The 72,089-nt window shown below is 47.7% G+C and overlaps 2 protein-coding genes across 2 annotated transcripts; one reads left to right on the forward strand and one right to left on the reverse strand.

Moving 5' to 3' along the window:
* Nucleotides 1-24,862: 24,862 nt before the first annotated feature.
* Nucleotides 24,863-30,786, reverse strand: LOC123076017 (G-type lectin S-receptor-like serine/threonine-protein kinase At1g11300). The gene is made up of 8 exons (XM_044498484.1): nucleotides 30,629-30,786; nucleotides 28,150-29,522; nucleotides 27,940-28,056; nucleotides 26,104-26,273; nucleotides 25,794-26,001; nucleotides 25,486-25,723; nucleotides 25,245-25,395; nucleotides 24,863-25,165 (listed from the first exon to the last, which is right to left on the reverse strand). Exons 1-8 carry the CDS (start codon nucleotides 30,784-30,786, stop codon nucleotides 24,863-24,865), a joined length of 2,718 nt encoding a protein of 905 aa, XP_044354419.1.
* A 22,914-nt stretch (nucleotides 30,787-53,700) lies between these two features.
* LOC123076832 (glycine-rich domain-containing protein 1) lies at nucleotides 53,701-59,279 on the forward strand. The gene is made up of 9 exons (XM_044498976.1): nucleotides 53,701-53,974; nucleotides 54,073-54,259; nucleotides 54,743-54,863; nucleotides 55,075-55,326; nucleotides 55,449-55,904; nucleotides 56,157-56,701; nucleotides 57,063-57,258; nucleotides 57,359-57,514; nucleotides 57,611-59,279. Exons 2-9 carry the CDS (start codon nucleotides 54,102-54,104, stop codon nucleotides 59,021-59,023), a joined length of 3,297 nt encoding a protein of 1,098 aa, XP_044354911.1. The 5' UTR covers nucleotides 53,701-53,974; nucleotides 54,073-54,101; the 3' UTR covers nucleotides 59,024-59,279.
* Nucleotides 59,280-72,089: the final 12,810 nt, after the last annotated feature.

Consider the following 72,089-nt stretch of genomic DNA (forward strand, 5'->3'; position numbering starts at 1 on the left):
GATAAAAACAGAATTTTTGATGTGGAATGCTACCTAACATAATTTTCAAAGTAATTCTCTTTATTGTGGCATGAATGTTCAGATCCAAAAGATTCAAGATAAAAGTTTAATATTGACATAAAAATAGTAATACTTTAAGCATGCTAACCAAGCAGTTTATGTCTTATCAAAATAACATAGCCAAAGAAAGCTTATCCCTTCAAAATCATATAGTTTGGCCATGCTTCATTTTCGTCACACAAAATGCTCCCATCATGCACAACCCCGGTTTCAGCCAAGCAATTGGTTCATACTTTTTAACGCTCTTCAGCCTTTTCAACCCTCACGCAATACATGAGCGTAAGCCATGGGAATAGCACAATGGGTGGAGTAGAGTATGATGATAGGGATTATGTGAGAAAACAAAAAGGAGAAAGTCTCACATTGACGCAGCTAATCAACGGGCTATGGAGATGCCCATCAATTGATGTCAATACGAGGGGTAGGGATTGCCATGCAACGGATGCACTAGAGCTATAAATGTATGAAAGCTCATCAAAAAGAAACTAAGTGGGTGGGCATCCAACTTGCCTGCTCACGAAGACCTAGGGCATTTTGAGGAAGCCTATCATTGGAATATACAAGCCAAGTTCTATAATGAAAAATTCCCACTAGAATATGAAAGTGACAAAATAAGAAACTCTCTATCATGAAGATCATGGTGCTATTTTGAAGCACAAGTGTGGAAAAAGGATAGTAACATTGTCCCTTCTCTCTTTTTCTCTCATTTTTTTTATTTGGGCTTCTTTGGCCTCTTTTTTCTCTTTTTTTTTTATTTCGTCCAGAGTCTCATCCCGACTTGTGGGGGAATCATAGTCTCCATCATCCTTTCCTCACATGGGACAATGCCCTAATAATGGAAATCATCACACTTCTATTTATTTACAACTCAAGAATTACAACTCAATACTTAGGACAAAATATGACTCTATGTGAATGCCTCCGGCGATGTACCGGGATATGCAATGAATCAAGAGCGACATGTATGAAAGAAATATAAAGGTGGCTTTGCCACAAATACGATGTCAACTACATGATCATGCAAAGCAATATGACAATGATGGAGCGTTTCATAATAAACGGAACGGTGGAAAGTTGCATGGCAATATATCTCGGAATGGCTATGGAAATGCCATAATAGGTAGGTATAGTGGCTGTTTTGAGGAAGGTATAAGGAGGTTTATGTGTGATAGAGCGTATCGTATCACGGGGTTTGGATGCACCGGCGAAGTTTGCACCAACTCTCAAGGTGAGAAAGGGCAATGCACGGTACCGTAGAGGCTAGCAAATTGCAGAAGGGTAAGAGTGCATATAATCCATGGACTCACATTAGTCATAAAGAACTCATATACTTATTGCAAAAGTTTATTAGCCCTCGAAGCAAAGTACTACTACACATGCTCCTAGGGGAAGGGTTGGTAGGAGTTAACCATCGCGCGATCCCGACCTCCACTCATAAGGAAGGCAATCAAAGAACACCCCATGCTTCAAATTTGTCACACAATACCATATGTGCATGCTACGGGACTTGCCAACTTTAACACAAGTATTTCTAAATTTTATAATTACCCAACTAGCATGACTCTAACATTACCACCTTTATATCTCAAAACAATTATCAAGTATCAAATTTATCATAGTGTTTAATGCACTCCATATGAAAGTTTTTATTTTACCCAACTTGGATGCCCATCATATTAGGACTAATTTTATAAACAAAGCAAATTACCATGCTATTCTAAAAGAATCTCAAAATAATATAAGTGAAGCATGAGAAATCAATAATTTCTACAAAATAAAACCACCACCGTGCTCTAAAAAGGTATAAGTGAAGCACTAGAGCAAAATTATCTAGCTCAAAAGATATAAGTGAAGCACATAGAGTATTCTAATAAATTCCGATTCATGTGTGTATATCCCAAAAGGTGTGTACAGCAAGGATGATTGTGGTAAACTAGAAAGCAAAGACTCAAATCATACAAGACGCTCCAAGAAAAACACATATCATGTGGTGAATAAAAATATAGCCTCAAGTAAAGTTACCGATAGACCAAGACGAAAGAGGGGATGCCTTCCGGGGCATCCCCAAGCTTAGGCTTTTGGTTGTTCTTGGTTTTTACCTTGGGGTGCCTTGGGCATCCCCCAGCTTAGGCTCTTGCCACTCTTTATTCCAAAATCCATCAAATCTTTACCCAAAACTAGAAAACTTCACAACACAAAACTCAACAGAAAATCTCATGAGCTCCGTTAATGCAAGAAAACAAACCACCACTTTAAGGTACTGTAATGAACTCATTATTTATTTATATTGGTGTTAAATCTACTGTATTCCAACTTCTCTATGGTTCATACCCCCCGATACTAGCCATAGATTCATCAAAATAAGCAAACAACACACGAAAAACAGAATCTGTCAAAAACAGAACAGTCTGTAGCAATCTGTAACTCTCGAATACTTCTGGAACCCCAAAAATTCTACCAAATTAGGAAGTCCTAGGTAAATTGTTTATTAATCTTCTGCAAAAGGAATCAACTGAAAAACACGTTTCTGTGATTTATGAAAACTAATCTCGTGTGCGCAAAAGTTTCTGTTTTTCAGCAAGATCAAATTAACTATCACCGTAGGTTATCCTAAAGGTTTTACTTGGACAAACACTAATTAAAACACAAAACCACATCTAACCAGAGTCCAGATGAATTATTTATTACTAAACAGGAACAAAAGTAAAGAACAAAAATAAAATTGGGTTGCCTCCCAACAAGCGCTATTGTTTAACGATCCTAGCTAGGCATATAGATTTCAATGATGCTCACATGAAAGACAAGAATTGAAGTGCAAAGAGAGCATCATGAAACACGTGACAAACACATCTAATTCTAACATACTTCCTATGCATAGGCATATTATAGGCAAACAAATTATCATAGCAAGCAAAAACTAGCATATGCAAGGAAGCGGAAAGAAACAATAGCAATCTCAACATAAGGAGAGGTAATTTAGTAACATGAAAATTTCTACAACCATATTTTCCTCTCTCATAATAATTACATGTGGGATCATAAGCAAATTCAACAAAATAGCTATCACATAAAATATCTTCAACACGATCCACATGCATGCGAAGTTGGCACTCTTTCAAAATAGTGGGATTAACATTAACTAAAGTCATGACCTCTCCGAACCCACTTTTGTCAAAAATTTCATAAGATTGAACATTCTCCAATTATGTGGGATCTAAAGTTGACACTCTTCCAAACCCACTTTCAATAGTATTGCAAACACTATTATCAATCTCATATTCATCATGGGGCTTAAATAAATTTTCAAGATCATAAGAAGAATCACCCCAATCATGATCATTGCAACAAATAGTAGACATAGCAAAACTAGCATCCCCAAGCTTAGGGTTTTGCATATTTTTAGCACAATTGACATCAATAGAATTTATATTAAAATCATTGCAATCATTCTTTTTATTAAAATATCTACCGTGAATCACTTCATAAAGTATTTCATCACAATTTTCAGATTCACGAATTTCAAGCAAAACCTCATAAAGATAATCAAGTGCACTCAACTCACTAGCAATAGGTTCATCATAATTGGATCTCTTAAAAAGATTAGCAAGTGGATGAGGATCCATAAACTTTTAGCAAGCGAACATGCAAGCAAAAAGGAGGCACATGGATACACAAGCAAACATCAGATCGAACGAAAGAAGGGCGAAGAAAAAGGCAAAGGTGAAGTGGGGGACAGGAAAACGAGAGGCAAATGGCAAATAATGTAATGTGAGGGATAAGAGTTTGTGATGGGTACTTGGTATGTCTTGACTTGTGCGTAGATCTTTCCGGCAACGATGCCAGAAATCAGCGAGTGGTCGAGAGATCAAATCTTGACTTGACTTGGCGTAAGCCTCCCCGGCAACGGCGCCAGAAATCCTTCTTGCTACCTCTTGAGCATGCATTGGTTTTCCCTTGAAGAAGAAAGGGTGATGCAGCAAAGTAGCATAAGTATTTCCCTCAGTTTTTGAGAACCAAGGTATCAATCCAGTAGGAGGTTACACGCAAGTCGCCTTGTACCTGCACAAACAAATAAGAACCTTGCAACCAACGCGATAAAGGGGTTGTCAATCCCTTCATGGCCACTTGCAAAAGTGAGATCTGATAGAGATAATAAGATAAATATTTTTGGTATTTTTGTTGTATAGATTGAAAAGTAAAGATTGCAAAAGAGTAAACGAGATGCAATGTAAATAAAAGAGATATAATACGATGGAAAAGAGACCCCGGGGCCATAGGTTTCACTAGTGGCTTCTCTCAAGATAGCATATCTTATGGTGGGTGAACAAATTACTGTCGAGCAATTGATAGAAAAGCGCATAGTTATGAGAATATCTAGGCATGATCATGTATATAGGCATCACGTCTGTGACAAGTAGATTGAAACGATTCTGCATCTACTACTATTAGTCCACACATCGACCGCTATCCAGCATGCATCTAGAGTATTAAGTTCATAAGAACAGAGTAACGCATTAAGCAAGATGACATGATGTAGAGGTATAAACTCAAGCAATATGATATAAACCCCATCTTTTTATTCTCGATGGCAACAATACAATACGTGCCTTGTTGCCCCTGATGTCACTGGGAAAGGACACCGCAAGATTGAACCTAAAGCTAAGCACTTCTCCTATTGCAAGAAAGATCAATCCAGTAGGCCAAACCAAACTGATAATTCGAAGAGACTTGCGAAGATATGAAATCATATATATAAGAATTCAGAGAAGAATCAAATATTGTTCATAGATAACCTTGATCATAAACCCACAATTCATCGGATCTCGATAAACACACCGCAAAAAGTATTACATCGAATAGATCTCCAAGAAGATCGAGGAGAACTTTGTATTGAGAATCAAAGAGAGAGAAGAAGCCATCTAGCTAATAACTATGGACCCGAAGGTCTGTAGTAAACTACTCACACATCATCAGAGAGGCTATGGTGTTGATGTAGAAGCCCTCCGTGATCGATTCCCCCTCCGGCGGAGCGCCGGAAAAGGCCCCAAGATGGGATCTCACGGGTACAGAAAGTTGTGACGGTGGAAATAGGGTTTCGTGGTGCTCCTGGATGTTTTCGGGGTATATGAGTATATATAGGCGAAAGAAGTAGGTCGGTGGAGCCACGAGGGTGGGGGCGCGCCTACCCCCCTGGGCGCGCCCTCCTACCTCGTGGCCGCCTTGTTGCTTCCTTGACGTCCACTGCAAGTCTCCTGGATTGCATTTGTTCCAAAAACGATTCTCCCGAATGTTCCATTCCGTTTGATATTCCTTTTCGGCGAAACACTGAAATAGGCAAAAACAACAATTTGCACTGGGCCTCCGGTTAATAGGTTAGTCCCAAAAATAATATAAAAGTGCATAGTAAAGCCCATTAAACATCCAAAACAGATAATATAATAGCATGGAACAATAAAAAATAATAGATACATTGGAGACGTATCAAACACACACGGCTTATTCCATCACAAACAGCTAGGATGGATCAACTGTATGCCACGTATCGCACACGCAACTCTAATCTGATTCGTGCTTGATGTCTCCGACATTGCTCGCACGGTTCGTCTTATTTGCCACGTATCACTGTGTTGGCCTCTGCTCGCGTCCCTCGGCAAGCTCTGCTCACTGTTAGGCACCGCAGCGCGCTGTGCTCGCTGTTAGGCGCTGCGGCGTGCTCTGCTCGCGTCCGTCGGTGCGCTCGGGTTGTGGACAACTTTTCCTTGTGTGTTCAACTGCTCGGTTGAGGCAACCGCGGAGCGCTCTGCTCGCGTCCCTCCGCGCGTGCTCTGCCAGCGGTTGGTCCTGCGCACGATTACGTCGGGAACCCATATGCATGCGGTTGCGCCGCGTGCGTTGCCACGCGATGTAGTTACGTGCGGCATGATGGAGTTACGCGCTGCGAACTACAACTGCCATCAGGGCGTGCCGATCGATATTCCAGGCCGTCCGGCTTCCCCTTTAATTCCCGCAGCCATTATAACCTTAGTCTCTTCAACCTTTCGATCGCACCCCACAACACAACAAGCACACCCATGACGACACATAGAGAGGGGATGTCTAGCGGCGCTCCAATGGAGTTCGGCGAGCATCAAGTGGAGACCCATGCGAGGGAGACGGATCTCTCGGTGGTGTACACCATCGACCCAGCCGTGGTGGACGACTACATCAACACCGTTGAGCAGTTGCTTGCTGGAGACAAGTACAAGGTGGTCGGCATCGACCTCCACTACACTGCCGGTGTTCCCGACAAAGATCAGAAGGTTGTTGTCGCCGAGTTGGGCGTGCGCCATCATGTTCTCATCTACCAATACTGCATGGCCACAGAGCCTTGCGTCCGTTTGGCCAGGTTTGTCAACAACACCGACTACAAGTTCGCTATGGTGGAAACCATCGACGATGTAAAAGCGCTCAGGGTTACGGGCTTGGCCTGCAAGAACCTTGTCGAAATCTGTGAGCACTACAGGGTCTGGGGCAGCACGAAGAAGGACTCCCTGGTTGAACTCGCCGCGGCCATCATCGACCCCTATTACGATAAGATGAAGCAGGATGCCCAGAGAACAACTCCCGTATCCTGCCACTGGGCCTGGATGCGGCGACTGGATGAACCTCACCTCAGGTTCGCGGCCAAGGGCATGTACACATGCTACGAGATGCACATGCGGATCATTGACATGAGGAAGTGCCTCGTTATCCAAATCGACGAGTTCGGATCGAGCCACAAGCAGAGCATGCGTCACAAGCAGTAGATGATGATCAGATGATCGGTTATGCTAGTTAATCATGCATGTAATATATAGTTTACTTTGGTGTGTGGAAATGGCATGTGTGTAGTAGCCACCTATGTAATTATGCATGTAATAGTTTACTTTGGTGTGTGCAAATGCCATGGTTGTAGTAGCCACCTATGTAAGTGGATGTTCAATTTTGTTTAATTTGGTTATGCAACCATGTCCTTATAAGTGTGTGTGTGTGTGTCTATATATATATATATATAGGATACCTAGGTGCCCAGACTCCTTGCCTTTCGAGCGCTCGATTGCATTTAGATGCGTGTTCATGTATTACATCACATTGACTGATTTGGAAATAATTATGGCAGAATACCTACCATAAATATGGCCATTAGTAGCATGCAAGGCAATAATTATGTTGTAGTAGCAAATAGGAAAGAGAATGTCACGCATGGCAACGTTGCATATTTGAGAGCTATTAATACAAATAGGAGAGACAGAAATCAGAAATTAATGTGTATGAAGACATTTTTCATACGTGTATTAGTAAGAGGTATGTTCTACTCATCCGTGGAACATGATCTTTTTATACATTAGGTATATGATATATTGGGTATATGATATCATGGGTATACCCAATGTATACCTAATAGGACATATGATGTACTCTTATCGTCGTTGGGTACGGCCCGATCTTAATTTTTATCTAAATGCCATATACCTTGAAAATTAATTCATTAGAAACATACATAGGAACATCCATTGGGTATACGATACCATAGGTATATCCAATATATACCTAATAGGTATATATTTACAATTTGGACATTAGGATATACGATAAATTGGGTATACAAAATCGGAGGTATGTTGTACTCTTATCATCGTAGGGTATTTTATAGCATGGGTATCATACATTAGTCATATGATATCCTGAATATATATTAGAAACATACATACGGACAAAATGTAATAGTTCAAAAAATAAATTATTGAATATATATACGTATCTGCGTATAGATATAATTTTTTGGTAGGTATTAGATAGCCGTATTAGGAAACAAAAATATGTGTACTAGATAACCGCAGCAATTCTAAACAAAACAAATCAACATTAATATGATTTATTGTATGGTAAGTCTTGCATGCCTAATATTTAGAAAACAAAAATAAAATGTAAGCATGGAAAGTCTTGCATGAAGAATAATTAGGAAACAAATTAAATATATCACACTTTCCAACATAATCAAGGTGCCCAGGCACCTAGGTGCCCCATCTATATGTTGTTATTCTGTATGCAATCCCATCGCACAACACACACGTCTTATTAGCAGCAATCGTCCGTGTTATTATCGGTCTTCGCACACATTTCTGATTACAGACCTGTCTGCGGCGTATCACACACATCTTGTTATATTGAACCGTTTATGTTCTCTTGTCTCAACACAAACAGTTCATCCGAGTGAACCGCATGCCGTATATCGCACACATCTTGATCTGCCTGATCGTTTCTTTTGTGTTGCCTAATCACAAATAGTTCATCCTAGTGAACCGTATGTTGTTTATCGCACACACCTTCATCTCGCTGCCCGTTTCTTTTGTTGCTCCTCATCGCAAACAGTTAATTGCACTGAACCGTATGCCCTACATCACACACGAAACTAAAATATGAACCGTGTTTGATGCATCCGTCACCGCAAACGTTTTGCACGTTTTTGACAGTTTTTTACACCACCGTTTGCGATTAATGCATCGCACACAGTTTCGTCAAAGGGTCTCTGATTGTAGTGTCGCGTTAGCAACATCCTGCACTAGTGATAGCTGCAAGATGGAGGAGAACATTTATGTCAGTGAACACATACCTAGAATGTTTGGATATCATAATCACTTGACTCAGCTGGGAGTTAATCTTCTAGTTGATAGTGTTATTGACAGAGTTCTCCAATCACTGCCACCAAGCTATAAAGGCTTCGTGATGAACTATAATATGCAAGGGATGGAAAAGACAATTCCCAAGCTCTTCGCAATGCTCAAAGCTGCGAAGGTAGAAATCAAGAAGGAGCATCAAGTGTTGATGGTTAACAAAACCACTAGTTTCAAGAAAAAGGGCAAGGGAAAGAAAGGGAACTTCAAGAAGAATGGCAAGCAAGTTGCCACTCCCGGGAAGAAGCCCAAAGCTGGACCCAAGCCTGAAACTGAGTGCTTCTACTTCAAAGGGACTGGTCATTGGAAGCGGAACTGCCCCAAGTATTTGGCGGATAAGAAGGATGGCAAAGTGAACAAAGGTATATTTGATATACATGTTATTGATGTGTACCTTACCAATGCTCGTAGTAGCGCCTGGGTATTTGATACTGGTTCGGTTGCTCATATTTGTAACTCGAAACATGAGCTACATATTAAACGAAGATTGGCTAAGGACGAGGTGACAATGGACGTCGGAAATGGTTCCAAGGTCGATGTGATCGCCGTCAGCACGCTACCTCTACATCTACCTTCGGGATTAGTTTTAGATCTGAATAATAGTTATTTGGTGCCAGCGTGGAGCATGAACATTATATATGGATCTTGTTTAGTGCGAGACGGTTATTCATTTATATCAGAGAATAATGGTTGTTCTATTTATATGAGTAATATGTTTTATGGTCATGCACCCTTGAAGAATGGTCTATTTCTATTGAATCTCGATTGTGGTGATACACATATTCATAATATTGATGCCAAAATATGCAAAGTTGATAATGATAGTGCAACATATTTGTGGCACTGCCGTTTAGGTCATATTGTTGTAAAGCGCATGAAGAAATTCAATGCAGATGGACTTTTGGAATCACTTGATTATGAATCATTTGATACTTGCGAACCATGCCTCATGGGCAAGATGACTAAAACTCCGTTCTCCGGAACAATGGAGCGAGCCAATGACTTATTGGAAATAAACATACTGATGTATGCGGTCCGATGAGTGTTGAGGCTCGCGGCGGGTATCGTTATTTTCTGACCTTCACAGATGATTTGAGCAGATATTGGTATGTATACTTAATGAAACACAAGTCTGAAACATTTGAAAAGTTCAAAGAATTTCAGAGTGAACTGGAGAATCATCGTAACAAGAAAATAAAGTTTCTACGATCTGATCGTGGAGGCGAATATTTGAGTTACGAGTTTGGCCTTCATTTAAAACAATGTGGAATAGTTTCACAACTCACGCCACCTGGAACACCACAGCGTAATGGTGTGTCCGAACGTCGTAACCGTACTTTATTAGATATGGTGCGATCTATGATATCTCTTACGGATATACCACTATTGTTTTTGGGTTATGCATTACAGACAACTGCATTCATGTTAAATAGGGCACCGTCTAAATCCGTTGCGACGAAACCGTATGAACTATGGTTTGGCAATAAACCTAAGCTGTCGTTTCTTAAAGCTTGGGGTTGCGACACTTATGTCAAAAGGCTTCTGCCTAATAAGCTCAAACCCAAATCGAAGAAGTGTGTCTTCATAGGATACCTTAAGGAAACAATTGGGTACAGCCTCTACCACAGATCCGAAGGCAAGATCTTTGTTGCCAAGAATGGAACCTTTCTAGAGAAGGAGTTTCTCTCGAAAGAAGTGAGTGGGAGGAAGGTAGAACTTGATGAGGCAATTGTACCTTCTCTCAATTTGAAAAGTAGCTCATCAGAGAAATCCATTCCCGTGATGCCTACACCAACTAGAGAGGAAGCTAATGATGATGATCATGAAACTTCAGATCAAGTTACTACTGAACCTCGTAGGTCAACCAGAACACGATCGACACCAGAGTGGTACAGTAATCCTATTCCGGAAGTCATGTTACTAGACCATGGTGAACCTACGAACTATGAAGAAGCTATGATGAGCCCAGATTCCGATAAATGGCTTGAAGCTATGAAATCTGAGATCGGGTCCATGTATGAGAACAAAGTGTGGACTTTGGTGGATTTGCCCGATGATCGGCGACCCATAGAAAATAAATGGATCTTCAAGAAGAAGACCGGCACTGATGGTAATGTTACTGTCTATAAAGCTCGACTTGTTGCAAAAGGTTTTCAACAAGTTCAAGGAGTTGAGTACGATGAGACTTTCTCACCCGTAGCGATGCTTAAGTCTGTCCGAATCATGTTAGCAATTGCTACATTTTATGATTATGAAATCTGGCAAATGGACGTCAAAACTGCATTCCTTAATGGATTTCTTGAAGAAGAGTTGTATATGATGCAACCAGAAGGTTTTGTCGATTCTAAAGGTGCTGACAAAGTGTGCAAGCTCCAGCGATCCATCTATAGACTAGTGCAAGTAGCTCGGAGTTGGAATATACGCTTTGATGAAGTGATCAAAGCATATGGTTGTATACAGACTTTTGGAGCAGCCTGTATTACAAGAAAGTGAGTGGGAGCTCTATAACATTTCTAATATTATATGTGGATGGCATATTATTGATTGGAAATGATGTAGAATTTCTGGATAGCATAAAAGGATACTTGAATAAAAGTTTTTCAATGAAAGACCTCGGTGAAGCTGCTTATATATTGGGCATCAAGATCTATAGAGATAGATCAAGACGCTTAATAGGACTTTCACAAAGCACATACCTTGACAAAGTTTTGAAGAAGTTCAAAATGGATCAGACAAAGAAAGGGTTCTTGCCTGTGTTACAAGGTGTGAAATTGAGTCAGACTCAGTGCCCGACCACTTCAGAAGATAGAGAGAAAATGAAAGTCAGTCCCTATGCCTCAACCATAGGTTCTATCATGTATGCGATGCTGTGTACCAGACTTGATGTGTGCCTTGCCATAAGTCTGGCAGGGAGGTACCAAAGTAATCCAGGAGTGGATCACTGGACAGCGGTCAAGAATATCCTGAAGTACCTGAAGAGGACCAAGGATATGTTTCTCGTTTATGGAGGTGACAAAGAGCTCGTCGTAAATGGTTACGTCGATGCTAGTTTTGACACTGATTCGGATGTCTCTAAGTCACAAACCGAAAGCGTATTTATATTGAATGGTGGAGTTGTCAGTTGGGGCAGTTCCAAGCAAAGCGTCGTGGCGGGATCTACGTGTGAAGCGGAGTACATAGCTACTTCGGAAGCAGCAAATGAAGGAGTCTGGATGAAGGAGTTCAAATCCGATCTAGTTGTAATACCTAGTGCATCGGGTCCAATGAAAATCTTTTGTGACAATACTGGAGCAATTGCCTTAGCGAAGGAATCCAAATTTCACAAAAAGACCAAACACATCAAGAGACGCTTCAACTCCATCCGTGATCTAGTCAAGGAGGGAGACATAGAGATTTGCAAAATACATACGGATCTGAATATGGCAGACCCATTGACTAAGCCTCTTCCACGAGCAAAACATGATCAGCACGAAGACTCCAGGGGTGTTAGAATCATTACAATGTAATCTAGATTATTGACTCTGGTGCAAGTGGGAGACTGAACGAAATATGCCCTAGAGGCAATAATAAAGTTGTTATTTTATATTTCCTTATTTCATGATAAATGTTTATTATTCATGCTAGAATTGTATTAATCGGAAACTTGATACATGTGTGGATACATAGACAAAATACCGTGTCCCTAGTAAGCCTCTAGTAGACTAGCTCATTGATCAAAGATGGTTAAGTTTCCTAACCATAGACATGTGTTGTCATTTGATAAACAGGATCGCATCATTAGGAGAATGATGTGATGGACAAGACCCATTCATTAGCTTAGCATTATGATCGTTCAGTTTTATTGCTATTGCTTTCTTCATGTCAAATACATATTCCTCTGACTATGATATTATGCAACTCCCGGATACCGGAGGAATGCCTTGTGTGCTATCAAACATCAGAACATAACTGGGTGATTAGATGCTCTACAGGTATCTCCGAAGGTGTTTTTTGGGTTGGCATAGATCGAGATTAGGATTTGTCACTCTCGGTAATAGTTCTCGAACCCATAGGGTCCGCACACTTAACGTTCGATGACGATATTGTATTATGTGAGTTATGTGATTTGGTGACCGAATGTTGTTCGGAGTCCCGGATGAGATCAAGGACATTACGAGGAGTCTCTAAATGGTCAAGAGGTAAAGATTGATATATAGGATGATAGTATTCGGACACCGGAAGTGTTCCGGAGTGTACCGGGTACATATCGGAGTACCGGAGGGGTTACCGGAACCCCCGGGGAGAAGATATGGGCCATATGGGTCATAAGAGCGGAGCGCACCAGCCCACAAGGGTGGCGCGCCCCCCTTAGGCAGGCTGCCGAATTGGAGAAGGAATAGGGGGGGTTTGCCCCCCCTTCCTTTCTCTCTTCTCTCTTCCCTTTCTTCTCCGGTAAAATAAGGAGGGGAGGCCGAATTGGGGAAGACCCCAAGTAGGATTCGGCCTACTTGGGGCGCCCCTTGGCTGCCTCTCCTCCCCTCCAACCTATATATGTATGTGGGGAAGGGGGCGCCTGTCGGTGTCAAAACCGGCGGATCTCGGGTAGGGGGTCCCGAACTGTGCGTCTAAGGCTAATGGTAATAGGAGGCGGGGGACACGATGTTTACCCAGGTTCGGGCCCTCTCGATGGAGGTAATACCCTACTTCCTGCTTGATTGATCTTGATGATATGAGTATTACAAGAGTTGATCTACCACGAGATCGTAGAGGCTAAACCCTAGAAGCTAGCCTATGATTATGATTGTTGTTGTCCTACGGACTAAACCCTCCGGTTTATATAGACACCGGAGGGGGCTAGGGTTACACATAGTCGGTTACAAAGAAGGAGATCTACATATCCGAATTGCCAAGCTTGCCTTCCACGCAAAGGAGAGTCCCATCCGGACACGTGACGAAGTCTTGAATCTTGTATCTTCATAGTCCAACAGTCCGGCCAAAGTATATAGTTCGGCTGTCCGAGGACCCCCTAATCCAGGACTCCCTCAGTAGCCCCCGAACCAGGCTTCAATGACGATGAGTCCGGCGCGCAGATTGTCTTCGGCATTGCAAGGCGGGCTCTTCTCCAACTCTAGAGTACCTGTTGTAACGAGTAGTGTCCGGCTTCCCATTAATGTTGCACTCCTCGGCTTCTGTACCTTAATAATGGTCTCCACGTGTCGAGCGAATGCGAGAAGTCGGGGCATTTTTTACACCTGCCACCCTGACCATGTTAGTAAATCGTCTATTAAAGAGACGGGGATCCTCAGATCCAAATCACACCATCTTCCCCAGGCGAGGAATCACCAGAGCGCGCCGGAAAAACCATCCCTCCATGGCCGGCCAATGCAGCTCGTCCTCTCGCTCCCGTAGCGCTAAGCTAGGCGATTGGGTGAAGTGTACCGTACCCAACGGCCGATTAGTGGAGTTGCAGACCCAGGGGTTTCTCCCTCCCGCATACATGGTCCCCGTCCGAGCCGGACTAGCCACTTACAATGGCAGGGAGCAAGCGGAGAGTTTTCCTAACCCATCCAGGGGGGAGCGAGTATGCCTTGTCCCTTACTTGCTGAGGGGCCTCGGATTTCCAATCCATCCATTCCTCCGCAGGCTCCTGGAGTTTTACGGCCTCCAGCTGCATAACTTCACCCATGCCTCCATACTGCATATCGCAGTTTACGTCGCCCTGTGTTAGCTATTACTGGGCTGCGAAGCTCATTTCGAGCTATGGAAGAGGCTATTCTGCCTCGTCCCTTGCAATCAGGAGGGATCAATATATCAAGTGGGCGGAGCCGAAATATGGCGCATCGCCAGGACCGGATACCTGTCCGGTACTCCGAAGAAGACATCTGAAGACTGGCCTTCGGAGTGGTTTTATATGGAGGACGTTCCCCTTCCGGACCCTATTCGGATGGGCCTTCCTGAGTTCGCTAACGCCCCGCTGAAGAAACACCACAGCTGGCGCCCCCGGAGCCCCCAGGAGGAAGATAACAGAGAAGTCCTTTACCTGATGGGCAGGATAAGAACGCTTGCCAAATCAGGACTGACAACAGTCGAGGTTATGTCAATATGTATAATGCGGGGGGTACAGCCACTTCAGTATCGGGGGAAACCCATGTGGCACTTCAATGGAGAAGACGATGCCACCCGCTACGGTCGTAAAGGTCCGGACTCCGCCACCGCTCTGGCGAAAATATTGTCCGATTTGTACAAAGGAGAAGAAGAGGAGTTTATCCGTATTAAGCCGCGGGATGGATTTTCGATGTACAACCCCCCAAGCTGGGTGAGCCGCTATCTTTTACTCAACTCCATTCATTCCGCATTCCTTATCACAAATATTTATCTTGCTACTTCATAGCAGGAACTGAGAAGAGCTGTGAGGGAGGTCCACTGCCCGCCTCCACAGCCAGAGGACCCTGACCGGGCCCTCGACCCCGGACTCGAAGAAGATCCGGACGTATTTGTGGAGCTCGTCGACAGGACGTTTTATCAGTCAAGTCGTGACGATGCTTTGGTGGCCATCATAGCCGATTATCCCGGCCTACTCCCTGCATCGCATGTTAGTAAAACCGGAGTCCTAACTTCCGAGAAGGATCCCCTCTCTGCACCTTATCAACCGCATATGCATTGCGTTTCACAGGGAAGGCCATCGGGGCACCGTGCCGAACCCGCGGTGACTCGCCAACAAGGGGCACCGAAGCCGGGTAGGCTTAAAAGGAAGGCAGTCAGGACCGAGACGCCGTTGCAAAGGTATGATTTAAAACCTGCTCTGTAATTGTCGTCTTTAAAATATAACAATGTCCCTTGTCCCCTGGCAGAAAAAGTGCTCGCCGGACTGTGACCGGAGATCCTGCTAGCCACGCCTCCACTAGCCGGACTCAAGAACCGGACTCGAGGGCGGAGGCTAACGTGGGGACAACGCCGGACGGTCCTCCTATAGAGGATGCGGATAGAATATCCGCTACAGATTCGAAGGTGGAGAGCGCCATGGATCACCGGCGTCGTCGGGCCGTGCTCCGCGACCCTAATTTCTCCGAAGAGGCGTTTAATGCCTTGAACTCGGGGGACGCGTACATCCGGGCTGCTCGAGGTGGGCTTGCTAGAGCCACAGACCAATATTTAAAGGATATACAGGTAAGAAAAATCTGATAATTATATATATCAGTAGCCCCTGAGACTTGAAACAGTTGGCACAACGAATTTAAGGATCATTGTATGCCTAGGTTCTTACAGAGAAGAATACCCATTTGTCTCAAGAGCTGGAGGAGTGCAAAGCCCAGCTAAGGGCCGCAGTTGCCGAAATAGAGGAATCCAAGAAGGCCTCTTCTGGTAATACTTGTCTTGATCAACAAGAATGTAATAACATGTACCAGTTAGTATTCGGCATGTGCGCAAATCTAACAATAGATTCTGCAGGCAATCCCAGAGTGAATCCGGAGATAGTGCCAGGGGATGGGCAACATGCTCAACGACAGTTAGAGGCTGGCGAGCGCGTGCTTGCACGGGTTATTCGAGAGAAAAATGATCTCCAGGATGCCCATACCCGGCTGGGCGTTGAACTAAAAGATGTTCGGGCCCAGCTTGCTGACTCCATGAAGGAGAATAAGAGGCTTCGACGCGGCATTTTTAGTAAGTGCTCGAATGAACCTTTATACAGTTCGGTGAAGAAACGAGCTAACAGAGTTATGTCTGTAGGTATGCTGACAGGTTGCCCTGAAGAGGAGATGCCCGGATCCGCAGGCGATCTGCTACAAGAGATTTCACAATTGCACGAACAAGTTCGGCAAGTGATGCAGGGTATTGCCCAAGCCTTGTGGCCATCCGCCTCCCTGCCAGGAGGCATGGGAGAGCTTGTAGAGATGCTCAAGGGAGCGCGGCGGCGCTTCCGGTTATGGAAGATATCGGCCTGCCGACAAGGTGCGAGGGAAGCCTGGGCTATGGTGAAGACACGGTACACCAAGGTTGATCCGAATCACATGGCACAGGTCGGACCTGTAGGGTCAGATGGGAAAGAGATTCCCGTAAGTCTGGTATATGACCAGGTAGGATTAGCCGCAAAGTATTCCCAACAGGATTGTAGGCTAGACAGCCTGTTGGATGGTATAGAAGAAGAATTTAGCCAGTCTAAATGACTGTGTACTTCAATGGACATATTTTGTCCCTAGCCGGATTGTAAATCATTTGTCATGGCGGACCTTTTCGCTTCAACCTCCGGACCCGACAGTCCGAAGTGTATCCGAATACCCGCTCGGTTATGTAAACCGGGGTACGCGTGGAAACCAGGCGTAGGGGTCATAAGTGCTTGAACAGACAAGTACCCAACTAGTTATGTTATATTACATGGATAGTAAGAAACATCTTCCAGGGAGAATAGTTCCGTTAAGGGTTCCTTTCCCTGGGTACGCATGCGTGAATGTGCATGTCCGAACTGCGAACAGAGACGCAGGACATAAAACATCTGGGGGCTTATGTTGTAATAGGTAAGAAAACATCTTTTGTTCACCGACCGAATATTCCCTTAAGAACGCTAGCTTTCGGCTTCACCCAGTCTGAGGTACACATCCGGCTGACCCAGCAGTAACAATCGCAGAGGTGCTCCCCTTATGCCCTAGCCGAATTAACGGGAACGTAGGGCATAAACACAAGAGCCAGGCAACCCAGCTTGGCCAAAACTTAAGTCATATCGATGCATATAATGGCGAAGAAAAGGTACATATGGAAAAAGTGACACATATGTAGTGGGCATGAAGCCCGAAAGATAATTATATTAAGCTTCTATATAAGAAGCCCCCAGGTATATTGAGCGCGCATAGCGCGGCAAGGGTGTGCGGTCGAGGCACACTTGAAGCCTGTAAGGCCATAAAAAAAGGAAGAAGAAAGAAATAAAGAGGGTATAACTTAAAAAAGAAATGTGAAGGGAAGGGGACGAGCACGGAGTTCAGCACTAGGCATAGAATCTTCGGAGTCTGGCCGCGTTCCATGGGTTCGGCTCAAGTCGATTATCTGATGCATCTCGTAGATGGTACGCTCCTCCGGTGAGAACTTTATCAATGATGAAGGGACCCTCCCACTTGGGCTTGAGCTTGTCCTTTTTCTTCTCCGGTAGGCGTAGAACGAGTTCGCCAACGTTATAAGTTTTGGCCCGTACTTCCCTGCTTTGATACCTTCGAGCCTGTTGCTGATAGAATGCGGAACGGGCTTTTGCGACATCGCGCTCCTCCTCCAGGGCATCTAAAATGTCCTGCCGATCCAGCTCGGCTTCTCTTTCTTCGTACATGCGCACTCGAGGTGAGTCATGAATGATATCGCAGGGCAATACCGCCTCTGCGCCGTACACCATAAAAATGGTGTGTATCCGGTAGTGCGGTTCGGCGTGGTCTGCAGCCCCCATAGTACGGAGTCGAGTATCTGATTCCTTCGAGGATCGCACTACTCTGGGTTTGATGCCGCTCATAATAAGACCATTTGCTCATTCAACTTGACCGTTTGTTTGGGGGTGATAGACGGAGGCATAATCGAGCTTAATGCCCATGTTGCCGCACCAAGTTTTCACCTCGTCAGCTGTGAAGTTGGAGCCGTTATCGGTGATGATGATGTGGGGGACACCGTAATGGTGTACGACCCCGGATATGAAGTCTATCACTGGTCCGGATTCGGCCGTTTTAACTGGTTTGGCTTCTATCCATTTGGTGAATTTATCCACCATGACCAACAAGTATTTTTTTTCTTATGGATTCCTCCTTTAAGGGGTCCGACCATATCAAGCCCCCAGACCACAAAGGGCCAAGTTATGGGGATTGTTTGGAGAGCGGTAGGTGGCATATGGCTTTGATTTGCAAAAAGCTGGCAACCGACGCAATGTTGGACGAGGTCCTGTGCGTCTGCTCGGGCTGTCGGCCAGTAGAAACCTGTACGGAAGGCCTTGCTTACAAGGGCCTGAGCTGCGGCATGGTGGCCGCCGAGTCCAGCGTGAATTTCGGCCAAGAGCTGTCGCCCTTCCTCTTCGGAGATGCATCTTTGGAGCACTCCGGTCGCGCTTTTCTTATAAAGCTCTCCCTCATGAACCTTGTAGGCTTTAGAGCGCCGCACAATGCAGCGTGCCTCATTTTGGTCCTCGGGGAGTTCTTGCCTATTTAGGTAGGCTAAGAAGGGTTCTGTCCACGGGGCGATGACAGCCATGATCACGTGGGCCAAAGGTGTTATTTCGGTGGCGGAGCCTCCGATTACGTCAGAGTGTTCGGGGTCAGGGGTTGTGTTCGGATCCGGACTGGTATTGCCGGTCTCTCCTTCCCACACCACGGATGGCTTGAACAGCCTTTCCAAAAAGATATTAGGTGGGACGGGGCCGCGCTTAGCACCGGTGCGGGCGAGGATATCCGCCGCTTGATTATTTTCTCGGACCACATGGTGGAATTTGAGCCCCTCGAAGCGAGCTGACATTTTGAGGATGGCATTGCGGTAAGCCGCCATTTTTGGGTCCTTGGCGTCAAAGTCTCCATTTATTTGAGATATTGCGAGGTTCGAATCCCCACGCACTTCTAGGCGTTGAATGCCCATGGAGACTGCCATCCGAAGACCATGCAATAGAGCCTCGTATTCGGCTGCATTGTTGGAGTCTGTGTATAATATTTGTAGTACGTATTGGACTGTATCTCCGGTGGGGGATGTCAGGACAACGCCTGCTCCCAGACCCGCCAGCATCTTAGAGCCGTCAAAGTGCATGATCCAATTGGAGTACGCGCCGTACTCTTTAGGGAGTTCGGCTTCTGTCCATTCGGCGACGAAGTCAGCCAGTACTTGCGACTTAATGGCTCGCCGTGGTTTGTATATGATGTCGAACGGGAGGAGCTCGATAGCCCACTTAGCAATCCGGCCCGTGGCATCTCGGTTATTTATTATATCGTTGAGTGGTACTTCAGAGGCCACCGTGATCGAACACTCTTGAAAGTAGTGTCGTAGTTTTCGGGATGCCATGAAGACCGCGTATGCTATTTTTGATAATGCGGGTACCGTGATTTCCATGGTGTGAGGACGGTGGATACGTAGTATACCGGCTTTTGAAGCGGGAACTTATGTCCATCCTCCTCTCGTTCGACGACGAGCACTGCGCTAACAACTTGGTGCATTGCAGCTATATATAACAGCATGGGTTCGCCGATGTTTGGCGCGGCCAGGATTGGGTTGCTGGCCAAGAGGGCCTTTATTTCTTCTAGTCCGGCCGTGGCCGCATCCGTCCACTCGAAGTGTTCGGTGCGTCGAAGAAGGCGATAGAGAGGTAGTGCCTTTTCTCCCAATCGGGAGATAAAGCGGCTTAAGGCAGCCACGCATCCAGTTAATTTCTGAATTTGCTTGAGGTCTGTTGGGGTAGCCAACTGTGACAATGCTCGAATTTTAGCCGGATTTGCTTCAATTCCTCTATTGGAAATGATGAAACCCAGGAGCTTTCTGGCAGGAACGCCGAAAACGCATTTTTTAGGATTGAGCTTGATGTCATATGTTTGGAGATTGTCGAACGTAAGCCTCGGGTTGTCTATTAAAGACTCGACGTGTCTGGTTTTGATGACTACGTCGTCTACGTATGCCTCCACTGTTTTGCCGATTTGTGTTTCCAGGCATGTCTGAATCATGCGTTGATAGGTTGCACCGGCATTTTTGATCTCGAAAGGCATGGTGTTAAAACAGAAGGGACCGTATGGAGTTATGAATGCCGTTGCGGCTTGATCGGACTCCGCCATCTTGATTTGATGGTATCCGGAGTATGCGTCGAGGAAGCACAATGAGTCGTGTCCTGCGGTGGCATCGATTATTTGGTCGATGCGAGGGAGTTGGAAGGGATCCTTTGGGCAAGCCTTATTGAGGTCCTTGAAGTCGACGCATAGGCGCCAGGATTTATCCTTCTTTGGTACCATCACCAGGTTTGCTAGCCAGTCCGGGTGTTTTATTTCTCTGATGAATCCGGCTTCGAGTAACTTGGCTAGCTCCTCTCCCATGGCTTGTCGTTTAGGTTCTGAAAAGCGCCGTAGTGTCTGCTTGACAGGCTTGTACCCCATTTGTATATTAAGGCTATGCTCGGCCAGCCTGCGTGGGATCCCTGGCATGTCTGAAGGGTGCCAGGCAAAGATATCCCAATTCTCGCGTAAGAACGCCCGAAGTGCGGCGTCGATTGTGGGGTCCAGTTGTGCCCCAATGGTTGCTGTTTTTGTAGAGTCCGTTGGGTGGACTTGGAATTTGATGATTTCGTCCGCTGGCTTGAAAGAGGTGGATTTGGATCGTTTGTCGAGTATCACATCGTCCCTATCCACTGTGGAGCGTAGTGCAGCTAATTCTTCGGCCGCTAGGGCTTCGGATAATGCCTCAAGGGCGAGGGCGGCGGTTTTGTTTTCGGCGCGGAGTGCTATGTCCGGGTCGCTGGCTAGAGTGATGATTCCATTGGGCCCGGGCATCTTGAGCTTCATGTACCCATAATGGGGTATGGCTTGGAAGCTCGCGAATGCGTCCCGCCCTAAAAGGGCGTGGTATCCACTATTGAACGGGACCACTTGGAATGTTATCTCCTCGGACCTGTAATTTTCCGGCGTGCCGAATACCACATCAAGGGTGATTTTTCCCGCACATCGCGCCTCCTGACTAGGGATAATCCCTCGGAAGGTAGTGCTGCTTTGCTCAATGCGGCCTTTGTCTATTTCCATCTTGTTGAGAGTTTCCTCGTAAATGAGGTTTAATCCGCTGCTGCCGTCCATGAGCACTTTAGTAAGCCGAAAGCCGTCCACAATTGGACTAAGGACCAAAGCGGCTGGAGCTCGGACTGTTCGGAATGGCGGTTCGTCACTGGCATTAAAGGTTATAGCCGTGTCGTTCCAGGGATTTGTTGCTGCAACGTGGCAGACTTCGGCGAGGCTGCGGAGTGCTCGCTTGCGCCTGTTGTTTGAGGCGAAAGTCTCGAAGACTGTCAATACTGTATTGTTGCTTTCTACGGGATGATGCTCCGCGGTATTGTTGATGAGGAGATCCTCGCCGCTCTTGGCCACTTGCCGAAGTATCCAACATGCTCTAAGGCTGTGTGTTGGTATGGTATCCGGTGTGGTGTGAATTTTGCATGGCCCATTGAGCCATCCCTCCAATACGGTTCCGCGCCCTTGGATCGGGTGACTTGTGAGAGTGCACCCTTTTAGTTCGGACGAGGGGTTTATTGAGGGCCGGTGGATCCCAGAATTTTGCTTGGGTTTTCCAGGTGCTTTCCATCGCACAGTACTTCTGTACTATGGCCGCCAAGTCAGCAAAGTGTACTATGTCACGGCGACGTATGGCGTTGAGGATTCCCTTGTCCGTGCAATTGTTGCAAAATAACGAAATTGCGTCTTCCTCGCGACAGTCCTTGACCTTGTTCATTACAAGGAGGAATCTGGCCCAAAAGTGATGTACTGTCTCTTGGGACTCTTGTCTAATGTGGGAAAGATCGCTTGTATCTGGGCGGGTGGGTAGATTTAAGTCCAAACCCTGACCCGATCTAAGACTCAGAGGCAGAGGAGCTTCCGAACTAGGCAGTTCGGGCTCTGGGATGTTGCCCAATTTCTCTGGCCTGCTGTCCGGTTCTAAGTCCGGAGCTTGGGTCATGTCCTCCCGTAGACAGGTATCCGACTCGGAGAGCTCGGGAATCCGGACATAGTTCGTCCTCAAAATAGAGGAAGAATCGCTGCATTGCTCCTCCACCACCGCTACTGATGGGTGACCGGCGGAGAGTTAATCTCTCTTTGGTCGGGTTTAAGCCCGATCCGATCATAGTCTGTAGCGACTCTCAGGGCGGCGATGCGATCCAAGAGCTCGTTCAAGGACGAAAGCTCCATTGGATCCATCCGCTCGGCGTATTCCGAGCTGACGTGGAGGTTGTTTTCGATGACCTGAGAAGTCATCATCGGCGCGGTGGCCGAACGGGCGGTTATGATGAAGCCGCCTAGTCGGAGAGTTTGGCCTACAGCCAGAGCTCCCCCAGAGGTGATGTTGTCCTTGATAACAAGGCGAGCCATCAAACCTTACCGTGACGACACAGTGGAACTCTCAATGAAAGCACCAATGCCGGTGTCAAAACCGGCGGATCTCGGGTAGGGGGTCCCGAACTGTGCGTATAAGGCTAATGGTAACAGGAGGCGGGGGACACGATGTTTACCCAGGTTCGGGCCCTCTCGATGGAGGTAATACCCTACTTCCTGCTTGATTGATCTTGATGATATGAGTATTACAAGAGTTGATCTACCACAAGATCGTAGAGGCTAAACCCTAGAAGCTAGCCTATGATTATGATTGTTGTTGTCCTACAGACTAAACCCTCCGGTTTATATAGACACCGGAGGGGGCTAGGGTTACACATAGTCGGTTACAAAGAAGGAGATCTACATATCCGAATTGCCAAGCTTGCCTTCCACGCAAAGGAGAGTCCCATCCGGACACGTGACGAAGTCTTCAATCTTGCATCTTCATAGTCCAACAGTCCGGCCAAAGTATATAGTCCGGCTGTCCGAGGACCCCCTAATCCAGGACTCCCTCAGCGCCTAGAACACAGAACATCAATTGTTAGCCGTGTGCGCCCCCCCCCCCCCCCTCCACAGTTCACACCCCCGGTCATATTCTTGCGGTGCTTAGGCGAAACCCTGCGTGGATCACTTCACCATCACCGTCACCACGCCGTCGTGCTAACGAAACTCATCTACTTCCTCGACATCTTGCTGGATCAAGAGGACGAGCGACGTCATCGAGCTGAACGTGTGCAGAACTCGGAGGTGTCGTACGTTCAATACTTGATCGATCGGAGCTAGAAGAAGTTCGACTACATCAACCGCGTTGTCAAATGCTTCTGCTTACGGTCTACGAGGGTATGTAGACACACCCTCTCCCCCTCATTGCTATGCATCTCCTAGATAGATCTTGCGTGAGCGTAAGAAATTTTTGAAATTTTATACTGCGTTCCCCAACAGTCATTTTTCTTGCGAGAGCCAAATTCCTATGCACATTCAGTTTTCTTATAACAATCAAGTTTCTCTAAAAAACATGCTAAGCACACTCCATAAACAAAATAAAATATGTATTGCACATTTGCATGCATTACTAGCAACCAAGGCATGAATCTATACATGTTCCTCTTTTTATTTTGTACCACAATCTATTACTGCTGGCTTGCTGTGCGTTTCACCTGGCCTGTTGGGTTGTCATTCAATTATGGTTGACTTGTTGATTATGATTGTGTTGTTTCTTTTTGTCGACATGGTGTTTGTGGACAATATATGGTGTTTTTGGTGGAGTGACCTATTCATTTGTTGTTGTGATGTCATTACATGTCGCAGTGTTGGTGCCCACCGGTGCTGTTCACACGAACCCCATACAGACGCCACAATTATCTGCTAATAGACCCATATCCACTCAGGCAGTGAACTCACTCTTACAAACGGCGCCACCAACAACCCTTCAAAGCCTAGATCCTCTAGAGCCCACCATTCCTAGGAAGCTTAGTAATTAGTAGATATACAGTTATATATTGTTTTGTATAAACAAGTATCATTTTGTCATTTTTAAATTTGCATCAACTTTGGTATATACCGAAATCATATGGAAATAATTTGGTACATACCAACACCAAACCATATTTTAATTACTGTATTTACCAGTATCAATAATGTACAAACCGAACGATATAAACCGAATAAATAGAACACGCATATTTATGAGGGCACCCACTCACACCGGGCAGAGAAAGAAAGCAGTAAACGTGTCATGCACGGTGCTAATGATTAGCAGCTCTCAAGAACAACTGTGTCTACTGTAATGATTACGGACAGACAAATTCGTCAGGATCTGATCAAGGTTTGTGAACAAGGTTATGAGCAGTAAACGAGTCATGCACACAAATCCCTTATATTTTCCATTATTTTGCTAGTTATGTTCTCAGTAAAAAAAGATATTTATGTTAGTATTTGGTTTTATCCCAAGTCAATAAGGCAAACAAAAAGAGATTAGATAATACAAAGCAAGATATAGTGACTTCCATACAATGGATGACGACTATCGTTATGTGGAAATTTGGGTTGACGTGTCTTAATATAGTAATTTCACCTCCCATGAATCTCGCTGAGAGTAAAGCTGTTCCCAGAGTTCTGTATATCATCTATGATTTGCTCCATTGGTATGCGCTGTCGTGTAAAGTAGGCAGGGCGATTGGGGGTTGGAAGTGTGGAGCTTCCGTTTTCTAGGACAAACACAACTGATGATATGCATGGCCTGTCATCTGGGTTCTCCTGAACACACAAGAGTGCTACATGGACGCAAAGAAAAACTTCATCCAAAGAATGAGTATTCATGATAGCAGAGTCCACCAATTCCTCTGTCTTCCCTTCCTTCCACGTATTCCATGACTGAAAAATTGAAAGTATATAAAAAACCCTTCAAAATCTGGATCTATTGCTAAATTTTAAAAGTCTAGTGTGTACTCACGTAGACTGTGAGACTAGGGAAGCCCATGATATTACTATTGGAGCTTCTCTTTATACCGGTTACAACCTCAAGTACTAACACGCCAAAGCTGTAGACGTCAGACTTAGTAGAGAAAATGCCTTCCATTGCATACTCAGGAGCCATGTAGCCACTTCTTGACCATTGCAGTCACAAGAATTAGTGAATGGGGTATAAACTTATATGCAAGTTTACAAGATATATAAGCTGAAAGGTTGCTTACTATGTTCCCACGACACGTTGAGTGTTTGCATTTTGTTGGTTATCACAGAAAATCCTCGCCATGCCGAAATCTGCTATCTTGGGTTTCATTTCTCCATCTAACAAAACATTTCCGGCTTTCAGATCCCGATGAATTATAGTCAGTCTTGAGTCTTGGTGGAGATACAGAAGTCCTCTCGCAACTCCTTTTATTATATTAAATCTTGTTGTCCAATCCAACAATAGTCTTCTTGAATCATCTGTACATTAAGAAAATGTAAGCATATTTATTTTAGGTGTTCTAGGAAATCATGAGGCCTTACTATGTACCAAAAAGGGTAGCATCTAAGCTTTTGTTGGGTAGATACTCATAAATCAGTAACTTCTCATCTCCTTCTCCACAACATCCAAGAAGTCGAACCAAGTTTCTATGTTGTAGTTTGGCAATTAGAATTACTTCATTTCTGAATTCCTTTGTTCCTTGTTGAGAATCACTACTTAGCCTCTTGACAGCAACTTCTTGGCCACCTAACATACCCTGAAGAGTTTTTATTAAGGGGAAACTTAGATTCAATGTCATACGAACAATTCAACTCTACTTATTTACAAACAATAGGGATTTAATAACTGATCAAGTTACCTTATAGACCTTTCCAAATCCTCCCTGTCCAATCATACATGTCTCAGAGAAATTGTTCGTTGCTAGAGCAATTTCCTCAAATCTAACAAATGGAAATTCGTGATCATGGGCAGGGTGTCCTTTCCCATGTTCATAAAAGGTCTTGTGTTTTCTCCATTTCCTATTTTTGCCTGCATGCACAATATTATAATTATTTCTTGTCTACTGAGTATATCACAGACATTAAAAAATAACAGCTATATTTCACTACTAGAACTATTTACGCAAGACCATCACACTTGAGCTAGGGTAACAACTTGGTACCACATTTGGCCTAGGGCACAAAAAACCACCAATTATGCGCCTAACCTATAATGTCGAGCACTCGTCGAATTTACTCACGAAAACAGTGAAACTGACAGGTAGGGCCCACCTATCAAGACAATGTGGCATGCCTATCTGCAATTAGCTGAGGTGGACATAGGTCCCATCTGTCATCCTCACGCACCTCCTTCTTCCTCAGCTCTATCTTTCTCTCTTTCTCTGTCTCCAACCAGCCACAGAAGAGGACACCGCCAGTGGCCACGCTCAGGCTAGACCCATGCCTCCGCCACCATGGTCGGCCACCACGGTCATCCCCACTGGCAGCCCGACACCTGAAGAGCTACCTCTTCCTCCACCATCAACCAACTCCTCTCGCCAACGCCGCTCCGGCAATGCGCGCCTTGCCCCGAGCAGCACCACTCGGGCCACTTGCCTTGCCGACCACCGTCCGTTCCAGATGTGGACGCCCGTGACCCCGCCACCCTTGATCTGGTGCCTAGGACCCCACCGGCATCCACACCCCACGACACCCATGGAAGCTCCTTCCTGATCCGTAGTCGTCGCCGGTCTTTATTCTCATGGCCAGAGACCACCCCAAGCCCCACGACCTTATCTGGGAGCTCAGGAATGCCTGAGCAACCCTACCAGAGCACTTGGATCCGGACGTCCAGAATCGGTTGCATTGCGGTCATCTTCTCCACCTCCGACCACACACCACCATGCCTCGATCTCCTGCTCCGGCTAATCTCTACACCTCGTATCTAGTCCCTGGGCTTCGACATGTCCTCTTGATGCCTCCGCCGCCAACACCAACAAGCTGCGGGTCCCCAAGCCGCCTTTCTCGGCTCACCATGCTCTGTCGGCAGCTGCCGCCAACGAGGACGTTGCTCCAGTGCTACCTCGCCGCGTCCGAGCACACATACATGCTCAAGGTTAGGCCCTCGCCTCTTCCCCGCACAGCGGCATGCCACGGCGTGCCGTGCCTTCTTCAGTGACCAGAGGATGAACGCACGGAAGGTGCTCGATGGAATGCCCGATAGATGGAATGTTGTGAAGAAGATGACTCTCTAGTCATGGACAGGTGGGGCCCACGTCTCATTTGCCACATCAGTCGGTCAAAGTTTATGGTCTTCGCCACGTCAGCCCGACAAGTGGGGCCAACTTGTCAGGTTCATTGTTTCCGTGAGCTTATCAGAGAATGAGTGCTCGGCGTCATACGTTAGGCGCAAAGTTGATGATTTTTTGTGCCCTGTCACAAATGTGGTACCAAGTTGTTACCTTAGCCCCAACTGTGATGGTTTTGGGTAAATAACTCATTATATGTCTATGTGGAAGACGGTAGACCTGAAAAAATGGTGACGGCCTAACATATATATAGATGGTGTTACATTTTCTCCCTATTGTCCGCCTCTCATATTCGGCGAGTTTACTAAGATTTTATAGTCCAACGTTACGGTAAATGAAGTAGTAGATGTACTTACATGGTTCAAGGTGGTCAAATGGACTTTCTCATTAGGAAAACATGATATGTACCTTTAAATTTTAGCCATGCCAGTAAAATGCAGAGTGCCACAACGCCAGTTCCTAAAATTGGTGATACAATCATCACTACAATGCCCCTTGGTTTTTCACCTATGGAATACATGCATACTGCTATAAGAATAGAGAAATGGCCAGTGAAATCATGAAGGTATGTTAGTGAAGACAAAATCTGTAGAAAAAAATGGAGATATTTGGTAGTACCATTCAAGCCTGCAAGGCGGAGATATAGTGTGTCGGAGTCGAGCCCTTCGCCTATCTTGGCGGTGTCAACCAAATCCGCCGACCACACCAAGCACCGTGACACGTTTCCACCGGACCGTCGACCGCTGCTCAGGTTGGCGTACGCGTATGCCACGCATGAACAATTGCGTCTGCACTCTGCCGCGCACTCCTCCGACGTGCTCATGTCCCTGCCCACGCGAGTGAACCCATCGGGTGACTTCATTCCCGGCAAGGCCAAAAAGCCGTCGTCCTTGCAGTCCAGCAGATCCTTCCGTCGGCACCCTGCTGAGAACCGACCTTTGTCCCACTCCTTCGTGTTCTCCGGCTCGAAGCCGTGAAGGCATTTGCACGTCCGCACTAAGTCGTCACAGTAGCCATACGGGCCGCAGTAGCCGTACCGCTTGCATTCCTGGGATGGCCACCTTGAGAGGACTAACCACACCGACGACTTGTTGCTCCAGCTACGGAGTTGGTATTCGCCGGAATGTGTCACCACGTACCTGATGCGGGGCGCGTCAGCGGCAACGGTGTAGGTCATGTAGATCTCTTCGCCGTCGTCGACGACGGACATGTAGACGACCACGGCTGCTCCATTGTTATCCTGTTGGTACTGCCGCTCGCTCACCACCAGGTACCCCGTCCACGGGCTGCTGCGGACTACTGGGCGATCCCCGTCCCAGACGAATATCTGAAGGTGTGTGGCTGGGTCAGCACCGTAAGAGAAGCGCCCCGGGGAGGGGTCGCCGGGGCCCTTCCAGGACACCAGATGCTGGCCGCCACCCTGCGCGCCGTACTTGAACCGGAGCTTCATGCCGGGAAGGACCGTGTCGGTGTAGTGGTCGAAGCTCTGCCACAGCATGCTGCCGTTTGGCGACCGGACGACGAGGTTGCCGGTGTTCTCGAGCACCGCCATCGAGGGAGATGATGAGCTCGATGTTGAAGCCACGGCGTCCGTCGTCCAAATGACACGGCCACCGCCATCGGAGAGGACGAGATTCGACGAGTTGGAGAGGGAGAGCGTCGGTGGAGAGAAGGTGTTAGTCGGTGATGGGTTTCTTCGATTGGCAACCCACACAACGGTGAGCTCGGGGATGTCGTTGTACCATATGCCAAGGTACAGCTTGGCCGGAGTGGAGTTGGAAGGGGCGAAGAAGCCCAAGGCGAAGGCACCACCATCGGATATGACGGTAGCGCCGGGGTAGAGCGGCTTGCCGGAGACAAGCCGGTCCTCCGACGCTAGAGACGGCAAGAAGAGAAGAATCAGGGCCCCGGCGCAGCAGGTAAAAGCCAGCCAACCCGCCATGAGCTGCGAGTTCCGGTAAGGATCCAATGTACTACGTAATCGACGACCTCTACAGTCGTACTTACTTTGTCATTGATGGTAACGTGCTCTTAAATGCAAGTACATGGTCTTACAAGCGTTAGTGTCCGACTGATTTTTAATTTATTGGACAAATCAGTGACACGTTCCAACCTTCACGTAGATCAGTGACCCGTTCAAACCTTCAGTGATTGGAGTTGGCATTTTATATTTCAACGACTTGGTACCATTCCCAAGTCAACACATTAATGCATAAAAACCCTCCACCCAAACCTTTTATAAAATGATCTTTCACATCCTCAGAAAAATAAAATCATAAATCTTGATTTTTTTTTCAGGGATTGATAATTTGCAAGCTTTCGGACATGGTGCAAATCAAACTAGGAAATAACTAAATGCACACATATTTTTTGCGGATGTTTGTGGTAAGAAACAATATTTTGATAATAAAGCTCAAGTTTTTCTAGACTCTTTTTCTTTCAAAAGAAGGATAATCCCTAGCCTCTGCATAAGGACGATGCATGTAGCCATATATTAAGAATGTAAAATCAAGCAATGAATAACATCGACCCGGAAATAAAGCGCAAAGAAAAATCTGAGGCCATATGCCTCGCGACAATAAGAGTATCTCTAGCAGACCCCGTATAACGGTGACCCACAAAACGCGTTTCCAGTTCACGGACAAACGGTTTTGCGGGCCGGCGCGGGCGGCCGCAGAGTCAGACCCCGCAAACGGACCCGTATAAAAGGATATTGGAAGAAGATGCCTTTTTACGGGTCGGCTTTGCGGGGTCTGCTCGGGCAGCATCGACCCGCAAACCAAAAATCCCAATTAGCGAATTTGACAGCGATTCTAACAAATGAGTTCAAATTCGAACGATAAAACATAGTTCGCGCGCAAATAAAAGCATGGTTTTGAGGACAAACGCAGAAGGACTTGCAAAAGCGAGGACCATGTCCTTGATCATCTTGGTCGCTCTTGACTCCGCACCACCTCCATCGAGGTCATCGCCACCCTCGAATCCACCGCCGGCACTTGTTCCAACACCGGCACCGAACTCACCGGCGGGCGCACTGAATGCATCAGCGATATTGGTTCCAAATCTTCTTCCGCTTCATGCCCGAAACCTAGCTCACCTTCTCCGTGGGCGGCCGGGCAGATCGCGCAGCGACGGCGGCGCCCGGCGCGCGTGCCTTTTCGGCGGGGCCAACTGGATTGCCACCCTGCACGACAATGTTGCCCTGCCACTTGCGGGCAGGCGCGTTGGGGCCTTGGGCGACGGCGGGGGCGACATGGCTGGCAACAAGATCCGCGGGGGAGGGGGGAGGATTGCACGCGCGCGACCTCCACAGTGACGGGGGACGGCTGGGAGGCTTCCATGGCGGCCAAGAATGGCGGGGAAGATGGACCGGATCACGCGGTGGCGGGGTAATGGTGGCCGAGGAGGGGGGGAACGGGAACAGCCGCGCGAAAATTACCCTCGCGCCAAATCTCGCTGCGGATAGGGGGAGAGCTCGGGTCAGTCTCTCACCCCGTGAATCTAAAGGTTGAGGGTGAACTTTTGTCGCGCCCGGCAAAAACTTTTACGAGTCGGACGTGTTTGTGGAGTCTGGTCGGGCAGGATTTTCCGCGCCGACCCGTATTTTGGCGTTATTTTGTGGGTCACGGATTTTTACTGGGTCTGCTAGAGATGCTCTGGCGACGAGGAGGAGGAGGAGGGCGAGGAAGGGGAGGCGCCGTGACGGCGGCTAGGTTTTCCCTCCTGTCGCTCGCGGGAGCAACGGGAGGGACCTTTGACTTTGAGACTCTTAATAAAGTATGAGTAACGCTATACGTTGGGCATTTTTTATGGATATTACTGCATGAATTAGTTGGAGGCATGTGGTTAGGTAGGGGGATGGGCCCCACAGTAAAATTAGTTTGGTGGATAACGTGTGTGTGTGTGTGTCTTACCAACTGATTACTGAACCAACGAAAGAAAAACGGCACAAAGGAACAAATAAACTACCATAACAGCGTATCCACGAATCAACAACTTGTCCACTGCCGACCTAGAGGATCCAACTATATGATGAGCTGCTGCTGAGGTGTTGACTAGGGACGGAGCTTAGGCACCAGTAGGCACTCATGTCTGCAAGTACAAACTGTCTGAGCTGAGATCTGTTAGTTGTTCAGCTGCAATACTTGTACACACTTCTTGTTTCATCAGCGTTGGCAAAAAACTGACATGAGGAAATCTCTCTCTCTCTCTCTCTCTCTCTCTCTCTCTCTCTCTCTCTCTCTCTCTCTCTCTCTCTCTCTCTCTCTCTCTCTCTCTCTCTCTCTCTCTTTCTCGTTTATTATATGATGATGATTCAGAGGATGTTTCTGTCACATTTTACTAGGTGGTAAATGTTTCGCTTGTGGCGCTTATGCTACACAAAAGAATGTTTTAGCAAAAATTTAGATGTTCAATTATCTTCCTTCTCCTTGCAAATGATTGTGATTTACACATGAGGTGATTGAAATGTCAGGCACCAAATGATTGTCCAATTTTTTTTCGAAACGGAGGCATAAGCTTTGCCTCATCTATTAATTAAGAAGGAAAATAGAGTTTGTTACACACCACCCCAAATACAAAAAAAAGGTCATTACTCTCCCGGTATTATGTTTCCCAATTTTTTCGCACCCGCGATAACCCAAAGTCTAGCCTCCCTTTTGATGATACTGAAGATGACCGGTGCCGGAGTTGATTTGTGTTGGAATACACGAGCATTTCTCTCTTTCCAGATGGTCCAGCCGACTAGCATGGTGAGGGATGCCATGGCCTTTCTATTGGGGATGTTGCTTCTGAACGTGTTTCTCCACCAATGCGAGAGTGAGTGCAAGGTTCCCCAAGTTGCCGTGTCAATCACATGAAGACCGAGCCAATTTTTGATAAGGTTCCAAATCCTGACGGTGAACCGACACTTGAAAAAAAGATGTGCTCCACTTTCTTGCACACATTGGCAAAGTGGACAGATTCCACAATTTTGCCAACCCCTCCTGACGAGCCTGTCGGACGTCCAAATCCTATTACGGGTTGCAAACCACACAAAGAATTTCACCTTTGGCAGAGCCCAAACGCCCCAAATGTAGTAGTGGAAGGTGGTAACCGTAGATCCAATGAATTGTGCGCGGTAAGCCGATGCCGGAGAATAATGCCCACTCATCGAGTGCTTCCAAATCATCTCGTCAATTACTTCTTCGCGGAGGTGGGTGTGGTGAATTTGCTCCCAAAGCTCAATAAATTGCCTAAGGTGCTCCATGGTGAGAATCATATTGAGTCTTAACTTGCGAATCCAAGCATCGTCCGCCAAGGCCTCCTTGACTTTCCAAATTTTTCACGATGAGGCCAAGTAAATAAGGGGAGCAATGTCCTTCGGTTTCTTCCCATTGAGCCAAGGGGAATCCCAAAAAGGGGCAATGGCACCATTGCCAATTGATATGATGGTAGAGGCATAGAAGAGGTTGATGTCCACTTTGTCGCATGGGTTCCCCATACCCACCCAAAGCTTGTCCGTTTCTTTCCACTCGTACCAAAGCCAACGTAAGCGCAATGCCCGAGCGAACTTGTCGAGGTCAAGCACACCGAATCCCCCAAGGTGTTTTGGACGGTACACGGTAGCCCAATTAACTTTGCACTTGGCACCTGTGATTTTTTCTGTTCCCGCCCAAAGGAAGGCCCTCTGGATTTTGTTGATGCTCTTTATGACCGGTGGCGGGATGATAAGCGGAGTGGCATGGTAGATGACCTGCGAGGTGAGAACCGATTTGACAAGGGTACCACGACCCGTAGTGGTGATGTTTTGCCCATCCCAAGGGACAAGCCTTGTGGCAACCTTGTCTTCAAGGAATTGGAAATCTGCTCTCTTGAGTTGCCATATGGAAAGGGGTAGGCCCAAATACTGGATGGGAAAATAAGCTCGGGTCGCCGGCAAGTTATGGAGGATCTCCCCCAGATTGCGGTTACCGCACCGAATGGGGACAAAGGAGCTCTTTTGGAAGTTTGTCTCTAATCCGGTGACCTCACCAAAACAACCCAAGATGGATGAGAGGTTGTCAATATCTTGCTTGATGGGAGCCATGAACACCATTGCATCGTCGGCATATAGTGAGGTCCTACACACAACCCCACGGCCTCTAATCTTGTGAAGCAACCCATGACTAGTGGCCAAGTGGAGAACTTGTTGGAGAGGGTCAATGGCGATGACGAACAATAGGGGCGAGAGCGGGTCTCCTTGGCGAAAGCCCTGGCCGTGCTTAATTGGGGGGCCAGGAACACCATTGAGTAGGATCCGAGAGGTAGATGTGCAAAGTAGGGCCGCAACCCACTCACGAAACTTTCTAGGGAAACCTCTCCGTTGTAGAAGATCAAGAATGTAGTCCCACCGCACGGAGTCAAAAGCCTTCCGAATGTCAAGCTTGAGAAGGATGGATGGCGTTTTGCTTTTGTGGAGCCGACGAGCAAGGTTGCGCACGTACATGAAGTTGTCATGAATACTTCTCTTTTTGATGAAAGCACTTTGGGCCTTGGAGATAAGGTTGTCCATATGAGGCCCAAGACGGATCGCAGGCAACTTAGCAATGATCTTGGCTATGGCATGGATTAGACTAATAGGTCTATAGTCACCGATCCCCTCTGCCCCATCCTTTTTGGGCAAGAGCACAACGTTCGCCGAGTTAAGCCAATGGAGGTTGGTAACATGGAGGTTACCAAATTGGTGGATGACCCGCATGGCATCATCTTTAATAATATCCCAACAAGACTTGAAGAACATTCCAGTGAACCCATCCGGTCCGGGAGCTTTGTCATTGGGCATTTGCTTGATGGCATTGTGCACTTCCTCCATCGTGAAGGGTTCATCAAGCGTACCAAGGTCGCACTCTTCGAAATGAAATTGATCCCAATTGAAATCCTTTTTCCTAGCATTACTCTTTCCAATGATGTTGGAGAAGTGATCAAGAATGATTTCCTCCTTTCTCTCATGCTCCGTGACCCAACCATTATTGTGCTTCAATCGGTGAATATGATTTTTCCGCCTCCTGGCGTTTATGCGCCTATGGAAGTATTTGGTATTGGCATCGCCCTCCCGCAAATTGGAAATGCGGGCACATTGTTTCTTCCTTGAACGCTCAAGGACCGCCAAACTGACCACTCTTTTCTTGAGACGAGCCCGAAGATCATGTTCGGCAAGGCTTAAGGCGCGAGATTCTTGTGCCACATCAAGCTCAAGAATGATTCTAAGGGTGGCATGCAGATGGAGTTTGGACTTGGAGAAGAGGCTTCTACTCCATTCGGTAAGCCGGACACCGGTCTTTTTGAGCTTATGGAACAACACTTGATTCCAAGCTTGTTCCGTGACCCAACCATTATTGTCCAAATTTTGTGTACTACTCCCTCCGTCCGAAAAAACTTGTCCCAAGCTTGTTACTCAAATGAATGTATCTAGCACTAACTTGGTGCTAGGTACATTCATTTGAGGGACAAGATTTTTCGAACGGAGGGAGTAGCTGTTATACCTTGCACAGTGCATCCGTTCTGGTATATCTTCCCATGTTGCTTTGTTCTGGTAGCTTTGCTGTCCATGGTCGCAGCTCCTGTGGACATCGGTTGCAGCTCCTGCCATCCATGGTTACAGCTCGCTGGAAAAAGAGGTTGTAGTTTCGCCGTTCATTGTCTTAGCTTCCGCTGACAACGGTTGCAGCTCCCAGCCATCAACGGCTGTAGCTCGCCTGTAAAAAAAAAGATTGTGGCAGGGGGCCACTGCTCAAACTACAAGAAACCAGGCATGCAACGTAGAGTAGTCTTGATTCCCATCTTAAACAAAAGATTGATTCTACGCGAAAATATCAGTTGAAACGCTAACACAACAGAGTTCGAACTCTGACCTTTGCATCCAAGATGCACACATTCAACAAAAATGCAAGCAACATATATAACTCGGGAACTGAACCCAGAACCCACTGATACATCGGAAACTAATGTCATGAAACAAAACTCAAAGCAAGAACTCTGCTTGTAGTGACTTGTGGGCCTACGGATGCCGAAGAGTAGACCAATTATGGAACTAGAGTGTAGTGTCGCTAACCTAAACTTCTGGGACCCACTCGTCACCTAAGTCAACTTCTCCCACCATACAATTTTCCTCCCCCGGGATCCCCAATTCCCCTACTCCTTATCACCACCTCAATCTCCTGAGGAATAGTAGTTCGACTGCCAAATCTCTCGACACCAAGACCACATTATTAGTTCTAATCTTGTTACAGGTCAAGAGCTCATGTCATGCATGCATATTTAATTAGAGGTTAATTAGTCTGCATGGATCATACACGTAATTAGCCAGAAGCGTGCTTGTTCACGTTGCGGCGTGTGAGTTTGTTTAGACCACGATCAAGTCGTGGGATGGCACGACATAGGCGGATCGTGGAGTTAGTTTAGGCCGAGTCGTCCGGCTGTTATCCTTGTAATCTCCCAGGCTGTTACGGGAGAAAGAATAAGAAGAGAAAAAAGCAAGAAAAGAGGCAAGTTGTTGCGCCTCGGAAAACTCTGGTGCTCCGGTGTTCGTCTTCGCCTCTCTCTCTCGTTCCTCTCCACCGTGTTCACGTGTGTAGCCTCGCATTTCTTCCAACACACATGAGCCCTCAATCACTTGCTCCTCTTGCGCCTCCTCCAAATCGGAGCTCTATAGCTACGAATCGGCGGAGAAGGGACAGGGAGGTGCTCACAATGTGATTACACTCTATTAGGTTCCTACCCAGCTTGGAGACACTAGTAGAAAACAGGGCTTTGGTCCTGGCCAGATCCGAGCATTAGTCTCGGTTCTGTTACGAATAGAGCCTAAGCTATGGGCGGACATGAGTGAAATGCTCCAAAAGTAAGTTCAATTATTATCGCACCATATTGGCAAATTTTGTTCATTTCCTGATATCAAGTAATCATTTTCTTTGCCGGGCAATGTTTGAAAAAGATTCACCGGAATGGTTCCGGGTCTAGAGAAGAAGGAGCTGCGAGTTACACACACCCCAAAGTAAGTAGTACTAGCTAGTTCCGCGCATCTCTCATTGATTCTAGTTTCATCAATACCATTATCATGCTTGCTTATCAGTTTGATTGAACTATGTTCTTGTAAAGTGCTTGTGGCAGGCATCCGGGAATAATTTATGTGGATACTACGTTTGTGAGTTCATTCGCCACTCGACCTCTCAGCGGGGCTTATCTGACAAACAATTTGAAGTACGTAAACAATATTCACAAATTTATTTTATTACCATTAATTGTGTTGAGTTTCATTCGTATATATATGTATTGACCCCCTTCTTTAAATTAGATCTGGGAAAAGCGGGATGAACTCCTACCACATGATCCCATACGAGCAATTCAAGAGGAATTGGCGGGATTCTTTGTTGACCACGTCCTACCTAAAGACGGAGAATACCATGTAGAATTGCATGATTTGGATAGATGATGTCAGTTGTCAGGGATCGTAAGAGATGTTATGTTATTTATATGTAGTACCGTCGGATAGATATACGAAGGCTTGTTGTTCGACCAAGCACGGAGAAAGAGAGGTCACTTCTCTCTATATATATGTTCATGCATGACAATCTTGTGTAATGGTTCCTTCATTGCTATATGTAGTAGCTAGTGTCGAGTTGAATAGAAAACACTAAATAAACATGAAACCCTAAATTTAAAAGAAGTGAAGGATAAACACAAAAATAAAAGATAAAAGGGGGAAACACAATATGAAAACCCCTAAACCCTCCAAAACCCCAAAACCCCTCCCTAAAAAAACACAGCGCCTGGCGGCTGCTGACGCGTGGCTGCCTTCTAGTCCCGGTCGGTGTTACCAACCGGGACTAAAGGTCCTCCTTCCTGGGCGCCCCACAGCGGCCACATGGAGCTCCTTTAGTCCCGGTTCGTAAGCCAACCGGGACTAAAAGTGATGGGCACTAGTCCCGATCGTTTTGTCCCGGTTGCAGAACCGGGACTAAAGGCCATCTGGAACCGGGATTGTTGCCCTGTTTTCTACTAGTGCATGTTTATCCTCTTGTTGTAGCCGACCATATGTAACCCTAGTACCCCTGGTGTCGATATAAACCAGAGGGTTTAGTCCGTAGAGGCTAGAAGAACAACCACCATCCTACTAGCCTAGGGTTTTAGTTCATTTGATCTCGTGGTAAATCGACTCTGTAATCATCCTATACACCTCAATATAATCAAGCAGGACGTAGGGTTTTGCCTCCTAGAGAGGGCCCGAACCTGGGTAAACATCGTGTCCTTCGTCCCTTGTTCCCCATTGATCCAAGATCCACAGCTCGGGACCCTCTACCCGAGATCCGACGGTTTTGACACTGACAGTGACTACAACTCTATACTCGTATGCAACCAAACAACGTGCACTAGTATGGGCACAACCAATGCGAGCAACCAAACACATTGCGTAGAGCCGTTCTTATGATAAAGGGAGAGGAGATGCAGACAACCAATCAACATGCAGATGATTGATTTTGCCTGCATATGCTCAGCAGACCCAACTGGGACAAGATGCAACGGGGCAAAATACAATGCGAGCAACCAAACGCGCCCTTGAGTTATATGTAAGTTGTTGTGAATCAATATGTGATTGGATGGTTAGGAGGACAGTGGTATCCCCAGCACACCAGAGATCAAGTCCTAGACTTACATTGGTGCTCGCATTTTCCTGAATTTATTCCAATCCTTCCGGCAATGTGCGTTCAGTGGGAGAAGACGTTCCCGTCGAGTACGAAGGCGTCTGTGGCGACTGCATCAATCTCAAGATGATGTGTCGGCTCAGTCACTCAGAGGTGCTTATAGGGGTAGGTGTGCGTGTGTGTGTTCATAGTGATGAGCGTATATGCGTATGTATGGACGTCTGCATCTGTATTGTCTTAAAAAAGATATATGTAAGTCGTCTAATTTTTTAAAATTGAGTGAGTCAATTGTTTTATCGTTATTTTTTCAGGAGAGTGATAACAATCTATAAAAATTATAATTGCAACGTGTAAAAATGTTACATTTTATTTATTTATTTTCCTGGTTATTAAGAAAAATCATACATTTTTTCATATTTAACTTATTCTCACATTAACTAAATCTCGATTGCCTATCGCATTTATGTCTCAAACTGAGTTTCGGATTTCGTCTTACAAAATATACCGCTCCTGAACAAAATTGGCGAAATACGAATTTTTAACTTTTTTTGGAAAATACCGGGTGAAAAGCACCGTTCAAAATTTGAATTCTTGAACGAAAATTGAGCGAGTTTTGAACGGAATTGTGCCAAAAATGGAAATCTTGCAGCAACGAGAATAAAACACATCCAAGTTCAACTAGCAACTATCCATTCTTTTTTTGGGCCGGCACACAAATATACCGGGCCTAAACGAGATGCATGCATTTCATCCAAAATTCTTTCTTTGGGCTGAAATCTAAACCCCTCGTCTCAAACTGGTTACGTACTGCAAATCATTTTTTACATTTGTGCGTGTCAGTTTATGGCCAATCCGGCTGCATTTTAAACAATACTATATTACATAGCGTAAATGATTTTCATTTATTTATACTATTTTTTTTACTTATTCATAACTCATTATCTCGAAATACGATCTTTACCAATTTAGTTTTCTAACAATGCCACTAAATATTATGATAGAATACTCCTGTTATATAATTTTAACCATACAAATTATGCGTGCACTAAATTTATAGAATATATTATACGTCCAAAAGGTGGCATATATTGTTTCATTGTTTAGACAGTTCCCCTTAAAAGCTCCTGGCAAAACAGAATACCTCCATAGTAGCAAAGAAAAAGCCAAAAAGAGCAAAGTCGCATACTTTCACCTTTTCCAGTGTGCCACTTAGTTAAATTGTAAGTATATCTATTTCATTGAGTGGGAGAAATATCTAAAGTTGATGTAGGTTTCTAGAGTGCATGATTTTTGTTTTTATGTGTAAGTAAATAGATGGAATAATTAAAAATCTACTGATTTAGAAAATTCTAGAGTAAATAAATGTCTATGGGTGATTTATCCTCGAATTGTTGACGGTCCTCATTTTTCTGATTTTTTTATGGGCATGTATGTTTTTATATTATCTAGGTTAAGTGATCCAATGGCATTGCATGCCTACACTGCACTTGGCTTTGAACCATTTACATCTCGTGCCACAAAAAAGCGGTGCAAGACAAGAGCAATCCATCCTAGCAAGAACATGCAACTAATATTTGGCACAACATATAATCCTAAATAATTCAAATCTGCCACCAATAGCACAACATATATAATATGATGGAACGCCTAGAAACAATCAGAAAACTAGCGACGGTACTCCCGGGGAGTGAAATAACAATATATATGCCATATGCTTGTTAAACCAATGCACACTTTGAAACTTGTGGTTTGAGCAGTATATCCAGTTGTCACTTTTGTTTCTTTGCTAGTTAATTTGGAATGGTGGTTTGAGCATCATTGGTAGCTGCAGTTATGATGTACGTAGAACCTGAAACTATATAATGATATGCTATGTATCACTTACTTTGTTAGTTGGCCGCTAGTTCTGGTGATTTAATTCGAATTGCGCGAGGACGTTTATTTCAACTTAAAGGTGTCACGGTGAAAGAAATCAACTTATTCATAGGTGTTAATTTTGTTCTTTAATTGTTTTGAAAGTTCAATTCCATGAGGGTGGGTGGGAGGGGGACAGTTTTGTGGCTCGGAGGAAGCCAAGGATTCCCATAAAAAGGAGTCCATAAGAATCTCCCCGTATGTGTACCATTTTTGGGTGAGCATGCACGCTTATGTGATGGTTCTCCTACATAATTCGGTAAGTTGTTGATTCAGCCCTATCTCCACTTACTGTACCTTGGCATTAGATACAATACAGGCATCATGAATTATGTTACCAATTTTAGCATATCCCTCTAGATTATAAATATTTTGCTTGATCTTGGTCACCGTTACTCTGCCTCAAAACCTACATCAAAATAGGCAAAAGTGAAATGATATTATTTTGCTTTTGCCACGGAATTAAAATTTTGCTGTAATGTCAAAAGCTAAGAGTGGGAAAAGTGAAATGTCAAAAGCTAGATTGATATGAGGAAAATGGGCAAAACCAGACTGGCAAAAACACAATTTTCACTTTTAAAAGAGGGCCAAATAAGATTTCTCTCAAATACTAGTTTGATAGGAGGGGACACGATGCCGATGGAGCTCGCGGGTTGCTCTAGCGATCACAGGGCGACGCGCCCGGCGCGGCGACTCCCCCTCCCCCGCCGCCCCCGTCCTCTCCGTTGGCGGCTGCTCCCGCCCCCACCCTCCTTCCCGCGACACCGCCTCTCCCCACCCCCCCCCCCAATGCCCGCAGTCCCCTGCTGCCCCGGCGCGGGTGGTCTGGGCGGATCTGGCTGAGGCCGACGACATCGAGGCTGGCCGGCCGGTCGTCTGCCGGGACCGTGTTCCCCCCTCCCCCCCCCCCCCCCCCGCTCCCGCTCACGCCCGGCTGATGGACGCAGCCGGTGGCCATCCTCCCAGGGGTGGGAGTTTGGCCGCCCGCTCATCCTCCCGGCCTCGACAGCGGCCGCCGAGTGCTGCTCGGTCGCCGGGGAGCCAAGGGGCGTCCTGGGGGTCGCCGCCGCCGACCGCAAGGTTGGGGGCTGGCTAGCCGGGCTGACCGCGGCTCTGCGCGTTTCTCCTGGCGCGCCAGTGATGCGCCCGCCTCGAGTCTGATCGCTGGGCCCGCTCTCGCTTAGCCAGCGGTGTCCTCAGTCATGGTGCGCCGGTCGCTGTTCCGGCCTTTCATCTCTGCGTTCGGCGTCCCCTTCCCTTGCCCGTCCGGCTCCTCGCGGACTCTGTCCTGGCCTCGCCCTCCTAGCCCCGCTCCGGCCGTCGCGCCGCTGGCGGCGCTCGGCGAAACCCTCCCCTCCCCCCCGCCCCGCGCTCGTCCGGGACGATGGAAACGGGCCTCCCCATGGGCCAGGCCGCGCTAGTCCTGGGCCCCCTTAGGCCGGCCCACTAGGCCCTCGGTGGGCTCCTATGGATCTGGGCCAAGGCCTGTCGTGGCCGCCAGGCCATCTATTTGGCCCCCGCTAGGGTTCCTGGTTCCCCCGGTCCATGTTTCGCCCCCTCCCTTTCACCGCATCGAGCCTGCCATCCCCCCTTGCCCTCGTCGCCGCCCCTCCTGCCTCGGCTCCGGCGCCGCCGCCCCCGCAGCCCCCTGCGGCCATGACCCGCGAATGGGGGACGACACCGGCCGCCCCAAGCGCCGCAAGGACGATCGTCGAGACGCGCCCCGCTCCTCCCCTGATGGCCAGCGTCGCGAGGCGGACCTCCGCCCGCAATTGGTGTCCCGGCCTCCCGCTCGCCGGTCCCCTGCCCGGGATGCTCGCCGCTCGCCGGTGTGCTCAGAGCGCCGCTCCCCGGAGTGGGATCGCCGCTCTCTGGGCCGATGGGCGTCTCCCCGCGCCGACCCTTGGGATCGTCCTTGTTCGCCCGCAGAGGAGCAATGGCGTTCCTCCCGGCGCCGTTCGCCGACCCCTCCACGGCGCAGGGACCGCTCGCCCTCCCCTCCCCGTCTCCAGCAGCAGCAGTCCAACAACCATCAAGCCCCCCGCCGGTATCAACCTCCACAAAACCAGCCATCCTTCCTGCTGGCAAATGGGGGAAACGGCAACCGCGGGCGCCAAGGCGCCAAAATGAAGAAGAAGAAGAAGAAGAAGGTGCCAGCCCCCCCCCCCCCCCCGCCGCTGCCCCTGCCGCCGCGGCGGCTGCTCCCGCGGGCGCCAGCTCCTCGCACGACTCCCCACCGTGCTTCAACTGTGGGCTCTCCGGGCACTTCCAGGTCGCATGCCCCAACCCGTTGATATGTTATCTCTGCAAGGACTCCGGCCACCCCGCGGTGCTTTGCCCAGACCGGCCGATGACCGAGGAGCTTATGATGTACGGCCACGGCATCGTGGGCATGGGCTTCTTCCATGTCGAGGTTCCAGACGCCCCGCCGCCCTCCCCCTCGCTCCTGGCGATCGTCTCTGTTGTGGGCGAGGGCGTCGCCTCCCCTGAGATGATCGAGGCCGAGCTCAACCACCTGTGTCGGTGCAAGTGGGACTGGCAGGTGGCCCCCACTTCCGCCAACACTTTCACATTGGTCTTCCCGGACGCCATCAGCATGGGGTACTGCACCTGCAGCGACAACATCACCTTGGTTCTCAACCAGTTGGTGGTGGACATCTCTGAGCCGAAGTGGGACCCCAAGGTGGTGGCGGTTCTGGACACGGCATGGATCCTCATTGCCGGTCTGCCCGATGTTGCCCAGTCTGAGCGTGTTATCCGCAGTATGTCCAAGATCCTTGGCAAGGTGGTGGTGGTCGATGAGCTCTCGCTTCGCAAGGAGGAGGAGGTCCGGGTGAAGGTGAAATCCCTGGACTCCTCCAAGCTCCGCGCCACAATCTGAGTCTTCTTCAACGACGAGGGCTTCGACGTCAAGATTTGCCCCGAGCCGCCGAACCACGTCAGCCTCCCCCGCGTCTCCGATGATGGCCACCAGGGGGTGGCCCACCTGGTGCCGAAGACTCTCACCACAGGCGCCCTTGCCCCTCCCGCCACGACGACCTTGAGGACGACAACGACCTGTCGGAGCACTCCCGCTCCCCTTCCCGCGAGCCCTCTGTGATGCCCGGATAATTGAGCTACAATAATCCTTTGCTAATGATGCCACGTCATCACTCTTACTGTTGCTAATCCTCAATTGCAGTCAAACACAATTCAAATTCAAATCCAAATTTAAAGTCAAAATTCAATCTTCTCATACATGACAACAAAAATGTTCACCATGTGGCAAATGATCACTTGTTAATATTGGTAGTGAACCAACATTTTTGCAAAGTGTTTAAGTGCACTAAGCTATTTAAAACAGTGGCTAAAACAATAGATTAAATGCCTTTTTAATTTATAAAAATTGCAAACTATTTCAAAAGCCTCACAATCTTTTTGTGGCAGTGCCAACTATTATACTGTAATTATGTGGCCAAGTCCCACATTTTACATAATCCTTTTGGCAGCTCAAATATTGCAAAACATTTTTCTGTAAAAAGAAAAGAGCAAAAGAAAGGAAAAAGGAGAAGAGAGAATCACCCGTTGCCCCATTGGGCTTTAGCCCACCCCAGCACACCGGCCCACTTTCCCCTGCGCGGTCGGTCCCCTTCCTCACTACTCCTCCGACCGGGGCGCGTCCCCGCCGAACCGAGCGCGCCGCCCCGTACTGCCACATTGTCGGCGAGGGGATAAGGGCAGCCCCGACGCCTCAGGCTCCCTCCCCACTCGCCCACTCCACCAAGCTCTCCCTCGCTCACTCTCTCCCTTCCCTTCCTCCCCTAGATCCGCCGCCGAGCGCCACCATCGCCATGGCTCCGGCGTAGCCGCGCCTACCGTCGTCCCCGCGTCGTGCCTCCCTGTCCATTCGCCTCGCGGGCGTCTTCTTCACCGTCTACGCCAAGCGCCTGGAGCCGGGGAGCACGGCAGCGCTCGCTCCACCATCGTCTTCCACCGTCGGACGCACCGGAGCTCGCCGTCGATCCGCGCCGCCCCGAGCACCTCGAGTCGTCCCCAGGCCTTCTCTGCAACGACCGTGAGCTCACCTCCGATTCCCCCCTCTCTCTGCACTCGTGTACGCCTGCTAGCTAGACCCCCCCCCCCCCCGCGCGCCATAGCCGAGCTCGCCGCCGTTGAGCTCGTCGCAAACGCGCGCTCAGGCCACCGCGATCCTCCCTTGGCAGCGCATCGAGCTCCTGGTGCTCCCAGGGGCCCGACAAGCTCACCCCTGCATCCTCCCGAGCCCCCTAGCCACCTACTCGACCTCACCCGAGCTCCGCCGCCTCCTGCGTCGTAGCTCCGACCACTTTCGGCACGCACGACCGGTACCAGACGACGTGCAACGTCGCACCAGTGCCGTAGATACTCTCCGCCGCTTAATTGGCCGCCGGAGGGCGGATTCCGATGAGGCCCGAGGCGCGCCGCCACTGTTTTGGCTCACCGGAGAAACTCCGGCGCGGCCTGTCGTCGTGGCCAGGGCGGGGCCACCCTGTGTCAATGACCTGTGGCCCCAGGGGCCAGGGCTGGCCCCGTTGACCGAAGTCAACGCTGACTGGGCAGCCCCAGTCGCTGACATATGGGGCCCACCCCCTGTTAATCAATTAATTACATTAACCTAATTACACACTGACGTGTGGGCCCAATAGTTTAATTAAGTAGATTTAGATTAGTATTAACTCAGTTTAAGCCCACTGTCTGTGACAGGTGGGTCCCCCATGTCAGTTTTGACCAGTCAACGTCCTGTTGATTGCTGACATCACCCCTGACATCATGCTGCCGCCATAATTCTATTTTCAAATTATGTTAAAATTATAATAATTTCAGAATATTGCTAAAACTTTGGAAAATTAATAGAAAATTAACCGTACCTCGGATGAAAATACTTTGTACATGAAAGTTGCTCAGATCGACGAGACGAATCCGAATACGGAGTCCGTTCGTCCGCCACATGTCCCTAGCATAGCAAACGTCAAACCTTTCCCCCTCCGGTTCATCTGTCTGACAGACGTCTGGAACCGGGAAAACTTTCCCGGATGTTTTCCCCCTTCACCAGTATCGCCTAGCACTGCGTTAGATCACCCTAGCGCTGCTTATTGTCATGTTATGCATATGTTTGCATGTATTTACTGTTTCTTCCCCCTCTTCTCTCTGGTAGACCCCGAGACCACTGCTGATGTCCCTGTGATCGACTACGTCGATGATGACCCTTCTTCCCTTTCAGCGGAGCTTCCAGGCAAGCCCCCCCTTTTGGCCATCCCGATATCGCGCATTCCATTCTCTCATGCTTGCTTTAGATTTTGCTACTATAATTGATTGCTCCTATTCTGATGCATAGCCTGCTTTTGTAACTGCTATTGTTACCTACCTACTTATCCTGAACTACTTAGTATAGGTTGGTTAGTGATCCATCAGTGACCCCCACCTTGTCCTTGTTGCCCCCTGCTTCATCATCGATGACTCGATCAACGTGATCGACGACCAGAGCCCGACACCTCACATCACATCACGCCCCTTTTGTTGCTCGACTCTGCAGAGCTACTATCGAGTGCCGGGGGTGATACCTCGCAACGCACTCCTGATGCCTCTGTAGTGTAGCTATTCGGTCATGGTCATCGAGGGTGATTCGTTCTTGACCACTCCCGATATGACTCTGTCGTGCAACACCTCAAGTGTGAACATCGAGGGTGGTTCCTCATATTTTCACCTTGATGGTTACCTCGAGTGGGAATCCACCGAGGGTGATTCCTCGGGCTTTCCCCCTTGATGTTTTGGACACACGGTTAGCCGGACTTTACTTGAGATCATTGTTGAAGTCGGGTCGGCCCTGAGGGGTACCCGCGAGTTGATGTGAAAGTCAGGCGGGCCCGTAGAGCACCCGCGAGTTTTCCATGTGGCACGGGCGGGCAGTATGGGCCCTTGCCGCAAGTCCACGAGACGGGGTGACGGGGTCACATTATCGTGAGTCTCTGCTTGTTTCCGCGAGCCCCAATGCACTAATAGGTTTGGGTATTTGTTCTGAGTTGGCCTCTGGCCTTTACGCACTAACCACCACGTGAGAATAGTTATGGGCCTCGACGTCGCAGTATCAGCCGAAGCTTTGTCAGACGTCTAGTTCACCATTGTGGCACGGTCGGTTCGCGTGCTGGCCATCCGAGGTGGTGCTGTTATCCACCCTGCACACAACGACCCGGAGTGCAACGGGCGATGGGCCCAAGACCCCGGAGTGCTTAGCATGTAGACCGGCAGGGACCTCTCTGCTGAGCCTAGGTAGGGTTGCGACGTGTTGATCTTCCGAGGCCGGGCATGACCCAGGAAAGTGTGTCCGGCCAGAGTAATCAAGCGTGTTGGGTAACGTGGTGCACCACTGTAGGGAAGATTATCTATTTATAGCCGTGTCCACGGTAACGGACGTTCAGACTTGTATCCTGATCTTATATAACTAGAAATGGATACTTGAGATATGTGATGGATATGTGGCTCCGAGATTGCTTTTCCGCAGGGAGTCGGGGAAGGATCTCTGGGCGTTGTTTCTACAACATGTTTGTTAAATATTAAAATGCTATTCCTTACTCTTCTACTTGCTGCAAGATGCTTGGAGCTGCTTGAAGATGCTAGTCTTCGTTAGGCTAGGCCTTCCCCTCTATTCTGGCATTCTGCAGTTCAGTCCACAGATACAAACCTTCCATTTGATACCAATGCATACTTATTATAGATCTGATGCTTGCGAGTACTTTGGATGAGTACTCACGGTTGCTTTGCTACCCCCTTTTCCCCCCTTCTTTCTTCTTTCTGGTTGAGCAACCAGATGGTGGATCCTTGGAGCCAGATGCCCCCGTCGACTACTACTACATGGAGGCCGCCGAAGACCAGGAGTAGTTAGGAGGTCCCAGGAAGGAGGCCTTGCCTCTTCGATCGTGTTGCTTTTGTGCTAGCCTTCTTAAGGAACCCTTGTTTAACTTATGTCTGTACTCAGATATTGTTGCTTCCGCTGACTCTCGTCTATCGAGCTTTTGTATTCGAGCCCTCGAGGCCCCTGGCTTGTAATATAAAGCTTGTCTTATTTTTATTTGTGTCTAGAGTTGTGTTGTGATATCTTCCCGTGAGTCCCTGATCTTGATCGTACACATTTGCGTGTATGATTAGTGTACGATTGAATCAGGGGCGTCACACCCTCCAACCCACCTCCGGGTCGTGGAGGCTTCGGGTCCGGGCGCACCCGTGTGACGGCAGACGGTCTCGAGGCCGCTCTCCGGCTGGCCTCCCCTCCTCCAGCTTCCCCACCCTCGTCGGAGACAGCCAGTGACTTCTCCAGTGTGGGCCTGCTTGTCCTTCCGCCCTCGTCACCCCGCTCTCCGTGCGCCGACTCCGTCCTGCGCCTGACTCCGCTGAGCCCGCTGCCCTCGTCCCCCCTAGACCGATCTCCCCGTCCTCCACGGGCGGCGATGGTGGCGGCCCGCCTGCTCCTCCACCCAAGGAGGGTTCAGTCGGGGGCACCCTGGAGCCCCCCGCCCTGCCTCCTCCTATGGTGGCCCCCGACGCCCTCACGCCTCGCCCAGACCACTGACCGTGGCAGTGCCCGACGACGTGACCACTCCTGTCACTACGCACCCCCCACGGACAATGGCGTACGCCCGGCGGCCCCGCACCTCCTTGACGCCAGTGACTGCCTCTCGCCGCAGTGCCCGCCTCGACGCGGCCCGTCCGGTGGATGTCCCGGCCCCGTCGGTCCCCGAGCGCGCTGAGCTTCGGGCGGCGGCCAGGAACCTCGAGCCAGGTGCGGATTCCATTCCCCCCAGTTGTTCCTTTTCCGCGCTCGAAGTCGTTCCCCTTGGCCACCTCGTCAAGGTGGCCACTGACTCGTCCATAATCTTCAGGGGGGAAGTTGCCCTCCCCCCTTAGAGCAGATCGAGGCCATTAGGGCCCGCGAGATCTTAGATGGCAAGCTGGCTGAAACTCGGGCGCGCCTTCGCCGCCAACCCGCGAAACCGACCGCCACCCCTTCCACGGCGGTGGTTCCAACGGTGGCCGGCGAGATGATCCGTGGGCGCACCCGCTCTCGCACTGCGGCCCTCCGAGCGTAGAGAGCCTCTCGTGTCCTGGGGTCAAGCAGCCCCCCGATGGAGGTCTAAATGTGAGCTTTATTCTGGAACATCGGCAGTTTCGGCCATGACGGCCGGCGCCGCCAACTCATCGAGTACATGCGAGACGAACACATCGACATCATTCCCATCCAGGAAACCATGCGCTCTGAGTTCTCCCTCCCCTAGCTTGATTGCCTTAGCCCTCACCTATTCGCCTGGCATTGGCTCCCTTCTAGTGGGACACTGGGCACTCGGGCGGCATCCTTTTAGGAGTAAAGGATGCCACCTTCGAGGTGGGCGGCATGGACCGGGGCGAATTCTTCGCTAGTATGGAGATCTTTGAGCGGGCTCTCAACTTCAAATGGGAAGTCATGATCGTCTATGGACCGGTGGACCATCGTCGCTCCCCGACCTTCCTTGTTGAGCTGCAGCAGAAGATTTCCGCTTCCCCCCTTCCTTTAGTCATGGGGGGAGACTTCAACCTCATCTACTCCCCGGATGAGAAGAACAACGACCGGATCAATTGCCCCCGGATGCAGTTATTCAACGACTGTATCACGGAGCTCGGCCTCCGCGACTAGAGCGGACGGATGCGACGTTCACCTAGACTAACCGTCAAGTTGACCCGACGTGATCCGTGTTCGATCGCATCCTAGTCTCTCCAGAGTGGGAACTTAGGTGCCCCTTGGCCTCACTGCGGGCGATCACCAGGATCGGGTCCGACCACGTTCCCCTCCTCCTCTCCACCGCCGACGAACGCCCCCCATCCCGCCGCATTTTTGGTTTGAGCTCTTCTGGCTCAACCAGGCTGGATTCCATGAGGTGGTCATGGCTAAGTGGATCTTCGCGCGGTCCTCTCCCCACCGCTCCATGTCCGCCATTGACTCGTGGCAGTTTTGTGCCAAGCTCGCTCGCCAATTTATGAAGGGGTGGGAAGTGAACCTTGGCCGGGACCTCCGCGAACGCAAGCGGGCTCTCCTGTCGGATATCCAAGCCCTGGACGTCCGCGCCGACTCTTCCGGGATCTCCCCGGATGAGTGGATGCCGAGATATGATCTCGAGGATTAGCTCTCGACCATCTACATGGATGAAGAGACATACTGGAGGCTACGCGGCACCCAACGGTGGGTGCTACGTGGTGATGCTAATACGGCTTACTTCCAGGCGATTGCCAATGGGCGGCGGCGACGGAACTCCATCCAATGCTTGTGGGATGGAGATACCCCTCTCGTCCGCCCCTCGGACATCTGAGTCCATGTAGATGGCTTTTACAAAGCCCTATTCTCCCCCACCCCTCGGGGTGGGGCTGCACTGGCCCCCGACACTTGGTCGGCTAACCAGTTAGTATCTGACGTGGCAAATGCCGCCTTGGTGGCACCTTTCTCGGAGGACGAGATCCTCGTGGCCATTAAGGGTATGAACCCCTCCTCGGCCCCAGGTCCCGATGGACTGCCCGTGACGTTTTTCAAAATGTTCTGGCAGACCATCAAACGAGAGGTCATGGCCCTCTTCGATGAATTCTACTCGGGGACCATGGACCTTGGGAGTCTGAACTATGGGGTCATCACTCTTATCCCTAAAGTCCCCGGCGCTTCTATCATCCGCCAGTTTCAGCCTATCACTGTGATCATTGTGATATTCCGGATCCTGGCCAAAGGGTACGCCAATAGGGTGACCCTCCTTGCTGACTCCGTCACCCACCCCAACCAGTCCGCCTTCATTTAGGGGTGGTTTATCCTGGATGGGGTGCTAGTTTTCCACGAAGTTCTTCACGAAGTCCGGGCCAAGCGCCAACGGGCAGTCTTCCTGAAGCTCGACTTCCATAAAGCCTATGATACAGTTCACTGGCCCTTCCTTCAGGAAGTTTTGCTCCGCAAGGGCTTTGATGACCGGTGGGTGACCAGAGTTATGCAACTCGTCTCCTGCGGTCGGACCGCGGTGAACATTAACGGGAAGATCGGACCTTACTTCCCCACTCTTTGTGGGGTTCGTCAGGGCGACCCGTTCTCACCGCTTCTCTTCAACATGGTGGTTGATGCCCTTGCAGTCATCCTGGATAAGACCAAAGCCGCTGCCCGTATTCACGGCGTAGTCCCTCACCTGGTAGGAGGGGAAGGGTCTCCCTCCTACAATATGCTGACGATACCATAATAATGGTAGAGGGCTCTGAGCTAGACATTGCCAACCTGAAGTTCCTCCTCCTTTGCTTCCAACAAATATCGGGGCTCACAATCAACTTCGATAAGTCTGAAGTGATGATTCTTGGGTACCCCCTGAGGAGGCACAGGCTTTGGCCGACCGGCTGAATTGTCGGTTGGGTTCTTTCCCCACGACCTACTTGGGGATACCCATTAGTGACTCGCGTCTCACCGTGGCTGACGTTCGCCCGACTGTGACCCGGATGCAGCACCGGGTCGAACCTTGAAAGGGGCGGTGGCTCTCGAAGGCAGCCCGGGTGATCCTCATCAACTCCTCGCTTGCGAGCCTTCTCTAGTTTCTCATGAGCTTCTATAGCCTCCGTGAGACGCTCCATCAGGAGGTCGCCAAATACCAGTCCAGGTTTTTTTTGGGCAGGCGAGGGGGATAAGCAGAAGTACCATATGGTGAGCTGGCCCGCTATTTGCAAACCCAAGGACCAAGGTGGTCTTGGGATCTTGTCCTCCCGGCGCATGAACATTGCTCTCCTTACCCGATGGCTCTGGCGGATCGCCAATGGGGAGGGCGGCCTTTGGCTTACCATAATCTAGAATAAGTACCTTCGGGGCCAACCTCTCGCTTTCTGTCAGCGCTCCGGTGGCTCCCAGTTCTGGCAGGCCGTGATTCAGCTCCTTCCCGTGCTTCGCATTGGCACGTCCATCTTGGTGGGCTCCGAAGCCTCGACCCTGTTCTAGTTCAATCGTTGGGTCGGCGACTCTCCCCTGGCCTCCCGATTTCCAGAGCTATTCACCATCGCGGTGGACCCCCGGGTCTCTGTCGAAACGGCCCTTATTGACTTAGGGCGGCTCGCTTTTTGGCGTCCCTTCCCCCTCTTGAGGTGGCCGCTTGAGACTCCCTCCTCCAGGACATCGCCCTTCTTCCGATGGATGTTGAGGGCGCCGCTGACTCCATTTCTTGGCGCCTGGAGTCCTCTGGCCGATTCTCCACCAAGTTCTTATACTCGGCCATCGCCCCCTCGACGGCCCCTGAGCCCTTTAGCCTGATCTGGGACATACGCCTGCCTCTGAAGATCAGGATCTTCCTTTGGCAGTGGATCCAAGGACGCCTTCCATCTGTGATAGAGGTCCTCAAGCGCAATGGACCTGGCGACGGGATGTGTCCCATGTGCGGCACAGTGGAGGATGCTAATCACATCTTCTTCTCTTGCCCCACAGCACAGTTCATGTGGTCCTGCTTCCGCGAGGCGGTCGGCGTGACAATGGTCCAACACCAACTTCCCTAACCTTTTTGCGGAGATCCACGCCTCTGCCCCTCGCCACCGCCATATTAGATGGTTGTGCGTTGGGTTCTCGCCTGGACGCTCTGGGTCATTCGCAACAAGTTTGTTATTCAGAAAGTGCCTCTCCGACGTGTGACTAACGCGATTTTCAAACTGTGTGGTTACTTGCATCTCTGGCGGCCGCTTAGCCGCCCCCAGGACCGGGACGTCATCAACACCCTCCTCGCCGACCTTCGCTCGATGGCATTCCGCGTAGCACCCCCTCTACCGCCCCTCCTCCGAAGCCCGACTAGACTTGTTGCTCGGGTTGCTGTGTGTGAGTGTGTTGTTTTTGCTTTCAGGGCTTGTTGAGCTGTGCCCTCAGCATTAACCCTATTTGCTACTATGTATATTTGTGAGACTTGGGTGTGTGTGTGTGTGTGAACCTTGTTGGATGTTTGGCTTGGGCGGTTTGCTTTATATATAAAGCGGGGCGAAAGCCTTTTTGGGTATAGGAGGGGACACTCCATTCTTATAAGTTGTCTTCTGCCTCGTCCGATAGCCAACGTGAGAGTTGATCTTGTTTCTAGCATTTGCACTGGATTATAAGCCAAAAAATGACCTATTTATATAGGCTTTTGACTTATGACTCAGTATTGTTACATGATGATATAAGCCAAAGCCAAAGCCGAAGCTCATAAATAAATGTTTTATTAGTATATAAGCCAAAGTGAAAAAGCAAAGAATAAGTCCAATAGAACACCGTGTTAACCCAACAGACGTGCATCTCCAACAGTTCCTGTAAAAAACTCTCCGTAGAAGTGGTTTTACGATATACTACACCTATAACATAGAGGAAGTTCTCAGGTGAGGTCTTCTCTCAGTTCCAGTAAAAACTTTCCATCAAAGTGGTTTTTGGCGGTGGCGCAATACCAAGTAACAGCAAACGACGGTGGTCGGTGGCGGCGGGCGGGCAGCACGGCAGTTGGTTAACATCATATGTCGGCGTTCAGCGACGGCGAGCGAGCTGCACAGCGGTCAGTGGTGGTGGTGGTGGTGTGTGTGTGGGTGGGTGGGTGGGTGGGGGGGGGGAGGGCGGACTCCAGTGGCGTTTAGTTTGCGTGACACTTTTACGGAAAGGACCATCTTCCATAGATGAAGGAATTTTTTTGAAGATTATATATACGGGATTCATAAATTTTTGTGAGCTTACAGAAATGGTTGGAGAGTTTTTTTTTTTGGGCAAAACTTCCCCTAAACTGTAATTATTTCACGGAACTGTTGGAAAGCGCTAGCATAATTCCGCTCCAGAAATGTTTATCCGGTGGACATGACCTGGAAGAAAGCCAGAAACCATGGCCATGTGACGTACCGTACGATCAAACGCCTTGAGCCCTGTACTGCTGCAGTACGAGTGTACTACTATGGTGCCGCGTATGCTCCGGAAGTGGCATGATCCGCACAGCCAGAGCATCTCCATTATTGAATAATCCAAGCGTGATGTGCAGCACATAGTTTTCTAAGTTTGCAAGCAACATTTTTTTCCAAGGATTAGCTAGGGTCCTCCTGAATTATTGCTACAGTTTGGTGATGGGTCTATTCAATTCAGACTAAAGTTGTACTCCCTTGGTTCATAAATATAAAATGTTCTATACTTTCTCCGTCCGCAAAAGCTTGTTCCAAACTTGTCCCTCGAATGGATGTATCTAGCACTAACTTGATGCTAGATACATCCATTTAAAGGACGAGTTTTTTCGGATGGAGGAGTATCATTTTTCTAAATCGGATGCATATAAACGCGTTTTAATGTATTTGCTCACTCATTTCAGTCTGTATGTAGTCTGTATTGAAACACTCAAGACATCTTATATTCGTGAACAGAGGGTGTACTTGTTACGGTGTGCACAAATTTCATTTGTAGCAGGTGTATCTTTTTTCTGCATTTCAAAGGGTATTATCTAAAGGAGTAGTGTACATTACTGTGTAGTACTTGTTACACTGTGTTGTACACCCATGCTCGTACAGTACTCCTCTGGCTCCGTAGTACAGTAGTACATTCATTTGCTTTGTAGTACCAACAGCAACAAGTGTGCAGAGTTGGCAAGAAAGATCCTTCATGGATATGGGCTCAGAAAGTGTGCAGAGACTGCGCAACACACGCTACGGGTGCCGGCCGGCCCGCCCTTAACTGAAAGCAGCTCATACATTATCGGATCGCGTCGCTGTGGATAGCGATCGATGCCAGTATTTCAGTTCGTCAACAATTTATCTCCATCCACTGTATAAATAGGGAGCGCGCGGAGGACAGGAGCCGTGGTGACAGATTCCGTAGCGCGAGCTGTAGCAATCTCCCTCAGGTTCTTGTTCTAGTTTGATAATCTTTTGCCGCGCCAAGAACGCGCCCACCATCGCCTTCCCGTGGTTTATTTAACCCAATCTGTCATCCCAACTGCAGGTGGGTGGGAGCAAGGGGGGAGAAAGAAGATGGACGCGGAGCAGGAGTCGCGGTGGGCGGCGGCGCAGGGGATCCGCATCGGCGAGGACCTCGTCCCGGCCGCGCTGCGCCACCTGGAGTTCCTCGCCGCGGTCGACCGCCGCCGGTGGCTCTACGACGGCCCACTGCTCCACAGGGCCATACGCAGGTATCTGTCGCCATCCATCTTGCTGCCTCTTCAGCAACACAAGAGACCATTGCGTCTAGGAATTAGTTTATTTTCTGATGAGGTCTTTCATTCTTTTTCTGTCCCTTACTCCATTGCTTGAGCAAAATTAGACAAAACCACTGGTTTAGTTAACCTTGATACAACAAGCTGGTGGAAGCATTGAGCTGAGCATGTTTGGGTTCTCAGTTTTGTATAAGGAACGGCATCGGTCGCCACTAATTTTTCCGAGAACATCCTCTGATCTGTGCTTTCAGCCACAGTTTGGCGCTACAGTTCTGCTCTAATCTAGAAATTTTGGCATGAAAATCTGGCTGCTTAGTTAGGTTCAAAGTCCCTATATATATCATGCTGAAATCACTAATAATGCTATGTAATAAAAAATCAACTGATACTAAATCAATTTATGGTCTGTATCATATAGACGACTTTGGAATGTTGACTTTGCATATTGTTGTGCTATAGGTACAAAGCTTGCTGGCTTCCCCTTCTTGCCAAGCACACAGAGGCCGCTGTTGCAGATGTTGAGCCTTTGGTTGTTCCGCTTGACTGCGAGTGGATATGGCACTGCCATCGGCTTAACCCGGTATGCATATTGACTCACAGATGCTCGTGTGTCGTTCAAAATCTGTCAACACCACATTAGAGAACTACTAGTATTTGCCTATTAATTTGTACCTCTTAGCATAAAAGAAAGAGAAATACTAGTGAGTGAACATGGTTGGAAATGTCTAAATCAAAGTCATCTTGTATTGTTTCTGGTTGGTTTTGCTCTGCTGACAACAGATATCTTTCAGACTCGATATATAAAGGACTGCAAGAGATTATATGGCAGGATACTGGACTCTAAGAATGTCAGGTCCTCCATTCAAGCAAAGTCCAAGGATCGGTCCGAGAAAGTTTGGACCGAGTTATATCCTGGGGAGCCTTTTGAGCTGGAGTACACAAGCCCTTCCGACGATTCTGTTTACGTGGGTGATGAAACCGCAGGAGGCATCTCCTATGATTTGATCTCAGCTGTTAAGAGACAGTCTACTTTCGTCTACCAGGTAGTTACACTACTAACCTTTGCTCTGATGTACTACTAACCTTTTCATAAACAAAATGCAAGAAAAATAAATAAATCAATCAATATGTACAGAAAGTCAGTGAGTTCCTTTGTTTCTGGCAGGTTGGAACACCAAACATGCATGATCAGCGTTTTCTTGAAGACGCATTAGCTCGATACAAGGGTTTTTTGTATCTGATCAAGATGAATCAGGAGAAAGGAATGAACCTCTTTCGTGTGCCAACCTATGATGTGGATCTAATGTGGCACACCCACCAACTCAATTCTGTTGCCTACTGCAATGACTTGCTGGGTCTCCTTGGGAGAGTTCTGGAGCATGATGACACGGATGATGATCGAGCCGAAGGGAAGAAGCTCGACACCGGATTTTCAGGGACCACCGAGCAGTTCGAGAATAGCTTTGGTGTGAGATACTGGAAGGCTGGCGCTATGTACCGTGGAAGCTTGCCATCTCCTGTGACATCCGTTCCTCAGATTTTCAGTGGTGAGGACGATAGTGTTTTTGGTGTCGGTGAAGCAGAGAAGCATCTTACTATTCTTGAAACAAACGTTGTGGAGGTATGCTTGATACCCTTTTTGCATCTTATTGTTGTCCATGAAGCAACAGTTACACGAGTACAATAGTTTCGGTTGCAAAGATTTTTCTGATCTAACAAAATAACCCAGAGAATGTGGTATGTTGTACTATTAATATTATTGTTGATTTGGAAGCACGTCTGATATTGGTTATCTAAAAACATGATTGACCGCTTCTTTTGTCAAGAGACAATTACTGAATTTACTAACTCAAAATATTTTCATCCTTTGCAGTTGTATTTACAGATTGTGGACATCAAGAATTTACCATCTGCAATTCCTGATAAAAGCGTTTATGTATGGTACACCAAGACTAAACCAGATGCATTCATCCGTGACGGCGGCAGGTTGGATATTTCATCGAAAACAGGGAAGAGTATCGGAGCAGGTTTCCAATGCGAACCGACTGGCGAAATCATTCTTACAGTAATGGTTGATCAGGCATATTTTGGGGCACCATCATCGAAGAAATCAGAACCGTTGGGGAAGGTTTCGATCTCTCTTCAAGAGCTTACATGGCATGATTCCAAGCTTTCCTTTGAGAGGTGGTTTGAACTGAAAAGTGGTGGTGCATATGCTGGTTCCCCTCCTGTCAGTCTTCGTGTTGCCGCATCTTGTACTGTCCCAAGGAAAGCTCCACAGGTTCTTAGCATGGTCAATGTGAAGCCTTGCTCTCTGAAGGCCTATCTATTGCCACATTCCATCAGGGATCAAAATATGAGCTCCTGGACTCGCTTCGTGTATGATTGTGGTACTGAACTCATTCGTCTTCAGATAAGGTACCTTTTTTGTCCATGGTATCGATCGGTACATATATGTGAAGAACTGAACATTGAGTCTAGAACACATTATTTTGCTAATTAGTAAGTCTTGCATGATACTTACTGGTAATTTATTTTACTATAGGATACATGATTGCTAATAGCATATGGTTATATTACATCTTCATTTCAAACTGCAAATTGGTACTGTATTAGCTGCAGGAATTAACATTCAACTTAGATAGCAGTATTTGTATTTTGCCTTCAAAACAGATCCAAATTTATTCCAGTGAACACTGGAAAGTTCTATTTTCCTATGTTTAAGAAAGAAATATCAGTTTCTTCTGGTCTAATGAGAAATTCCCCCCCTTTACTTCAGGGAGCACAAGGCCAAGAGTGGCATGGCTCTCATTCGAGAATTGGTTGGAGTAACAAAGTCATCAAAGCAGCCATTGCAGCTTGCAGAATTCACGGAAAACAAATGGTCTTTTAACAACTCCAACTCATCAATCACTCTTGACCTGAAACCAAGCAAGGATGGTTGCATAAACGAGCTCAAATATGACAACAAACTGGTAAAAGTCTACAGCTCAATTCATACATGCAGTATGTTCTCAGAAAAACGTTTATGCATTTGGCATACTCACAGCTCTGGTACTTCGTTGAACAAAGCAGATCAGACTATACAGGGGAAGGAGACTAGCATATGAACTCAAATGCTGCAGTCAGCATGCTGAAGATACTGCAGCAGTTACTGCTGTGAAGTTCTCAGCTGAACACCCCTATGGCAAAGCAGTCGCGCTAGTTGACACTGAATCGGAGTTTATCACGGTACAATGCTCAGCTCTAATGCCATATCCTTCTAAGTAGTTAAAATTAATTTTCTTGCATCTCAGATATACTCATGGTGTTCTTACTTAAATTTAGGTGGATGAGGAGTGGTTTCTGCTTCCCTGGATCGCGATATCATTCTTGTTCCTGAATTCCATTGGCAAAGATGGTGCGAAGCTCATCGAAGGTGCCATGGTACCGAAGGCTGAAACCGTTGAGCCTGATACTACAGTGGTTTCTCAGACGGTGAAAGGTGGAGCAGCAGGCGTCACTGCTGGTTCGGCGCAATGTGGCGCTTGTGGCACGGCTGGTGGCGGTGACATGGTCATGGCAAGTGACAAGGCTGGTCATGCTACCTATGGCAGCTCAGTCACTGCAAGCGGCAAGGTGGCTGATTCTAAGTGCGGTGGTTGTGGATCAGGCTGTGGTGGTGGATGCGGTGTCCCTGTGGTCACCATGAGCTACAAGAATGGTCATGCGAATTGTGGCATCATTGCAGGCGGCGAGAATGGCCATATTGAGTATGCTGGGTGTGGATCGGGATGCGGTGGAAACATGGTTATTGAAAGTTCCCACGAGAGGAACACCAAGTCAGGTGGTTGTGGTTCAGGTTGTGGTGGTGGAGGTTGTGGCGGCATGGCCATTGAAGGCTCCAAGGCTGGCATTGCCAAGTCTAGCGGCTGCGGTTCAGGTTGTGGTGGCAGTTGCAGCGGTATGGTGGCTGAAGGCTCCAAAACTGGCCATGCCAAGTCAGGCGGCTGTGGCTCGGGCTGTGGTGGTGGTTGCGGCGCCATGTTGATCGAACACTCCAAGACTAGTTGCACCAAGTCTAGCGGTTGTGGCTCGGGCTGCGGCTCTGGCTGCGGCGGTGGTTGCAGCAGCATGGTCATGGAAGGCTCCAAGATTGGCTTCGCCAAGTCAGGTGGTTGCGGTTCGAGCTGTGGCGGCGGTTGCGGTTCAGGCTGTGGGGCTGGCTGCGGCGGCATGGTCATTGAAGGCCCCAAGACTGGCTTCGTCAAGTCGGGCGGTTGCGGTTCGGGTTGTGGCGGCGGTTGTGGTTCGGGTTATGACGGTGGCTGCGGCGGAATGGTCATTGAAGGCTCCAAGACTGGCTTCGCCAAGTCAGCTGGTTGCGGTTCGGGCTGTGGCAGCGGTTGCGGTGGTATGGTCACGGAAGGCTCCAAGACCAGCCATGCCAAGTCTGGGGGCTGTGGTTCAGGATGTGGGGCCGGCTGCGGTGGCGGCATGAGCCGTGCCAAGTCTGGGGGCTGCGGTTCAGGCTGTGGCGCCGGCTGCGGTGGCGGCGGTTGTGGCGGCCTGGTCATGGAAGGATCCAAGATGAGCCATGCCAAGTCTGGGGGCTACGGTTCAGGCTGTGGCGCCGGTTGCGGTGGCGCCGGTTGTGGGGGCATGGTCATGGAAGGCTCCAAGATGAGTCATGCCATGTCTGGGGGTTGCGGTTCAGGCTGTGGCGCCGGCTGCGGCGGCATGCTCAACACAGCCTCGTAAGCATGCCTATGCTTGAGGTGGCCGGTGCGCGGTGACTGCCGGCGATGGCATGCCGCACGTTCTAGTCGGAGATGAAGTCGAATAAAAATTACACTCTGTCATGTGCAGTTTGCCATGCCTCTACTCGTGGTTCGCAATGCGTTGTGGTGAATATATTATGTTGTACTTGTGGTGCGTACAATGTGAAACTATATGATTTGTGATTATTGGGTACTTTTCACGCAGAAGCATAATTATCGTGGTGCCACATGGTTCAGGAACCCTATGTTTCATGAGTATATTCTTCGTATTGGTGCTCCTGCAATTTTATATGATTGTGATCGAGGTAATAGATCCTGACTCCAACAATGAATGAACTAACTCAGGCTATGAAGTCATCATTAAAATCTAACAAGATAATTTGTAGGATGTGGTTCGGAGCAGGATGCAGCCAGTTCTTCTATTGTTAGCAAGCTGGAGACCGGTTTTGAAAAAAGAAAAAAGAAAAAAGCAAGCTGGAGACCCATTGCCTGTCCGATGTTTTTTTTTTTTAACCGGGCTAACCCCATTCTCATTACCGAGAACGGAAATACGACAGCCTCAGAAGTCTTACAGGAGGCGGGAAAGAAAGGGAAAGCGAGTTCAAACTACGCCCCCTGTCAGGTGAATGTAATGTTAGAACTTTTACATGTATTCAACGTGTGTATAAACCGGCACATAGATGTATCAGGCACCAGTAGGTGATGTATGATATTCGGTGTGTATGATGTGACGATGCAGAGGATGTTTCCGTCACATTTTACTAGGTGGTAAATGTTTCGTTTGATTTTAATAGAACAGTTGCGCGTGGTGCTTATGCTACAGAACGAGAATTTTGAGCAAAAATTTGTACGTTCAATTGTTGATGATTGCGATTTAGTACCACCCACTGATTTAGCAGCAGCTGGCGATTGAAATGTGAGGCTCCAAAATTCGTACTAGCTGTTATAGCTTGCACAATGCATCTGTTGTGCTACATCTTTGCACGATGCTTGTCTAGATATTTTTATTTTTTTGCAAGAATAGACGCAGGACGATTTGAAGCAGGAGTGTCGTCGACCAAGAAAAAGAAATCCAGAGTCAGATTTGGCACAAGGTCCTTCATGGTGCCGTTCGACTGCCGCTATCCAGAGTCCAGATACACCATTCGCAGAATGATGGATCATAACATGCTCCTCGTCCCCCGCCACACCTACAAAAAGGGCTCAACTCCATCATAGCCCTCACCGCGTGGGCGATTTGGAAGCACCGGAATGGGTGTACCTTCCATCACCTTCAACCCTCCACCGTGAGACTCCTCCAGTGCATCCAAGGAGACGCGTGTATTTGGGCTAGATCATGATTACCGAGAGATAGTCCTATTGATGTATTGGGGACGAGCAAGCCCACCCTTTCACTGCTCTGGTTCTTTGAGCCCGCGCCGGCTTATGTACGCGTGGCTATTGTAACCTACAATCGTATTTTTTTTTAATCTCTCCTACCAATGCAATGATACACAATCTTTGCCTATTCGCGAAAAAATGACGCGGCCGTGGAGTACGTACTGTACATACACACCATGCATTATCTCGTTGCCGTTGAAAGCGACAGACTGTTCAGAAGCAGGGCCAAGACTGATATCGTAAGTTAGCTGAAAAAGCAACGTAAGGCTCAGAAGAAAAAAAATTGGCAGTTTGAGAATATACTAGTGCGAAAATGTTAGTTCATCAGAGAACAAAAGGATCCAAAGCTTACGGGCGCGGGCACCCGCAAAACAGAGCCCAAATTGTCAAACTTGGACCCGGTCGGCGTGTTTCGGCGACCAATCTGGGGAGTCCGGGCACCCGCTGGCACCGGCCGCTCGTCTTGGGTAGCAAAAAGCCAAAAAATAGTAGGTGTGCGGGAGCAGGTACCCGGTGTACTGTGAGTGCGACAACCAAATTCCATCGAAAGATTTCCTTCCAGAGTACAGAGAGCTCAGTTAAAATAAATAAATTCAGCTGGTCGCGCGCGACCCCCGGGATGCAACTCGCCTAGCCATTGAATCTAACCAAAAACGGTTCGCCCCAAAAGTTTCTTCTTCCTCGCGCATCTCGTGAAACTTCCCGTGTCACCATGCGTGCCGCCTCGTGCTCACTGGCAACCCGCCTTGTCATGTCGCCGGTTGGCTCGCAGCTCGTTAGCAGCGGCCGGTTGCAGCAAAGGAAAAAAAAATAGAGAAGCAGCTCGCCGTAGTCACCGTCGAGGAAAAACGGCGGTTCCAGCAAAATCGCGACCGCCGGTCGGCATCGGTTGCAGCATCCATCATTAGCCAGTTTCCCGCATCGCCATTTGAGGCTCCCATCACCTACTCGTCATATACGTGACCACAATCTCCTCATCATATATTCTGAAAGTCATCTTTCCTTCAGCACAGTCCAAAGCGGCACCTGCGGCATTCAGAAACGCTCCCCCGAGAATAATAGATAATTTTTAACCTTCAGATATATCAAGAATAATGAAATCACTAGAAACAATGTGTCCGTCCATCTCAAAAGCACATCTTCAGCTACTCCTATTGGTTTCTTTATAAACATGTGAGCCATCTGCAAAGTTATTCCCGTCGGGATTCATACCCCTAAATTCAAGTTTTGATAAAGCATCAAAGGCATAACACTTACCCGATCTCTTATATCAGAAAGAATGTTATTTACATCGATAGTACCTATGGAATAAGATATTGTCGGTATACCTGGATCTCCGAGATTTGCTGGTATATTATCTTCAAAGGAGTACTTCGTTATCATACCCACCCGTTCCTCTAAATTCATACTTCTTTTATTATTAATAATATCACACATAAATTTAGCAAAAGTAGCAGTCTTCAATATACCAGTTACATGCAAAGAAACTTGAAATTCTTAATGGCTTTTACGAAAGGTGAATATAACTCATTATTCGAAAGTGGTCTAACTGCCTTAGGGTAAGTAAGAATTTCCTTTGTTTTACCTTTCTCTTTTTCTTTCTTCTTACCTTTATCTTTACTTTTCGAAGCCTGACTGCTTTCACCTGTTGTTGGATATGGAGGCTTACTCCTCTTCTCTATGGTTGTTTCCTCGATTCTATCTGACTCTGGGCATCCTCTTCTTCATTATTATCATTGTTACTGTTGATGATTTCTGTGTTGGAATTAACTTCTTTATTATTCTTCCCTTCTTCTTCAATGTCTTGTGCATCTTGATGAGCTGGTTCTCCTTGGTCTTTATCGTTGTTGAGGAATTCTTCGTCTTCTTGATATTGACTCTACTTTCTCTTCTCTTCAACATTTGTTATTTTTCATACCACTCAGGTCCTTTTAGGTCCTGCGTCATTTTACCTCTTTGAATACCAGCTTCGTTAAAAATACAAGGTTATAATCATTAAGTTGGGCAGGAATTAAAAGTTGAGTTTTAGAAATTTGCGAGCATTGTGTTTTTATCATGCGAGAATGCTTATCAAGATTTTTCACGGCATGACCTAAACCATCTAATTCTTCAGAGAGGTAAGATATAACCGTTTTCATTTTGATAAATACATCACATCAGGTCTCTATTAAAACCTTATTGATGGTTCTTAAACCTATTCATCGCCTCTCTGAGCTCGTCTTCCTGTTGATAGATACTAAGTAGATCCACTTTTTCTTGAATAACATGTTGAATAGGTTTACATTTTTCTTGAGTCACCTTCTTAAATTCCTCCATGTCTTCAACCCGGTAGATTTTCCCTATGTGCTTAACAGGTTCCACAATATTCCATTACTCTCTAGCAACCATAATCTTTTATATCATTTTTTTCCTTCTTCTAAAGTCAGTGACATAAAGCGTCCACATGCACTTAAATCAAGAACAGCTTTAGATTCATCGTTTATTCCATGATAAAATATATGAACTATAACATTTTCACAAAAACCATGGTTAGGACAGAAATTCAAAAGTTTAGAATATCTCCTCCAAGCTGCATACAAGCTCTCTCCGATTTCTTGAACATAAAAAGTAAGATCTTTTTGGAATCCTTCAATTTTAGAGCAAGGGAAAAATTTTGCCATAAATTTTTTTGCACACATCTTCCAGCTAGTTATGTTGAAATATTGTAGTATGTTATACTATTCTTATGCCTTATCTTTCAGACAAAACTTGAAGAGTTTCAATACAACAAATCCTCGGGTTTAGTATTTTATTTTCATGATATACATCAAAGGTGACAGCACGACCGTAATTCCAGTTGCCCTATATCATGAGTTTAGTATTTTATTTTCTTATTTAGTAGGCGGATCACCCTATGGCTATGGAAATCCTCCACGCGGGTTTATATTCCACACTGTGGTCATGCTTTGACGTTGCCACAACGTGGTCGTTTCCACAATTAAGGTCAAAAAACCATGACCATGCATTAAGTTTGGTGGATCACCGTTATCTCATATTGTCTTCGATCCTCCTAGATATCTCCACCTGTCATGTCAGTCACAGATTCCCTGAACAATATGTTACCTGTGTAGATCCTGTGATCATGTTGCATGGGCCCTTAAATTGGATAACACGCATAGCATTCACCACAGTATAACAAATTACTAGATAGATCATAAGACTACAAACACGAATGACAACATATATAATAGGCACAAATGAATCTTATCATTCACCTACATCTCCCATGCCTAGGGAAAATAACCAATCATCATAGAGAATAGCTCCATGAAAATCATATCGATAATACCGTGATGATCCACAATAAGATAAATGATACAAATAGCCTCAAACTCCAGATGAGTATGAATAGAGTTACACACCCTAATCTTACAACTTGGAATTCCTCTTACAACGGCGATGATGAAATAAAATGAGTATGATGGTGGAAGAACGAAACGAGATTGATCTTTGATGGTTCTTCTTCTCCAAATCTCTTCTCCCTCTGTTCTGGATGGAGTGGTTGCGGCTAGATCTCTCTGCATTCACAGAAATTGTTCACGTAGATGAGGGGGAGCCATCGGCGCCTGGTACGTTTGCTGTCTTGCACTCTGTTGCGTCTAGGGAACCGGATCCTCTAACATTGCGAAGGAAAGTCACCGTGCTACAGTGTTTGCCTAGTGTAAAATGAAGAAGGAAAGTTAGGGACTATTAGTACACTAGTAGGAAAAGGGGCTTTTACCCCGGTTCATAAGGGCCTTTAGTCCCAGTTCTGGAACCGGGACTAAAGGGTCGTTACTAATGCCCTATCCCTTTAGTCCCGGTTCTTACACGAACCGGGACTAAAGGCCGTCCACGTGGCCGGTGCGGGGAGCCCAGGCAGGAGGGCCTTTGGTCCCGGTTGGTGCCACCAACCGGGACCAATAGGCAGGGCCTTTTGTCCCGGTTGGTGTCACCAATCGGGACCAATAGGCATCCACGCGTCAGCAGCTGGCAGGAGCTGAGGTTTTTGTTTTTTCTTGAAAGGGGGTGGTTTAGGGGTTTTGGGGGGTTAATGTAGGTGTTTCACATATTGTGTTTGCTAGCTAATTAATAGAGAGAAGTGTCCTCTCTTATCTCCGTGCTTGGTCGACGCTACGTACTATATACGTATGAAGAGGAGTAGACACGCTAGCTAGTAATCAAATGAAGGAAACAGAGGATCGTCATGAACATATGCATACAGAGAGAAGTGATATCGACCACCTCTCCTTCTCCAAGATATTGGTCGAACAACAAGTTCTCGTATATCTATCCGACACTACCGGCTACATATATACAATAATTATCCCTTACAATATATACAATCTCCTAATTAAATTGTAGGAACACAGGGTCCACATAGTATTCTCCGTTTTCAGCGATCATGTGGTCAAGGAAGAATGCCGCCAATTCCTCTTGAATTCCTGCATACGATCTTCTGCTAGGAGTTCATCCCGCTTCCGAAACATCTAATTTGAAGAAGGGGGTCAATACATATATATATGAATAAATGAAACTCAACACAAATGATGGTAATAAAATAAAATTGTGAATATTATTGCTTACGCACTTCATATTGTTCTTCAGTGTAGCCCCGCTCACAGGTCGTGTAGTGGATGGACTCGCAAACGTAGTATCCACAGTAATTATTCCCGGGTTCCTGCCACAACCACTTTACAAGAAATAGAGGTCAATCAAACTGATAAGCAAGCATGCTAAATGGTATTGATGAAACTAGCGCTTGAATCACTAGGAGATGCACGGAACATGCTACTATAGTACTTACTTTCGGGTGATTAAATTGCAGCTTCTTCGGCAGTCCCGGAGCTTTTGAGGTGAATTTTCTCCAAACCCTGCCAGACAAAGAAAACAATTACTTGATATCAGGAAATGAACAAAGTTGCTGATATGGTGGATAATGATCGATTTAACTTACTTCTGGAGCATTTGAGTCATGTTCGCATAGTCCTGGGGATCTTTTCGTCTCGAGTCTAAGACGGTTACTACTCCCTGCTCAAGCTTAATCTCTAGGAGAATATAGTGAAAGCTGCGCATGCATGCATATGTCATCAATTACATTACCATAACCTGGACTAATAAGGGAAACCGAATATGCACAAGACAGTAACACTCACTTGAAGTTGTAAGGAAAGAGTATTATATCTTTGTTTTGATTTAATACCAACGATTGTAGCAAGTTGGCCTCGGCTTCTTTGGGATGTTTTTCAACCGTATATGCATCTATGAGATTTGTGTTAATGAACCCAATATCACCGATTTGTCTTTTCTTCAATTCGGTGATCTTCAATCTGCATAATATAGTGAGGATAAGTATAAATACATGCAATGAAAGAGCTGACCTATATAGAGAGACTTAATGACAGAAGTAGTACTACTTACAGACAGTAGCAAGTGATCGTTGTTTTATCGAGGGCCTTTTGATTGTAAAACTGGAAGAAATCCTCAAATGGAACACTCAGCAGATCAATTCCAACGAGGTCATGCTCCGGTTTAACTCTCAACGTCAAAATATCCATCCCATCAGACTCTCTGCAGGTTTTCATGTACCAATCATGTAGTCTTCGCATCATCGTGCTTAGAGATCTTTCATCTTTGACGAGAGGCTTCCCGTAATGGTATTTGTGTTCGTCCACCTCCATGATTTCATAATGTACATCGTCGGGCAGGTAATCTCCAAGATTGCTATAAACGGGCACCATACTCGGATCATTAGCGACGATGTCTTTTGACACCTTGAGCGGGGGGCACGATTGGTTCGCTTGTTCGCCGAGCTGGGCAATTTTTTTCCCAGCTCGTCGTTCTTTCATCCTTTTATCACTGACAGTACTTCCCGACCGCTCCGCTTCGGCATATGTCTTTGCAAGAACGCGCTCATAGTTGCCTCTCGGCGGAGACTTTGGTGGTTTTGTCAGGGCAGCCAGAGTGCGCTTTGCTTTCACCGGATCTACCTTCTCCTCCGGAGGTGGATGTTTCTTTGCTTTCACCCCTTCAAAGAAGTTCTTCACTTCGGCTCGCACGATCTTCGCGTTCTCCTCCTCGGTCCTCTCGTATGGTAACTTCTCTGGAGTCTTCAGAGAAGGACATAATCTGTATTGCCTCCCGCCTCTGGCAGCTGTACTGCTAGACACCGGCAGAGCAGACGGAGCGGCTGCGGCTGTCTTCTTTCCTTGCTTACGAGGCGGAGGAGAAGGACTACGACGTGCCGGAGCAGCCGCAGCGGCGGCGGGTCTCTTCCGCCCTTGCTGACGAGGCGGAGAAGGAGGAGGCTGGCTGCTCTGGCGCGCCGGCGCTGGCGGAGAAGGAGGCGGAGTGCCGCCACGCGCCGGAGAAGGAGGCTGAGTGCCCTGATCACTCGCCGGAGGAGGAGGAGGAGGCGGAGTGCCCTTACTCGCCGGAGCCGTCCAGTTCGGAAGCTTGATGAGCTCCTTCCGCCATAGGCACGGAGTCTTCAGAGCTAAACCCAGTCGAGTCTCCCCTTCACCGGTAGGGTGGTCAAGCTGGAGGTCCTCAAATCCCTCCGTTAGTTCATCCACCATCACCCTAGCATATCCTTCTGGAATCGGCCGGCAGTGGTAGGTTGCGCCGGGTTCAGGAGGTAAAACAGAGCCAACAGCCGCCTTGACTTTGAAGTTCTGCCATTCCGCCATAAGGTGGCAATGTTGAGACTCCGTGATAGCATCCACGGGGTAGCTAGCAGGAGCCGCATGCTCCAGCTGAAGCAGCTCGGTGGAAGCCACGCTGCTTCTCCGCTGAGATGGCGGTGTAGCTTCGGGGGAAGTTTCGGCATCTCGATTGCCATCTCGTTCCTCTAGCGCTTGAACCCTTTCGTGCAGCTTCTGAATTTGGATCTGCTCCACTTTTTTCCTCCTCTCCTGGGTTTTGTAACCGCCCGCGTCCGGAAAACCAGCCTTCCACGGAACGGAGCCTGGCGTGCCTCGTGTCCGTCCAGGGTGCTCAGGATTCCCGAGGGCCATTGTGAGCTCGTCGTTCTCTCTGTCTGGAACGAACGTCCCTTCCTGCGCTGCATCGATATATTGCTGAATCTTCTTGACTGGTATTCTCAAAAGCTCGTTCGTCCAAACGCACCTCCCTGTTACAGGGTCCAAGGTTCCGCCAGCCCCGAAGAACCAAGTCCGGCAACGGTCTGTCCAGTTCATTGTCTGTGGTTCGATCCCTTTTTCAAGCAGATCATTCTCAGCCTTGGCCCACTTAGGTCGGGCTTTGAGGTAGCCACCTGACCCCGTGCGATGGTGAAGCTTCTTCTTCGCAGCATTCTTCTTGTTTGTCGCTGACATCTTCTTACTCTTTTCCGATGTCTTGTGGGCCGCAAATGCGGGCCAGTGATCTCTGATCTTCTCATACCGGCCGATGAATTCTGGTGTCTCTTCTTTGTCGACAAACGTTTTCAGCTCATTCTTCCACCTCCTGAATAGGTCTGCCATCTTCTTAAGAGCATGAGACTTGATTAATTGCTCTATAACTGGCTTCTCCGGATCCTCCTTTGGCGGTAGGGTGAAATTTGCCTTCAGCTCAGTCCAAAGATCATCTTTCTGCATATCATTGACATAAGACACCTCAGGGTCTTCCTTCTTAGGCTTATACCATTGGTGGATGCTGATCGGGATCTTGTCCCTAACTAGAACCCCGCACTGAGCAGCAAAAGCATCCTTTGTCCGGAGGGGTTCAATCGGTTGGCCGTCGTGCGCGATTGCTGTGATCTCAAACCTTTCATCCGAGCACAACTTTCCCTTCAGGCCTCGTCTCTTTACCGAAGTTGTGCTCGATTCGGAGGGCTAGAAAAAATAAGAAAGACGAATGTTAATTAATATGTGTACATACCAAAACAATGAATGCATCAATTAGCTAGTCAGCACAGGCTTAACTAATATATTTACCTGGCCGGACTCTGTTCGGTCACCGGAGCCGTCACCACGGGCTCCTTCTTGCACCAGCATTGGGTCACCGGAGCCATCATAATCATGTCTTTCCTCCTCCACTCTTCGATCACCGTAGCCTGCTTCTTCACCCTGTTCTTCCAGACCATCATTGTCGTTAAGATACGACAAGATATCACCTCCGGCTAAGATTATGTCCCCCAACACCTCTTCTGCTTGCTCATCTCGTCCGTGCTCCATTGTTTCTGCAAATATTACAACATGGCAATTATTACACAAACATGACAGCAGGTGGATATATTAGTGCAAACGTAGACCTAGCTTATTCCGGGTTTTGGGGTGGCCTAGGCAACGCTTCAAGGGTAGGGGCGCGGCGGGAGGGGTTAGGAGACCGACATCGTTTTTTTCTAGGGTTTGGGTGTCCTCGAGAGTTTTGGTCGAGCGAGAGGGCCGGGGGGTGCTCCCGTGGTATAAGCTATCACGGTCGAGAGGGGGTATACATATCGACCGTCCATCATGTCGAAGTTATCTGGGAGGGAGTTATATATATCGACAACGACGACATACATACACGGGAAAATAATGTTATCGGGGAGGGGGTATATCGACCCCCCCCACGTGTTGAAGTTATCGGGAGGGGGTTATATCAACAACGACGACATACATACACGGGAAAATAATGTTATCGAGGAGGGGGTATATCGACCCCCCCCCTCGTGTTGAAGTTACCCCCCCTCGTGTTGAAGTTATCGGGAGGGGGTAATATCGACAACGACGACATACATACACGGGAAAATAATGTTATCGGGGAGGGGGTATATCGACCCCCCCCCCACGTGTTGAAGTTATCAGGAGGGGGTTATATCGACAACGACGACATATATACACGGGAAAATAATGTTATCGGGGAGGGGGTATATCGACCCCCCCTCGTGTTGAAGTTATCCCCCCTCGTGTTGAAGTTATCGGGAGGGGTATATATCGACGACGACAGACCCGATAAAACATAAGAAAACGAAGAAGAAATAAAAAGAGGAGAAGAAGAAAGGAATAGAGGAGAGGATTGAAGAAAAAAAGAAGAAAAAAAGAGGAGAAGAAGAAAGGAATAGAGGAGAAGAAGAAAAAATAGAATATTTTCTATTTTTTCTTCTTCTCCTCTATTCCTTTCTTCTTCTCCTCTTCTTTTTCTTCTTTTTTCCTCTTCTTATTTATTTCTCCTCTTCTTCCTCTCCTCTTCTTCTTTCTTTCCTCTTCTTATTTTCTTCTTTCCTATCCTTCTTTTTCTTCTTCTTCCCTTCCTAGCTAGATATATAAAACTTTTCTAAAATTGTAACTTTTGCATATATAAAACTTTTCCATGGATCATCATTTCTCATATATATCGAATATATATCCATTGTCATATATAAAAACTTTTTATATATGAACAAAAAACTTTCTATGAACAAAAAAACATTTTTGACATATATATTCATACATTTTGAACATCTACATACATACAAATTTTTTTGTTCACATATACATTATAGCCACATACACATATACATCACATATGAACAAAAAAATTAAATTAATAAAAATAAAAAAACATATAGCCACATATGAACAAAAACATATAGCCACATACATACACATATAAATTATATATATATATATATATATATGATCAAAAAAAATTAAACTAATAAAAAAACAGAGCCGGGGCGGCTAGGACGATGGCGACGGCGGGGGCGGCGAGGGCGCCGGCGCGCGGGGGCGGGACGGGGCGGGGCGGCGAGGGCGCCGGCGAGGGCGCGCGGGCCGGGCAGGGGCTCGGGGCGCCGAGGCGGCGCGCGCGAGCAGGGGAGCACGAGGCGAGGCGGCGCGTGGGGGCAGGGCGACGGCGACGAGCACCGGGCGGCGACCCGTCGAGGCAAGGGCGCGGGGCGACGGCGACGAGGAGCGGGCGGCGACGGCGAGCACGGGCAGCCTGGCGGCATCGGGGGCAACTGGCGAGGGATCTGAAAATTTCCCAAGTGTTGGCTTATATAGGCACACCTTTGGTCCCGGTTGGTGGCACCAACCGGGACTAAAGGGTGGGCATTGGTCCCGGTTGGTGCCACCAACCGGGACCAAAGGCCTTGCGCTGCCCGCGGCCAAAAGTTTAGTCCCACCTCGCTAGTTGAGAGGGGCTCGGAGTGGTTTATAAGCCCCACTGCGGCTGCCCTCTCGAGCTCCTCTCAAATGCAGGCTTACGGGCCTAATATCACACTGTGCTGTTTGTGGGCCTATTGGGCCTTCTGCGGGCCTGAATCCTGGCCCAGGTTGGGTTTCTAGTCGTATTCAGGCCGTGGTGGCCCAATAGGTGGCAGTTTTTCAAAAAAAAATCCAGTTTTTTGGTTCTGTTTTTTGCATTATTTATTTTCTTTTGTTTTTTGCTTTATTTTTTAATTCTTTTTGCTTTTAGGTCAGCAAAATTATAAACTGTCTGTTAGTGCCATTAGTTTTAGAAAAAATATAAACTTTCTATTACTGCCATTAGTTCTTTATGAAAATTCTTTTTGCTGTATTTAGTTTTTTTGTTTTCTTTTTTGCTATATTTATTTTGTTTTGTTTCTACTTACAACAAAAAACTTATTTATTTTATTTTATTTTGTTTCTAATTACTTATTTATTTTACTTTATGATAATTCTTTTTGCTATTAAAGTTTCTATCAAAAAAAGTTCTTTATGAAAATTCTTTTTGCTTTTAATGATCAAAAATAAAAAAAGAGGCGCAATGCTCGTTGATTTGCTTCAAGCCTTTCGAAATAGTGTAGACTGCACTGCACATAGCTCGATGCAGTCTACCTTATTCCTCAAGGCTTGAAGCTAAGCAATGTGAGCATTGCGCCTCTTCTTCATCGTCTCTGCACTCAGGGCTTATAAACCGCTCCTAGTGCCTCTCTCTTCGCGAGGTGGGACTAAAAACAGCTTAGTAAGAAACTCTAGGGCCGGTTCATGCCACGAACCGGTACTAAAGGTGCTCATGGGGCCACAGCCTCATTAGTACCGGTTCGTGGCACGAACAGGTACTAAAGGTGCTCGTGGGGCCACAGCCTCATTAGTACCAGTTCGTGGCACCAACAGGGACCAAAGGGTGGAATTGGTCCCGGTTCGTGCCACCAACCGGGACCAATGGCCTTGCACAGCGGCGTGGTGGTGAGTTTAGTCCCACCTCGCTAGCTAAGATAGAGTCGCACCTGTTTATAAGGTGCGGTGCGCCTGAGCTGTCGAGCTCCTCTCTAAAGCAGGCTTACGGGCCTAACCTCTCTGTACATGCTTGTGGGCCTACTGGGCCTTCTGCGGGCCTGAATCCTGGCCCATTGATGGGTTTCTAATCGTATTCAGGCCGTGGTGGCCCAGTAGGTGGCATAATTTTTAATTTTTGGCCTGTTATTTTTCATGCATTTACTAATTATTTTGAGCTATAAGACCCTAAAATTGAAAAGCATTTCAAATGAACTCTGAAAAGGTTGAAAGTTGGCATGGTATCATCATTTCATCCACATAGCATGTGCAAGAAAGTTGAGAGGGTTACGGCAAAAACTAGATGCACTTCTTGTACAAAACGGACAATGGTATCATACTCGTCTATTACAAAGTTGGCATGGTATCATCATAATAGTTGCGGGAGAAAGTCTTCACTTTTTCTTCGCTTGTGTCATTTGCTTATTGCGCCGTAACCATGGA

This window comes from Triticum aestivum, chromosome 3D (assembly GCF_018294505.1).
Source record: "Triticum aestivum cultivar Chinese Spring chromosome 3D, IWGSC CS RefSeq v2.1, whole genome shotgun sequence".
Classification (NCBI taxonomy): Eukaryota; Viridiplantae; Streptophyta; class Magnoliopsida; order Poales; family Poaceae; genus Triticum; species Triticum aestivum.

Excerpts from the sequence above, each read along its gene's own strand:
- LOC123076017 (XM_044498484.1), bottom strand. The coding sequence starts at position 30,786 with ATGTCGCCCCCGCCGTCGCCCAAGGCCCCAACGCGCCTGCCCGCAAGT. Across the intron at positions 28,057-28,149 it reads CCGCCTTGCAGGCTTGAATG|TATGCATGTATTCCATAGGT; the intron begins GTACTACCAAAT and ends TTCTTATAGCAG. Across the intron at positions 25,396-25,485 it reads CAACGTGTCGTGGGAACATA|TGGCTACATGGCTCCTGAGT; the intron begins GTAAGCAACCTT and ends ATGGTCAAGAAG.
- LOC123076832 (XM_044498976.1), top strand. The coding sequence starts at position 54,102 with ATGGACGCGGAGCAGGAGTCGCGGTGGGCGGCGGCGCAGGGGATCCGC. Across the intron at positions 55,905-56,156 it reads TTGAAACAAACGTTGTGGAG|TTGTATTTACAGATTGTGGA; the intron begins GTATGCTTGATA and ends CATCCTTTGCAG. Across the intron at positions 57,259-57,358 it reads TCAAATATGACAACAAACTG|ATCAGACTATACAGGGGAAG; the intron begins GTAAAAGTCTAC and ends TGAACAAAGCAG.